The 72,089-nt window shown below is 44.1% G+C and overlaps 1 protein-coding gene across 5 annotated transcripts; it reads right to left on the bottom strand.

The window, feature by feature from the left end:
• Positions 1-25,261: 25,261 nt before the first annotated feature.
• TC2N (tandem C2 domains, nuclear) lies at positions 25,262-68,305 on the bottom strand. Of its 5 annotated transcripts, none has more exons than XM_066607544.1 (13): positions 68,069-68,305; positions 58,233-58,297; positions 53,356-53,475; positions 48,408-48,638; positions 47,893-48,063; positions 45,373-45,452; positions 42,555-42,630; positions 40,275-40,375; positions 38,111-38,227; positions 36,207-36,398; positions 35,054-35,168; positions 34,326-34,525; positions 25,262-26,866 (listed from the first exon to the last, which is right to left on the bottom strand). In XM_066607544.1, the coding sequence occupies exons 3-13, from the start codon at positions 53,411-53,413 to the stop codon at positions 26,750-26,752; spliced, it is 1,458 nt and encodes a 485-aa protein (XP_066463641.1). In that variant the 5' UTR covers positions 53,414-53,475; positions 58,233-58,297; positions 68,069-68,305; the 3' UTR covers positions 25,262-26,749. The 5 variants fall into 5 exon arrangements, with proteins under 5 accessions (XP_066463641.1, XP_066463643.1, XP_066463642.1 ...); XM_066607546.1 differs by having other exon boundaries at positions 48,551-48,638; XM_066607545.1 differs by having other exon boundaries at positions 68,143-68,305.
• Between the last annotated feature and the right edge of the window lie 3,784 nt (positions 68,306-72,089).

Here is a 72,089-nt window from a genome sequence, read left to right as displayed (position 1 = left end):
CTGGGACCACTTGTTCCCAAACTTGTACATAGAGATCAGACTGGCTTTGTCCTTGGCCGAGAGGCAAGGGACAACACCATCAGAACCCTTTCCCTGATAAGCAGGGCACGTGACGCGAAAAGCCCTTTATGCCTCCTATCGGTCGACGCCGAAAAGGCGTTTGACCGTGTCAGTTGGAAATTTCTTGAGGCCACCCTACAAAAGATAGGTCTGGGGGTTAGGTTGAGAAATTGGATAATGGCCCTATACAATAACCCCACAGCCCAAATACGGGTAAATGGGAAACTCTCCCATGCGATCAGCATCAGGAATGGCACACGCCAGGGGTGCCCACTCTCCCCAACCCTATATGTGCTAGTAATGGAGTCCCTTGCTAACGCAATTAGACTGAACCCCGAAATCCAAGGCTACAAAACAACCCAAACTGAGCATAAAGTGGCCGCATTTGCGGACGACCTCTTGGTTTATATAACGAACCCTGACAGGGCCCTACCCACTCTCCTGCGAGAATTCGATAAATACAGTAAAGCTAGCAACTTTAAAATCAATCTACAAAAATCCGAAATCCTAAACATAACGCTCCCACCTACGGATCTAGCCCAACTTAAACCCCTATTCTCACTGTCGTGGCGTGAGAACTACATCAAATACCTAGGAACTAAGTTATCCCCAGACCCAGAACAATTATATGACCTAAACTACGAGCCCATATATCTCTTCTTAGTGAAAGACACCAAGAAATGGCGCCCACTAACACTTTCATGGACCGGTAGAATAAATGCGATCAAGATGAACTTCCTCCCGAAGCTCTTGTATCTTTTTCAAACCCTACCAATACAGCTACCACGAAGCTTTTTCATCAAACTGCGAAAGACAGTGACATATTTTGTTTGGGGGGGGGGGGGGGGGGGGTCCAGAGCTCGCCTGAGCTACAGACTCCTCACTCAGAAAAAAGAAAATGACGGGTTGGGCTTACCCGAGATGTTGCTATATTATAGGGCCGCAATAGGTAGGACCGTCCTAGACCTTATGCACAGGGGGCAAACTAAATTATGGGTCGAACTAGAGCAGAGTTCTGCTCCATTCCGTGCTCAAGGTCTCTTTTGGCTTAGAGGCGGTCTGGGCAGAAGGGGGATCAGAGTGTCACCATTTCTGAGCTCACTCTTACGAACCTGGGACAACTTCGCGAGCAGAAGCGGTCTGGTTTCCATTCCGGGTCCCTGGACCCCTCTGGTGGGAAACCCGGACTTCCCTCTTGGGATTGGGGGTCTGGCACTCCTGGAAAATCTGGGAGTCTATTTGCCAAGAGTCCACGACATGCTAGGAGAGGAGGGAATCAGGCCTTTGAGTTCGCTGGCGGTGGAAGGGGGGGCCGTGACGGGTGCGTGGCTTCAGTACATACAGTTGTGCCACTTTATCAGGGCGCAAGGCAAAACCCAAGAACTGTCTATACCGCCCACACCTTTTGAGAAATTGTGTGCAGACCCCCGGGAATAGAGGGGAGAGATCTCCGCGGTCTACAGCATGTTAGTAGCCGGGGGAGGGGGGGCGGGACTTAGAAAGAGGTTACCGTAGAGCTTGGGAAAGAGAACTTGGACAGTCCCTATCTGACGAGGACTGGGCTACAGGTATCAATCTGACCAACAGAATGTCGGTCTCGGGCAGACACCACGAGTTGAATTATAAGCTCATTACGAGATGGTACTGCACCCCATCATCACTGGCTAAAATATACCCTGGCACGCCAGCTACTTGCTGGAGATGCCTGAAAGAAACAGGAACGCTCACGCACATCTGGTGGTCCTGCCCTGGGATTAGAGATCTGTGGTCGGAGATACAAGCCCTGTATAACGCTTTGAAAAGAAGCTCATTAACTCTCTCCCCAGAGATCGCGCTCCTCTCGATCCTTCCAGGCTCCATCGCCGCCATTAAAAAGGACATCCTGAGATTTTTCCTTCTAGCCATGAGAACAGTGATTCCGCGACTCTGGAAATTCCAGACGATGCCGACACGCCTGAACTGGGCAGTGGCCCTAGACGACATAAGATATATGGAGGAGCTGAGAGCCAAAGATGATGACAAATGGTTAAAGTATCACGCTGTGTGGGAGGTGTGGATGACGTTTCGAAATTCCATCAAGTTCGAACAATGGCTCGAACACCTGATAGATGGTAAGGATCCCACCGGAGGCCCCCCCCCCCCCCCCCGAGATGCTACTCCCCGTCCTCTACCCCACCCCCTTCTCTCCCTACTCCTCTACTACTTTACTACCTCTCTCCACCCTAACTTACGTAGGTTCTACCTAACTGCTGTCTTTCTTAATTCTTTCCACACTCCGCTCTCCTATACACTATTTCTCTAGCTCCCAACACACCACACTCACATTGAGTCGAGGATCATCCTTAGACGACCCGACTCTTACATACTTTTCAAGCTTTAAATTTTGCACAAACAACACGCACGGTTTAACAAATTATAAGAGGTTCTCCTTTGATATTAGTTACTGTTGGATTTAATCCCTGAAGTCTGGAGTTATCTTAATACCTGGCATTGACCTATGAGACTCTGACGCTCTGATGCAACCAACTATCCAACCACTCTCTCGATGTGACCCCAAATACCACCGCCGCAACTGCCACTTGTACCCTGCCTATAGTACATGCCAACCAGACTTCAGGCTTAGTTAACCCTTATGTATATGTTATTTATATGCCAGTATGTATGTTCAAAAACTCTGAATAAACATATTTTGACAGATAAAAAAAAAAAAAAAGGTCTCCCTATTCTTTCCCTAATTTGCCGTAGACTGTCCTTAGTCTGCCCCTCAGTCTGACCCTTCATGAAAACTGTCCCTGCCCTATCCCTCCTCTCTCCCTATCCTGTCCCTCCTCTCTCCCTACTCTGCCCCTAGAAGATTAAGAAAAGACTGTCCATAACGAAATACAAGCCCTCTCCATAGGAGAGAAGCCTTAGATGTGCCCAGCCTCTCATACTCCACAGAACGCACCTTCACCAGGTCACCCAGGATGTTCCTACATACCGTATCCACGGGGAGGACTTTCAGCTCCGTTGAGATTAAACACCGTGCACTCCAGTTGTGGAACCTGACCACTAGGTTAACTAGAAATAAAGTGCAACGGTCCCTGCCACCAAGACCTCTGAAGGCTCCATTAGCCCACTCCGCATAGGAGAGGTGTGCCAGCTGACGCCAGCCTATGGAGACCCCTACCCGTTTGTATACCTCTGTATTAAAGGGGCACTGAAGCAGGAAATGCTCCATGCTTTCCAGCACGTCGCTGCACTGCTGACGGGGGCAACCCCTGTCAATCAGAGGCCTGCTCTTCAAGTTACCCCTTACATACAGTCTCCCGTGAAAGCAGCGCCAAGCCAAGTCCCAAAACTTCAAGGGGACCCGGGTCGAATTCAGTAAACGTAACCCTCCCTCCAGGTCCCAACTTGGGCAGTCCTTGAGCGCCAGGGGCTTCTGGAAATGGGTCAACAGGACTCTTTCGTCGAGGAGCCTCCTCATCAGAGTCCTGATCTCCCACATCCCCAGACCCCACTGGCGGATCACCTTCAGAACCAAGGTAGCGTAAGCCGGGAGATATCCGTGCAGCGTGCGAAGGTCCTTCATTCGCCCTCCTGTCTCCCCTTCCTGGAAGAAAGGCCGAAACCATCCCCGGCAGGAGTAGACCCACGGAGGAGCCCTCTCTTGCCAGAGGTTGCCTATGTTGATCTTAAAAAAGGGGTCTACAAGAAACACCACGGGGTTGACCATAGATAACCCCCCTAGTCTCCTCGTGCGGTATGTAACATCTCTCCTGATCAGGTTCAACCTATTCCCCCACAACATTAGGAAGAACAGGTTGTAGACCTGGGTCCAGAGAGGTTCTGGCAAAATGTATACGCTGCCCAGGTAGATGAATAAAGGAAGCAGGTATGTTTTGATCAGGCTAACTCTTTCCCGAAGGGTTAAAGACCAACCCTTCCACTGATTAACCTTGTGAGTGGCACCATCCAGCCTGTCTACCCAATTTTGCATGAGGTAATCCCCCTGGCCAAATTTGATGCCTAGAACTTTTGCTGAAGTCTGGGGCACCGGAAGAGTGTCCGGGAGATCAAACACAGGATCCCCCCTTCCTAACCAGAGACTTTCACACTTATCCCAGTTGACCATAGACCCGGAAGCTTCCGAGTAGCGGTCCACCTCTGACACCACAAACTCCGCCTCCTCTCTCGAGGACACGAAGAGCGTGACATCATCGGCATATGCCACTGCCCTCAGAGTAGCCTCCGGCATCGCCTGGTCCATCCCAGCCCCTGCTATAGGTCCACAATCAACCCTCCTAAGGAAAGGATCTATCGCAAACACATACAACAGGGGACTTAGAGGACAGCCCTGACGGACGCCGGACCCCACCTCAAAAGGGCGGCCAGGCCAACCGTTCACCAGCGGGAAAGTCTCAGCCCCTGCATACAATGTTCGCAGCCAATCAACAAAACCCACTGGCAGGCCATATCTCACAAGGACTGACCAGAGGTACTCGTGATTAACCCGATCAAACGCTTTGGCCTGATCCAAGGACAGCAAGTACCCCTCCCAGTGACCAGCCCTACCCTGCTCCACTGCCTCCCGGACACCGAGAACAGCGCTAAAGGTGCTACAGCCTGGAACAGAGCAATGCTGGGCCCCTGAGAGGAGCCGGGGTGCAAACTTCACCAGCCGATTAAACAGCACTTTTGCCAGAACCTTCCTGTCCGTATCGAGAAGCGCTATGGGACACCAGTTCTCAATACGGCTCGAGTCTTTACCTTTTGACAGAAGGATCAAGGCCGACTTCCTCATTGACTTTGGCAGAGTGCCTGAGGAAAGACACTCATTGAATACCTCAGTCAAGAGGGGACTCAAGAGATCCTTGAAGCTCTTATAATACTCGGATGTTAATCCATCCGGACCTGGCAACTTTTTGAGCTGGAGCCCATCAATCGCCATTCTAACTTCCTCTTCTCTGATCTCTTCTGTCAAAACGCCAAGAGAGGTGTCTACCCCCGGCTCAGGGACAATTTCAGCCAGGAAAGCCGACATCACTTCCGAATCTAGATCCCTCTTTCCCAAGAGTTGCGAGTAGTAGGATCTGACGACCTCCAGAATCCCTGATCTGGATCGATTCAGGGATCCTGTACTGTCAATCAGTCCAGTGACCACTTTACTATTCACTGACATCCTACAGTTTCTATAAGGGTCAGGTGAGCGGTACTTCCCAAAATCCCTCTCAAAAACCAAGGATGCGTGTCTGTCATACTGGCAAGTCTTGAGTAAAGATTTCACTCTGGAGATCTCCTCGCGGCTACCTCCAGTCGAAACAAGATGTTTGAGTTTCCTCCTCAGGCCGTTGTACAGGCGGTACCTGTCCAGGCATCTGAGGTTGGAGAGCTCTCGGAAGAACCTCGCCGCCCTCCTCTTGAACATCTCCCACCACTCTGACTTACTGCTACAAAGATCCAGTAATGGTACCTGGCTCTGCAGAAAATCCTCAAAGGACTGTCTTATCTCTGCTTCCTCCAGGAGTGATGAATTCAGTCTCCACAAACCTCTGCCCATCCGGGGGGGTCTCTGCAACATTCAGAGAAAACAATATTAGACAGTGGTCGGAGAATTCCACCTCAACAATGGACACTGGTGAAGAGATAGCTTCCTCCTTCAAATAAAACCTGTCTATTCTAGACCTACTCATACCTCTATAAAAGGTGAATCCCTCGTGGCCTGGGGTGTGCCGGATGTGGACATCCACCAGGCGAGCCTCGCTAGCTACACTATTAAGTGCGACGCCATCAAAAGCCAACCGCCTGTCTCCAGAGCCTCCCCTATCACGGGCTCTCGTGACTGTATTAAAGTCACCTCCAAAGACAACTTGGCGGCTGGTAAAAAGGTAGGGCTTGATCCTCATAAAGAGACTCTTCCTGTCCTTTTTTGACTGGGGACCATAGATGTTTACAAGTCTCAATTCTTGTCCCTTCATGAGGACATCTAAGATCAGGCACCTTCCCATTTCTAATTCAATTACTCGTCGGCATTCGACCGCTGCGGTAAAAAGTACCGCCACTCCGCTATACGGCTCGGCCGCAAGAGACCAGTAGGAGGGGCCTGACCTCCACTCCCTTTTTGCCTTATGTATGGCTGCTAAATCAGACAGCCTGGTCTCCTGCAAAAATAAAATGTCGGCTTCAACGTGGCCGAGAAAATCAAAGGCCGCAAATCTAGCCGTATCTGACTTAATGCTGGCAACGTTAATTGATGCCAGAGTCAGCGGAGTGGGTGCCGCCATCATGAGTGATTAAATTAGATGGCTTTCTTCCTCACACCCGCTTCTTCGGGGTCGGAGGAAAAGCCCCTTGTTTCTTTTTTTGGACACAGATGTGTCCATAGCAGGGGATCCCCCGACCCCATCGTCCTTGTTTCCAGGCTCCAGAGTAGCCCCCTCCCCGGAAGGAACTATGCCTCCACGAGTAGGAGACTCAGCGCCCCCTGTTGACCCTTTCTTTGCCCCAGGCACCTTGCCCTTCGCTTCCCCCTCAGAGGAGGAAGAGATGTCTTGAAGGGCCCAGTACCTATTGGAGAGTCCAACTGGAGGCGAGCTGGCTTCTCCTTCCAGTACTTGGCCCAGGAAGATCTTGAATCTCCCCTTTGCTTTCTCCTAGTAGCACCTAGCTTACGCCGTTTCTCTAACCACCTCTTTCCTTCCTCATCCACACTCTCATAGTGGGAGGAATCTGAAGAGTTGGTCTTTCCCTCCTCCCTCTGGATCCTCCTGTCCTCTTCATCCACTTTGCTGTCCCTCAAGGCCTCAGCCGCACAATTTGCTTCAGGACCAGGGGCCACCATTGACCCACCTGCTGTGGGCGCTCCTGTCAGCTCCCTGCTCCATCTGCGTTTGTCCTGACGCCTCTGCTCAGCAGGCGTCTTTTGCCGGTTCTTCCCTGGCTCCTGAGCTCCTCCACCTCTGCTGGTCCCCTCACCCCTGGAGGCTGCACCATGGCCCCCATCCATAGGGGCTGACACCGCATTGGCAAAGGAGCGTGGACAGCGACTGAATGGGTGACCAAGGTCACCACACAGGTTACACCTAATCTCCGCACAGGAGGCAGCTAGATGACCCACACCCCCACACAGAGCGCACTTCAAGGTCTTACAAGCGGCGCTCAAGTGTGAGGGGTCGCCGCACCTGTGGCAGAGCTTCGGCTGCCCCTGGTAAAAGGCCAGGATACGATCCCTGCCGAGGAAGGCTGCAGATGGTATGTGTACCACTGAGTTTCCTGAAGGCTTCAGCTTGACCATAAACGTCCAGGCCCCGGACCAGATGCCGTGCTCGTCCCTGTTCTTTCTGGGCATCTCCGTCACCTCTCCATATCGACCGAGCCACGTCATAATATCAAAACAAGAAAGCGACTCGTTACGAGTCAAAACGGTCACCTTCTTGACTTCGTTCTGGCGAGACACCACCTGGACGGCAAAGTCTCACCAGCCAGGCTCGCTTTTCATCAGCTCGTAATTCCCCCAGAAGAGTTCTAGACCCTCTGGGCGAACGAAGATGATGTCAAACTCAGACATGCCGAAGGGATGGATCAGGGTAAAGATGTCAACCGCCCTGAAGCCCATCTTCAGTAGAAGCTCCACTACCCTTGCCCTCGGGGGGCATGTATCATTGCCTCTCCAACGAAGATGGACCACATTCCTACGACCTACGTCCCGCCCGGGTGTCGGTAGGGACCATACGGTCTCCCCCTTTGCTCTCGGAAGGCCCCTAAGCCGTGTCTCTCTGTCCAAAGAGATAGGTTCACCTCTCTTCCTCCAACTGTGATTGAACTCTCCCCCTTCCGTAGAGCCCCCAGGAGGCACTGTTGCAATACGGCCTCTCTAGAGCCTGGAGACAAGGAGGACCCCTCCCCTCCAGCGGTGACACTGGCATAACTCCTACCAGCTGTGGTCGCCGCCGGAGGGGCGACTGGAACCTGTGATACGCCCTGACTATCCCCAGAACCTGTGCCTATATTTACAGTAGGTGCCCCTGTGCTGGGAACAGTAGCTTCAGCCCGTACCTCCGAGTGCGTCGGAGCATCAGACACGCGGGCCGCACCAGACACATCCACACCTTTCATACCAAGACCTTTCATACCAAGACCCTCTGGACCAGACTTGGGGTTAGAAGCAGCTTTTTTATTTTGGGCCTTGGTAGACCTAGGGGGTGGCACCGCTGCCCCATCTTGCGCAGCTGCAACCACTGTAATGAACTCCCCCATGGTCAGCACTCTGCATTCCGGCATTTTTAGTATTTTTATTTTTGGTTTTTCCTTTACTTTTTCCAGCAGCCTCCACATCACTGGGTGCCTGGGACCTAGACTGGGACCTAGACTGAGGGACCCCTGCAGACCGACCTGTCGCACGGGGGACCCCCGACCCCGCAGCACCCTCCGCATCACTGGCCTTACTGGCGCTGGCAGTTCCGCCACTGCCAAACTCTTTTGCCACCTTGCCTTGTCCTGTGCTCGCCGCCCTGCTGGCTGCTTCTGTCACTGCACTAACTGAAACAGGGACAGAGGACCTGGCTAGTTTAACTCCTTTATCCCTGTTCCCATGTTCAAAACTCACTGCAGAGTCAGAAACCGGGGGTTCTCAGGGTGGGGGTGCCCTGATCCGACTTTGCAGCCAAACCAGCGCCCCCCGTCACATACACATATTTCTCCTGCACCAAATTCTTTTTTTTCCCTTTTTTCGCCTTGATTTTCACATCCTCCTCTGGTAACTCACCACCAAAGTGAAGGCCGCTCGTATTAGAAGGGGATTCCAACAGCCGTATCTGCTGCATTATTAAAGCACCCCCATCGCTTTTATCTTCCTCCGGATCCGAATCCCCGGAGGTTGCAGGCAGCGCAACCTGCTCCGGCCGGAGGCTGCTGGTGGCTGTAGTGCCACTCTGGGTCTGCTCTCCTGAGCAGACAGGCTGCTCCCTCAGACTGTCCTGGTAGGTGTCCTCATCAGAACAGTCACCACTGCTGTCTCCATCGCTGGAGTGATCAGCCTCCTTGTGACCACTGTGTCCTGACGCCATTTTGGAAAATCTATCACTGTTAAGTAACTTTTCCTTAAAGGGACCACTTTGCTCCAGAATCCTGTCCCTCTCTTCCTTGCACCTCAGTATACAGTCCTTACAGTCCTGTATAGTCTTGCTGATTGCATCTCTTTTCCCTTTAGCGGCGGTCTGGTCCTTCAGTGACCTGGCTGACCGCAGCTTCTCCTTCTGCAGGAGGATTTCTCTCCCGGCACGCTCATAATCCGCCATGCTGGTGGCCAGACGGGAGGCTAGCTCAACCACAGACTCCCCTTTCCGACGATCACTCCACTGCGGCTTACCTCCTTTGCCGAGCGTTTGACTGCGAGTTTGACTGCGGGTCATCATCTCGCTTCCGGCACTTTCAGATGCAGCTGCACCAACCTGCTGGGCCATGTCACTGCGCCTGCGACCCGGACCCTCTCTCTTCGCAGCTTTACTAGCTGCTCCGGCTTTCCTGGTTGTTGCTGCTGAAACCACGTATGCCGCCAGCGCCGCTGATGGTGTTGACGCTGCCTTCACAGCACTTCCCCCCTCTGACCGAAGCTGGGGGGGGGGGGGGAGTTGCAGGACTCCATAGAAAAGGAAGCCCAGCTACGTGCTCTGATCCTGGGATCCAAAACAAGCTTCCAGCTGGGACTGCAACCACACCCTGGCTCTCTGAGGAGCTCCAACAAACCACACCTTACTCCAGGGCTGCACTCACTATTCTGCTGATGGAATCACTGTGTAAACATAATACGTGATCTTGTACTGATCCTGGAAGTTCCAACTTGATTTCTAGCAATTTTGGAGTGTGTATGAGAACTTCAATGCAAAGTAAACCCTCCTGCTGGAATCTATGTGCTTAGGCAGTTCATGGTTGTGGAAAATATGTTTGATATATAGGAACAGTAAAATCGCCACAGAAGGCAGACCACCTACAAGAATAAACTGAATCATTTTTAAAATGTGGTTAATAACCACTGAAATGACAGTGCAAACAGAAGTGTTTAGTAAATCAGTGATGAAATCCATGGATTGTCCAGAATAAACAGTGGAAGAAGCAAATCTGCAAGTCGTTGATGTGCCCCTTTGTTTTGAGCACAAGGGGAGCAAGCTGGAACAAAGGGTTTTCATAATTCATAAGAGAAAAGTCAGTGGAACTCACCAATTTCCGTGGCACTGGCCTCTACTAGAACTGACATCCAATGTGTATCCTGACTCTTCCCCAACAGATGATGCCAAAGGAAATAACTTAAACACCAATTCTTTTTGTTCTCAGCGAAGATAAGCTGCTGTTAAAGATGTCTGGTAGTGGTTTACTCTCCCACTCCCAATTCATAACACTTGTATGCTCAGGCAAGTCGAGCGTACATGTGTTATGGGAGGAATAGCTGTCAACCTAATAAACATTCAACCAATGACTATTGAAAGTGTATGGAAACCTAAAGTCTTGACCATTAAGAGCCATAAGGCCACCTGTAGGTGCGTGAAATGAGATCCAAAGTTTTTCGCACTACAGGATGACTCGCCAAGCTTGGAAGAATATCCCCAAGTGAGAATCCATCTGTCTTCTCAGCAGTAGAAGAGCAAAGATTTTTCAGTGAGGAATATATTTGAGTAAAGTTGGTAATGCAGGAAGGATGGACTTGACTAGATGATAAACTGTGGCTCCAAAGCTTGAACTCCAGAGTTGAAAGATGGAGACAAGGCATACTTCGTCCGAATGCACACGAACACGCACGGATTCCTCATGTCGGCGACCTTGAGTACCTGTCTGTGTCTTCTTTCTTCTGTACTGTGGATTTGTGCGGATGTGCCAGACGACGCACACGTGCAGTACAGATTTCCCTGTGCCATCGCTAGGTGATGACGGGGGTCCTGCGACCTTTCCTGAATTGTCATTTCAGATAGCCCGCGGATGGGACGGCTTCCATTGACTTCAATAGAAGCCGTCTATGCGGAAAACGCTCCGAAATGGAGTATGTTGCAATTTTTCCTATGCTAGCGGAAATCGCAGTTGATTTCTACTTGTGTGCATGGAACAATAACTTTTGCATTGTATCCTATGGACGGACATTGCTGCAGAACCCATGGGCAGACACCCGCCGCTGATTCTGCAGCAAAAATCCACCCGTGTGCATTTGGCCTTCTTTAAATTTTTTATAATAAAGATGCCAGCGTGATGCACATAGAAAGGCAACTCCTATAAAGTAATGTAAGGAAATACCAGAGCTCAAAGCTGCTCATTAATCTTCTTTAATCATTCATAGTAAAGTAGAGGACATGTTGTTGGCCCATACCATGCCTTTGTTAGTAATTGATTATGTTTTGCAGGTTTTTAGTCAGTATAAATGTTCCAGGGTTGACCAGCCCCCTCTAGCTGAGACCTCATTTCTTTAAAAGCAAGTTTAATGACAAGAAGTTCACAATCACAAGTGTTATGCTCTAATTTATCTCTGAAGTAGAAGGTTCCTTAGAAAAGAAGTCACAACAGTGAAGTTTTCCCTTAGCACCTTTTTGGGAAAGAATAAATCCAACACCTACAGAAAAATCATTAACCTCTACAAAGAAAGGTATGGTGGGGTTGGGGCAACAAAAAACTATGGCAGAAGAAAAGGCAGATTTAAGCTCTTGAAAAGTCAGCTGTGCCTCTGAGGACCAGTTCCTGGACTTGAACCCTTAGCTGGTGAGGGTATTGAGAAGAGGAGAAGTGATGAATAGATTGTTGGTAATTTTCAAAAACTAGGAATTGATGGATGACTTCAAAGAGACTTTCTTGGACTTTACTATTGATGACTTATCCTCAGGTTAGGTAACACTATGTTATGAAAAATGTTTTTACATTTTTTTTCTGGACAAAATTTTGACTGCCAAGAACAGATTTATAGAAGAAATGCAGATATAATTGCAATTAAATATTTTACAAATGTACTTATAAACAGAAAATCCTGAATAGGGTAACATATAGGGTACTGGTGCATTATGTCTCTGCTGGAAGTATGGGTGGAGACATGAGTTGGCCGTCTACAGTGAAAGGGAAGATTTGTGTAACACCCCCATCAAATGTTATATGTGATGAGATGGTGGTCTGGCGCTCTGCTGGTGTGCTGAGGACCGGACTGGCAGACACTTATAACCCGCTCGAGCGCTGCACTCCACCACTGTGATGTTCGGCTGTGCTGAGGACCAGACTGACACACAGCTGTAACCCGCTCTGGCACTGTACTCCACAGCTATGCTGGGAACCTGATACAAGGACCGGCCTGACCTTAACCCCCTTCGGCGCTGTGCTTGGTTCATCTGGGCAGGACTGTAAGCAGCTGCTCCCCCACTCCACGCCTTCTTCACTCCGGCACTGTGCTGGCTGCCTGTGGCCAGGACTGACAGCAGCTGCTGTTGCTCCCCTGCTCCTTGACGGCAGTGAGCTTGCTTTCTTGACGGCAAGGAGCCAATCAGAAGTTGGGTGCCTGAATGTTGCCTCCACCTGTTCTGCTGGGCAGTCAACCCCAAGTTGTGGACGTAGTTGGGGGCGTGCACATGGTCTCCACCCATTCTGGTGATGGAAACATAATGCACCAGTAGCAACATATAGTTATAAGCATGACATAAGATCACCAGGTAGCATTTCTATAATAACAGAGAACTTCCATAAGTGGCATGAAAATATAGGAAGTTCTCCCTTGGAATATTCCAGCAGTAATCAGCCAGCATTGCAGGCATCTGTAGTGGCCCAGAACTCCATCCTGGTCCCCTCCATAAATGTCATACATGTATTGTCTTATGTGGATGCACTGTGCAAAGCTGTCATGTCATTTTCTGTGTGTTGCACAGCTGCAGCGCCTAAAGGGTTAACTTTAATAAAATAATTGCCTGTCAGCTCTGCCTGCTGAATGTATCTATTCTATTGTGTCATGTGGTATAAGTGAAGGTATAAATCGGAGTGTCTGAGAGCGGGAAAGGTTGTTGATAATCATCCATCTACCCATGCTGTTGGAGGACCCACAGTGATGCAGGGAAGCACCTTTAGCTTCCCTGTGTCGAAAATGGAGAAGAAGAAGAGGCTCCCTTTGCAGGAGTTGAGGATCTTCCCTCTTCCCCCCTTCGTTGGCGAATCCACAGGGGCACAGGGAGACACCTCTGGTTTCCTTGTGTTTAATATGGAAGAGAAAGAGAGACGCCCATACCGCATGTGAGTTGCATGGGAATATGAGATACTAGAACTCCCCAGAGTGAGAGTAACCCCCAGTTTTACTGTGCGTCCATCCGGCATCAGGATCACCGCACAGAGGTACTTTATTGAGCCACCCACGCATCTGCTGTGCAGAGTGTATATTGGCTAAGCCTACCTTGAATAATTGTTCTTGCCAGAGTGTATGCGGAGTGACCCCTAATCCCCTTCCTCCTCTGGAGTGCTCCCAATCCAGGACCAGTGACATATAGATAATGTGGACTATAGGGCCATATTTATCCTGTGAAATCTACTACAACCCCTGCATCCCCTTTATTGGCACTCCCTGAAGCTGGCCTGCGATCCTGCTCTGGCCTTGGCAGCGTGTCATCCCTCAGGGACCACAGCCTGGTAAGTGCCACCGTGACGAGACAGCACTTATCTCTACCAGTTCTTCACGTTAGCCAGGTGCCCAGGGTCACCCCTCTGGAGTGTTGCACATCCACTTTCCTTCATACCGTTTTTCAATTGCACTTATGTCCTGGTGAAATCTTTCATCATGCTTATTTGATGTCGCTGCATCTCTTCAAGAAGTATTCAAGGTGTGAGTGCATGAAATGTACTTAGATGGACATGTTGCATCCCAAATCTTTGTATGATTTCAATAGGTCGGTCATAATTTGTTTGAAGTGATTGGATCTTGTTCCCCCAGAAATTTGTCTGTCAATTCTTGAATGTCATCCAGGGAGATTTTTCTTTGCTTGTTAAGCATGCATTGAATCTATTGTCACATTTCAGTTCTCTGATCTGTGAATCCATGGATAAATTTGGCCTTGAGATAGGCAAATCCTCTGCCATTTTTAACCATTGCCTTGATTAACTATTTCATAAGGCCTAATTTAATATATGATGGCAGAAGCAGGATGTCTTCAGAGGACCCAAGACTTTCCAGTTGAACATATTTGCCTCCAACTCTCTAAATTCTGGCTGTCTAGTCCTTATGTAGTGAGATTGCTTGTCACAAGTATTCCACTCACACAGAAAACAGGAATATTTTGTGAACCCTGTCTGCATTCTCAATATGTTAACAGTGACCTTCAAGTCTCCACAGATCTTTCACTTATGTTCAGAGTATTTAATTGAGGGAAACATACGCTGCAGCATTTCAGAGGACTCCTTTGAAAGACTGGCATAACCGACTGGAACAGAACACAGCACCTTACCGTTGTGAAGAAAACTTCTTTCAAACTTGTTTTAGAACTGCATATAAAAGGCTTCCATTCTTGGACATCATAAGAACAACCCAGGGCTGACATCCAACCACTTATGTTGTTACAAACAATTAGGGTCCCATCTTAAGAGTAACACATAGTAACACATAGTTGTTCTATGTGTCTATAAATTGTTACACATCTTTCAGGTTGGAAAAGATTCCATTCTTGCAACCTGGAGCCCAGAAGTTCCACCTTCTTTTTACTTCAGCCTGAATCACGAACTAAATCATTAACCCTTTCGAATCCACTCTCTGACGTCTGAAGACATTCTGATTGAAGGCTATACAGCTCTGATGTCGGAAAACATCCGGCAGGGTATTCTTACTGTATATTACTGACCGCTCTGTTGTCCGGGGCCTCTCCAGCATGTTCCATACCGCAGTACTGGCTCTAGCCAGCAGATGGTGCCATTGTATAATGGCAGAAAGAGAAAGCCCCCTAGGACACCCTGAATCCAAAATTGGATTGCAAAGGGTTAAAACCTGCCTGCGTTAAGAAGAGAGGAGTTGGATGTTCTGCAGATTTAAATGTAGGGTCATTTCTTTCTCTGTTTGATGGAAATTTTTCCCCTTCCTGCACTGTCTCATCATCATCTTCGAGTTCTTCACTTGAAGGTTGTAGATAGGAGTAGTCTCAGACTGTGGTACAGGCCGCATTGCAGATGGCAAGTTGGGATACACAGTGTGACTTTTACACTTTCTGTTTGTGAAGCCCTTGACATTTGTTAGACAGGAGGAACAGTCTGTTGCACAGTCCTTTTGTTTCCTCCATAACATCGGTACCCCAAATGACATTGATGTAACTTGTGACCAGTTTATTAATTCTACATATCAGATGGCACAAGAGAAATGTGAGGCCCACGTCTTGTCCTTAGCTCCGATTTCACATCCAAAGTAATGCTTGTAGGTCCTCCATATTACAGACAACATCTTCCTCTTATGTTTTTCAACTTTTAACTCTCCACATATATAGCAAAAGCTGCCGGGTTTGTTTCGGCATCTGTATATGCCAAATATGGGGCCTCAATTATCAAACATGTTTAACAGTAAAATTGTTTTTGTCGCCCATGCCAACCAATCACAGCGCAGCTTTCAGGTCCAGAAATGAAAGCTGTGAATGTGGAACAAAGACAGATTTACTGTTAGTTTTGATGAATGAGGCTCATGGTTTTAATGGTTAATATACTGTGACAAAATGGTGCAATATGGAATATCCTACTTTCTTATGATGTCTATAACTTCATTATGTTGCCGGACAGACAATTTGGTTGCCGTATTTGAATTCAGCACCCTGAATATAGGTAGGAACACTGATTTTTACACAGGAAAATACACTCTTGTAACACAGTGTAATCAATAGTTGATCGATGGGGACCCACACTGATCAGCTATTTGTTGGATTCATGGTCAGTGCAAATAGAGCTGGAAGCAGATAATTATTTCAACATTGCCCAGGTTGATAATGCAGGCACAGCTCCTACTGAATTAAACCAGGAAGATTGCATTTAACAGATTAAAGGGACACTCAACCTACAGTCTATCTTCTTCCCATTTGCTGTGCAGATTAGACGGATTATCCCACCAAAATCATTTAACATCTATCCACAGGATATCTGATAAATGTTTGATCCCTGGAGGTTCAACCACTAGGACTTTCTCCTGCTCAATTTTTGGACAGGACTACATGAGCGTATATTCCGTCGTATAAGGCGACTGGGCGTATAAGACGACCCCCCAACTGTCGCCTTATATGCCGGGAATACAGTGTAGAAAAAAAAAAGCAATACTCACCTCCGCTGTATTCTATGGCACTGCTGCAGGCTGTCGCTCCCTCCTCCTTGCCGACAAAGCATTGCTTTCTGGATGCAGGGCTTGAAATCCCCGCCTCCAGAAAGCTAATGCTGTGATTGGCTAACTCAGGCGGTGTCAGCCAATGAAAGCTGGAGCTGCGTTAACCAATCACAAACATTCAATGATGTCATGAGGGGAGTATTGTTTTTTTTTTCTACAGCTTATTCCCAGTGTATAAGATGACCCCGACTTTGGAGAAGATTCTCCAGGGTTAAAAGGTCATCTTATACGCCAGTATTTATGGTACTTATTATCTATCCTCAGCCCTGGCACACCTGATGTTCAGCTGCTTTTCTGAGCCATTGTGCTAGTGCAAAAGCTGGTGTGCAGCGGTACATTCCAGGCCTCTCTACACAGTGCACGGAGCTGTGCCATTCCCAGCGCACAACGGCTCAAGCAAGTCAGTGGGGTAGTCGGGTGTGGGACCCCTGCTAAACTGATATTGATGACCTATCCTGAGGATAGGCCATCAATAGTATACTCCTGGGAAGCCCCTTTGACACCTACAAAAGTCTTTTGCTCTTACCTCCACGTTAGGTTATTGTTGCTACTGAAAATATTTGTGCCTTTAATCACAGGAGCGAATTAAAGTAACATGACTCATATTTGCACTGGTGTCTTTTTTGTCTTCCTGCCATGTATTAAAAGTTTCATTATTTTGGAGACATGGTTTCAGGATGTACACAGATTTCACAGGAGTGGCTGAAAACGCTCCAGCCAGAATAGCTGAGAAGGCTGTAAACAGGACAGAGCACTAGCTCGGATCACCTTGTGATTCACCATTTCAAGTCATGCTCCAATATTCAGAAGACTCTGTCAACAGTATATTAATAATTATGTCAAGACCATTGCATTTTCTCCTGGTAATGACCAGACATAGTTCCACTTTTTTGTAGCATATGGGGGTTTGAAAGATAGAAAGTTTTTTTATTGCTTGGTTGCATGATGCATGCCACTTTATATCATTTTTATATTAATATTTTTTTTGTGAAGTCAGGGGAAAATTTAAAAAAAGCAAAAAAGCATTTGTTTTTCCATTTTTTCATGGCATAAAGTAGCACTAAAATATATATTTTTCTGACACTTTTTACATCATTTTTATAACGGATGTATAGTTTTGGGTCATTGGAGCTGCGGCTATAGCTATAGTGGAGGTGTTTTTTTTCCTTTGTCTATATATATACACCATATATTGCGCTCCTCATAAGGCCATGAGAGACCTATAGGGGATATTTTACCTTTTCTTCCTGTAATTGGGCCTGATACATTAGCCCCAGCCAGCCATTTAGATGGCAATATAGAGTGATCTCAGTCTAGTAAGACCCAGCAGATACTGCAGCAGTAAGCTGTATCACCGCTTCTTGAACTATATGCACGGCGCTGATTGACTACATATACAGCGATCAGGGTAGCAGGGAGGGTAATAAACAGTCTCTGTCTTCTCTATTGAGATTCTGGCTGTCTCTGACAGCTGACTCTTCTCCCCTGCAGCTACATGATATCCATGCAGCTACAGACTGCAGAAATGTTTAGAAATACCTTTGCAGTGTTATATGTGGACCAGCTGGACATTTTAAGATGAGTTGTATATAAAGCTCATATACAAACATATGTGTTCTCATGTTTAATTAAGGCTACAAACAAACCCAGTGTAGTCAGAACCTGCAGTTCTGTAGAAGAGGAGGCAAAGGGAGTGCAGTAACACGGGACTGCGGGACTGGACTATATACAGGGTTTGTTTGTAATCTGCAACTTTGGTGACACAGCACTGCATATGAGCTGTATGCATGATTAGGAATATTTGGAAAGTTAGATGAAAACGAAAAACTAGCAATAGCCAGAATTTTATATTTGGCCAGAAAATAATAGCGCAACACTGGCTGGACGAAACTCCCCCCAATTTCAATGAACTCAAAAACAAAGTCACACAAATTTTAATGTGGGAGAAAAGCGTTTATTACAAGAGAAAAACACCACAAAAATTTTACGATATATGGCTTAAATGGCTACATACCTTTGGTCTTATTAGCTCGGACTTACTCAGAAACTAAGATAGTAAATGTTCTAAAATAATTGTTGTTTGGGGAGAGGGAGAAAGAATAGCGTCACCATGGTCACGGAATTAATTATTGAACATGCCACGGATCAACACATGGAAAATCCTCACAAACAAGAAGAGTGGATCAAGAGCACAGCGGACTTATCCTCACGGCGCGTGAGAAACTATTTGGGACATGTTTTAGTGTTTTGTATTGGACAAGGAAAATTCAATAAAAATATTTGAATTAAAAAAGGAATATTTGGAAAGTTGTGCTTTTACTTCATTTGGTGGTTCTTACTGTCTGCTTCCTCCATTACATGAGATTTTCTTTTGCCAGTCATTTGCATAAAGAACTATTCCCTTTGCTATATATAAAGGGTACTGCACATGGGGTATTCCTTAACATAGTGGAAATGGGCTCTCCATGCAGGTGCATGGAGAACTGTGAACTGGAGGGAAGAGCCACAGGTCTCCCCATTGTAAGGGTTTATTCACACGGGCATATATCGGCTGGGTTTTCACAACCCGGTTGATATATGCTGCCCCCCTAATGCATTGGTTTACAATGCATCAGTGCACAGGGGCGTAAAAGTGCCCAGTCGGGCGTATTAACGTCGGCGGCAGCATCTGTATTGACTCCTATGGGAGCCAATGGTAGATGCAGGAGAAGGGAGGTTGGAGGAAGTTTAGCAGCTTGACTGCTAAACTCCGTCCCCCTTCTCTTCTCCTCTTCGCTGTTTGCAATGGGAGGGGCAGGATGGTGCGGAGTTATCCCCCCCATCCCACCCCTTCCATTGCAAACAGTGATGAGGGATGGGAGCTCAGCACAATAGCTCCTGCCCCATTCCGCCTCCTTTCCTTGCAGAGAGCTGGTGAGGGGGAGGGAAGGGCTGTCTTCCCCTGCCCAACGGTGTATATGCCGCCCCATGCATCACACGGTACCATATATTTGCGCAGGAAAATAGTATATATTGAACCAATTACACTGATTACCCATTGCAAGTAATGGGAGCGTGCTTGCTTGTTTTTTGCATGCATAAATACGCACAATTTGCGCATGTAATGAATACAATAAAACACGCAGAGGTTATGCAAAAATGCAACTCTCATCGGGCAAATACACAGCGCAAATAGGCCTTAGGGCTTATTCACACAACAGTTCTTTTGTTCAGTTTTTTGTGAGCCAAAACCAGGAGTCGAGAGAAAGTATAATAGAAAGACTTGCATGTCTTCCGTATTTTGGACCCTGCCGTGTGAAGGTGCCCTGAGGGTGCCTCTACACGGACGCTAAAACGCTGCGTTTTTGCTCTATGCAAGAGTGAGTAATAAAGCAGATTTATGAAACCAATGTCTTTCAATGGTTTCATTTACATCTGCGATGTGTTCTCTGTTGCAATAGCAAACAATTGCAACATGTTCTATCTTTCGCCCTTTATTTTTGCTCTTTTATGCACCTATGTTTGCGTATGAAGTCATCATTTGTTCGATTTGGGTGAAAAAAGGCACGACGACGCACTTTCCAAAGCAGACACACATTTGCCCTATCGCAGCGTTTTTCGCCTGCCCAAAAACGCAAACACCCGTGTGGAGGCACCCTTACTGTTAGAAACTTTTGTAAATTGCCCTCAAGCGACCTTTCAAGCTTCTTCAAGTCACGTGGAGCAGAACATGTTCAGGTTGGCAGTATATGAAGAAGCGTAAAGGGCACACAGAGCCCCTGGCATTGGCACAGAGTTATTCATAAAGTACAGGGCATGTAATCAGTCCCTTGGCTCTTCCTTTGAGCAGTAACTCCTGGGTACATTAAAGTTTTTATTGCAATATAAATTGGTAGATCTTGTGACAATTGTCTGACTGCTACAAGACATATGCTACTCCAGGCTTTATATGGATGCGCAATTTGTTTCTGTTTTACTGTATTTGTGATGAAATGATGCAGAACCACAGTGATGAGAACTCTGAATGTCACGTAAATCTCTGTCCTTATGTAACTTTATAGTTTTTGAATTCAAGAATACAATGCCAGAACAACAATGACAAAAACTCAGAAAGCAGAAAAGGAGAAGTGATGGAACTGGAAGATGTAACTCTACATAACAATGCAGATGTATATTCAGTTTGGGATCTATAGAAAGAACAATGGCAGTACATACCGACATTGTAATGGGGGCCATAAGTCGTTGTAACCTAACTAGGTGAGCAGGAGAGCTTAGAAGCAGAACGATATTAAGAGCTTTATGCAAGGACTTAATGAATCATTTTTTTTCTGCTTTATAGGAAAAAATTTCATAAAACCCCAAAATCCGTCCTTAACCCCTTCCCTCCCCATGACGTAAGGGTACGTCATGGGAGCCAGGTACTTCCCGCAAAATGACGTACCCTTACGTCATAGGAATAGCGCGAGATCAGTAATCGGGAATCGGCTGTCAGTCATAGACGGCCTCCTGCTGCAGCAACGGGGGTGCATCGGAAAGTTATGGCTTTTGAAAGATGGAGATGAAAATCCGCCAAAAATCGTAAGGCCATGTCCTTAAGAGGTTAAAGGGGTTGCCCAGTTCTAAACTGTTGATGGCCTGTCCTCCGGATAGACCATCAGTAGTAGATTGGCAGGGGTCTGCAGCCTGGGACTCCTGCCGGTCAGCTGTTGTTTAGGGCAATGTACTTGTGCAGTGAGCTAATTTCTGCAGGAAGCAGAAAGCTCCATTTCCACAGCAGTGGCCTGACTTGGTACTACAGATAAAGTTCCCATTCACTTCAGTGGAAACGTGAATTGCAATACCAAGTTGGACAACTGCAGTAGAAGTCAGCTCAGTGCACAAGTGTACTGGCCCAACAAACAGCTGATCAGTGGATGTTCCAGGCATCAGACCCCCCCACCAATCTACTATTAATGAATTATCCTGAAGACAGGCCATCAATAGTTTACAACTGGACACCCCCTTTAATATCCCACCTAAATTCACAGCTGTAAGGGTGCGTTCACACATTGCTGATTTGCTGCAGATTTTATGGCAAATTTCCATTAGATTTCATTCCTTCAATTTGAATTCAGTTAAAAGAGTAAAATCTGCTAAGATCTGCACCAAAATTTGCGACAAAATCCTCAGTAAATCAGCAACCTATGAACGCACCCTACGGAGAGTAGCGGAGGCTGGTAAATTCCGTGGTTTGTGGAGAGGGTAAGTGAGGGCAGCCATTGTTCCTTTGTGTTTCCTCTGAGTTATTTGTCATCCTGTTCACTTAACAATGATGTAAAAAGTTGACATTGTACAGCACAGTGAACACAATTGCACGCTTGGACTTCTGTACAATTCACTTTGTGGCCTCCCATGCAGGAAGCAGGTACAGAGCTAATTAATAGTGATTCTTTTCATGCTTCGAGGCCTGTTAACTGATCTTACCATGTTTCTTACAGATAATATAGGTACTGGACTGATGCCTAAAGTCCTCTGACAACTGATGATAAAGTACATTCGTCATGAGAAGAGGGTGCATATTTAGCATATCGAGTTTATTGCTCAAATAACAATCACTTAGGCCTCTTTCATATGGGCGACAGCTAGGTATTGGTAGGTGGCGCTCACTTAGTCAGATATCCAAAGGCGTCATGGAGGCAATGAGGTGATGACAAATGTATGGAAAGTTCTCTTGATCAGATGGATGATGATTGTGCCAAATTTATACAGGCCACCAGTGCACTGTAGAGCAGCTTGAGGAAGCTCCAATCATAAATATGGTGGAGTTGAATGCAAACAAGGAAGAAAAGAAAAAGTCCTCAGCGCTCAAAATGGTACAATGTGGCAGGAGTTGTAGTGAAAATAGCCAATGTAAAGACTTCCTTCACGGAGGCGTCCTGGTATAGACGCCCCCAATCCCAGCAAACGTGACAAAATACCGTCGGCAACAGCAGAAATAATTCCACAGTTTAATAATAGTAGACGCGTTTCGGCCATACAATAATTAGGCCTTCATCAAGTACATATAACAATATACAGAAATATACAACATTTATATAGCATTAATCATTAGGATTGGGGGCGTCTATACCAGGACGCCTCCGTGAAGTAAGTCTTTACATTTGCTATTTTCACTACAACTCCTGCCACATTGTACCATTTTGAGCGCTGAGGACTTTTTCTTTTCTTCCTTGTTTATATGGGCGACAGCGATATTGCCTCTACAAAATCACAGCCATATCACTGCTTTGTCCCCACGATTTTGTAGCTACTCAGCCAATCAATGCAGCTCTGGTTGTACCAATGCAATGTCTGTGATTGTTCATCCAGTGCTGCATTGATTGGTTAAGTAGTGCTGGATGAACCAATCAGAGCCATCGCTTCCGGGAGACAGGATTTATGAATCCAGCAACCAGGAAGTGATCTTCTGTGGGTGAACAAAGGCTGCAGGATGCCCAGTGGAGCTCCAAAGGGCAGCGGTAGGACCTGGCCTGAGCCTGCTAGGTAAGTATTCCCTTTTTTTTTTAAAGTGCAGCTAGGGCTTAGTTTCGGGGTAGGGCTTAAGTCGCATCGCACGAAACCCGAGATTTTGTGTGTTGCAATGCAACAAAATGAGGGCTCCATAGGGAAACAAGTGCTACAAAAATCCCAAATCGCAGCGATATAGAGCATGCCACGATTGTTTTTCCTCGCTAGATAGCATCAGAGAAAAAAGTGCTAATGTAAAAGAACCCATTGGAAAGCATGGGCTTCACATACATGAGTTTTCTTGTGCTATCGCATGCGACAAAATTGTGTTATTTTGTCACCTGTGTGATAGCGGCCTTAATGTTTTTATAAGGATATCTCTCTCTTTAACTACATGAACCATCCAATAGCAAATGCAGGTGGTCTGGAGAGATACATGGATTAGGCATGTAGTAGAAGCACACAGCATATGAATTTGCTAGGCAAGTTATTAAATAACAATCACAACTATTTGTCTTGGAAATTTTCTAATATATTTAGATGGCGACTTTTCATGAGTTTTGCTGTATCCAATTTTTATGCTCTCCGCTCCCTAAAAAGGGGTTTTACTAATTAAAGATAATTGGGCTTCACCACAAAACAGTAAACATGGCATGATTAGGTCTGGGGGGCAGAATCTTCTCTGTAGTGGTGCTCTGGTTTATGGAGGGGGACTCTTCTTAATTTCCTCTAAATGTCCTGCAAGTGACATGACTGATCCACCATTGGAAGGTGCCTGGGTCTGTAGACACTTGTGAAATTAAAGTTAGCACAGCTTTGCAGTCGTGGCCCTGCTTTTCTTTTCTTGACACTTGCCCTTTAAGATCCAGCTCATGGCGGCCTATGAATCTGTCAAATGGGCAGTCCTCAACAGATAATGTCAGACTGTCAATCAACTCTGACATCGTCCATTCATAGTGAGTAGTTGAAGACTTGACAGATCCACAGCGTCGGGAGCTGGATCATAGAAGAGCCTTACGGGTGAAAGGAGGTGAGTTTGGAAAAAAGGAAAGCAGTGATAGTGTCAGTGGGGCCGCAGCTGTAGAATTATGTAGCCAGCCCCACTGACTCTACAACATGACAGGTCTTCTTTAAATTAAACGATCATTGGCAGACACACATACGTATATATCCAGACTATGAAGCAAATACCATCACTCACTCCCATTTCTGTACAGGAAAGCTGTATTTTATGATCTTTTCACAGTGCTTTCTAGGCAGCCTTGCCAATACAAACAGCAGACAGAGTGCAGATAGAGAGCACCGATCCCAATGGACAGCATGTCATTACATGTCACTTGTCACCTGGAAAGGTGAGAAGATACCAGGAAGAGACTACATCTCTTATCATCCTGTCCATAAAAGCACAAGCTTGTTATTCAGGAAGATTAAACAGTGAACTCCCCATTTGTGGCAATTGGCTTCCTGTATCCAAGTCAATATTTCTGTATCTTATTTGCCTTTGTGTAGGCAGATGATCTCAGCAATTTGCAGCCACAGAGGCAGAATGCATGTCATGATAACCACAGGTATTATACTACATTTTCAAAACACCTTTGTAGATGGGATCTGTTCAATTTGCACTTTCTGATTTTTGGATGCTAATATTACACCAGGCTCACACGAGCGTACTTGAATCGTGTTGCACGAGCGCATAATACATGGTACATTGCAGCAATTCAAATACATTGATTTTCGCTGTTACACTCACACTAGTGTTTTTTCTTTGTGTATTTTCTCTTTTACCGTGTATGACGCGCAATAGAGCCCTACTGTTCACTATGAGTGTGTAATAAGCGCTGTACATAAGCAATTACATTGCATATCTGCGGCGTTTGTATGCAATGTCGCTAAGTGACAAAGTGGGGAAGCTATAAAAAAAAATGAAACCAGGAAGACTGCGCATGCTTGAGATATGCTGTCATGCACAGTCAAAAATCGCTACCATATCTGGTGATACGCCGGTCCAAACTGGATGAATACCTTTACAAGCACTGTCATGGCATAAATGGGAGTGTGACTGTTGCACCTCACTAAAGTCAACTGCATCTTTGGTGTGATGAGAAATTGCATATATTAGCAGTACATGGCCTTTATGACATGGATCCCAATAGTGAAAAGTTAAATGCAGATTGCAGAGTAGATTGTCCCTTGCATGGCCAGCCTCATAAATGAGTCCTCATCTTCCTTCTCTGTCCTGTCTCTGCCCTGGTAACCAGACTGTTTAATCCGTTTGTTCTTGGTCTTGCGTGACCTTTTCAGAGCTCTTAAATGTGTGAAATTAAAACATCCAATGCCACTTCCATCACTGAGGATTAGGCTTTATTGCAGTTAATGGGTTGAAACTCACATTGTTAATAAATAAGGAAATAATGAAGTGTATTCAGTTTTAATTTGTGGAAAAATAAATACAGGTAAATTGCTCCTGTCCAAACCCTCGAAATAAGACACATACTGAGAATGGTAAAGTGGTTTTGTGCAACTATCTGTATCCAACATATAGAGAAACTGACAACTATTACACCTCTGTCCTTGCCTGCATATAAAGAGAGAGACATAGAAACTGAGCGCCGCAGCTGACCTGACTAGAAGACGTCATACTCAGCAGTGCCCATAATAAAGATAGATCATTATTCAGCTGTCATCGTTCCTTGTCGGCTCTTCTTGGCACATGAAGGCTTTCATAAACTTTTATAAGTCCACTTTCAGCTGTTGAGATGACCTCACCAGGAATGATGACAGCTGAGGGGGAACAGCATGTGGGAGAGTAGTTCTGCCCCTTCATTTCAGTGATCAGTGGGGGTCTCAACTCCTGGATGCCCCTGTTCAAAACTTTTGAGATGTTGCTATGACATGACAAAAGTGTTTGAAAAGTGCAGTTACTCTTTAAAGGGAACCTGTTATCGGGGTAATACTGCCCGAACCACAGGCAGCATGAATCTGGGATAGGTATGCCCAATGCCCCCATGTACTGTATGTGTTATTCTGAAATGCCGCAGTGTTTCAGAATAAACACTCTTCAAAGTTTGACTCAAAGCTGAGCTTTGGGTCAAAGAGGTGGTCTACGCTGGCCTCTCGCTGCTTGCGGCATGTTAACTGACAGCCTTTTCCCTATACACAAGCAGGGAGAGAGCTGTCAGGCAAAGCCCGCCTCTTTGACTCAGGGCTTAGCTCTGCTTACTCTGAAATGCCACAGTGTATCAGAATAACACATACATGGGGGCAATGGGCATACCTGTCCTAGGTTCATGCTGCCCGTGGTTCACGCAGCATGAGAGCAGTGACAGGTTCCCTTTAAGAGCAAGGAAATGTGTTTACAATAATAGTCCCCCGCTGCTTCAGTTCTACCACTTTGTTGGTGCATGCCGGTCCAGCAGCAATGACATCATGTACATCATTAACACCACCGCTCCAGCCAATCACTGGCCTCAGCAGTCAAATATTTTATGTATAAGCTTCACTGCTGAGGTCATCGATGCAGGACCGGTGGGGCGCACTGGAGCGGTGGCGCTAAAGATGAGGGAAATTTAACTGATAAGTAATAATTTTTTTTTTCATTTTATTCCATTTTCTGCTCTTCGGAAGATTTCTTAAAATCCACCCCTTTTAAATATGGCATACATAGCAATTAATGAACTACACTTACAATAGCAATTATTGTAATTTTGAAGCATGATGTGTGCCACATGATGTATCCACTGCTGTGCCTCGTATCTCACCACTAGCCTGTATGTCTTCCTTATCAGCATATCCTAGTGTTTCAAGGCAAGATCCTCAGAGATATGCAGGGAGGCATGATTGAATCCATCATACAGTCTTTATTTACAAATAATCCATGGCATTGCCCAGTTTGCAGAGGGTTCAGTAACTCGTGGGGTTGAGTTTGTGCCACTTTGTCACCACTTTCTCTGGGTGGCTAATTGTATCTGTCCATTGATCTGCAGCCTCGCTGCTGTTACTGTCACTGCTGATCCACACCTGAGAACAAGAAGAGGGTCGGAAATCATTATGTGGCCTTCTATGAACAGAAGTGAAACAGCTCAACACGAGTATAACATGCAGACTTTAATGCGGATTTGGAAATGGCAAAAGCCTCTGCAATTCTGCTGCAAATTCGCCACGTGTAAAAGCACCTTTAGGCATGCCTCCCAACCTTCCGGGATTCTGTCGGACAGACCTGTATTAGAGACGCTGTCCCGCAGTCAACAGCGGCAGGAGGCATGTCCTGCCTCCTCTCCGACCTCAGAAAACGTGTCCTGCCATCATTAAAGGGGTTTACCAAGATTACAAGTTATCCTCTCTCTAACTTGCTGATTGGTGCAGATCACACTGTTGGGACACCTGCAGATCTTAATATTGGGGATTCCCTATCCCCTTCACTGTGGGATAATTGCACCCCCGCAGGGAGGAGGAGACTGGTTGGAGTGCTGATTGCGCAAGTGCACCAGTGCTCCATTCATTATCAATGCGGCTGCAAAGATACTCAAGCAGCACATGGCCAGCACTCCATTCATGCTGATGTCACTGCGAGTTGAGAAGTGACTCCCACAGTAACAAGCAGAATGGGACACAACAAGCGTCTCATTCTGGAGATCGGCGGGGGTCTTAGCAGTGAGACCCCTACCGATTAGCAAATTATCACCTATCCTATAAATAGGGAATGACATGCAGTCTTGGTACAACCCCTATAAAAGGCAATGACCCTAAAATCAGCTGCTTACAACAGTGCTGCATATCCATTACACGTAAGTGTCTGCAGAGTCTCAGCACTAGAGCTATATGACATGGGAGCACCATACTTAGCCACCCCTCAGCTTGAAATGGCTGATAATAGGAACCAACACATTGTAATAAAATGGTCATCTCACCAAAATCATTTATAATCTATCCACAGGCTAAGTGATAAATGTATGATCATTGGGGGTCCAACTACTTGAATCCCCGGGATCACAAAAACAGTGCACCCCGAGTCCACCCAATGAACGGAGCGGTGGTGTACAAGGTTGATCAACTCCAGTCACTTCTGTGGGACTGAATTAAATAGCTCCTCTATAGATAGTTAATGGATTGGTCACGCATGTGTATTGCTGCTCCATTTACTTGGCATACTTGGGGTACACTGTTCTTGTGATGCCTGGGGTTCCCAGTAATTGGGCCTCAGCAATGAATCCTTTAACACATATGCTGTGGATAGATATTGAATGATTAAACCTCTTTAACAGGAACCCCTTGTACTGACCCCTCTGAGGGTCAATTTCACCCCCGCCCCATTCTAGTTGGATCTCATGTGTTGTTATCCCTGGGTTAGCTTTGTAATATGACTAACAAATAGATGTCTGATGTCTATATATTCCTGTAGGTGTGGAAAGGAAAGGGGTCGCAGCACAGATGTTCCCAGAACACGTGCACCTGCAGCTGGTTCGGGGCTGCAGATCTTGCTATCCTGTGTTGATTAACATTCCCAGGATGTACCAAGAGCCTGGCCGCCTCTCAATAGGGAGGAGAGCAGACCTGACCCATTCTGTCTGAGAAATTGGATTTATAACAGAGGACTCAGTGTGTTTTATGAAAAGCTGTACTGTTATCCTACCTAATTCTCCCTTATTGTGTGTTCTCTGCCTTTTCTATAATCCACATTACAAGCTGTCCTCAGAAGAGTTCGGTTTCAGAGGATAATTGCAGACATATGGGTAAAGCCCAAGATAAATGGATATTGGGTACATTAATTTCAGCTGAAAGGAGTTATGCAGAGATGTTCATAATGTAAAGTTACATAGCTGAGCCCTTGTACTTGACTATCTCTGGCAGTCCCATTCTAATGAGTGGTAATGCGTGTGCATGTACACTGCTCCATTCATTGGGAGCCTTCAAGAGCCCAGTTTTGGGGATCAGTGGTGGTTCCCTGCAGTCAGACCTCCACTGATCAGATACTTATCCCCAATCCTGAGGATATGGAATAAGTATGTTTTGTAGGAAACCCCCTTTAAGTGCAAATGCAACAATTGCACAAGATACTACTTCCTTGCATTTCGTTGCTGCAGAAGCATTCAGTTGCACAGATCATGCAACTTGATTCATTACTATTGAGTTGTTTATCCCTCTCTTTTTAAGGAGCCGACACTTGTGTCAGGACAGGTTGCCATTAACAGACATCAAGCGGAGATCATAAAAATGCTGGGGAATAGAAACAGAGAATGTATAAGTTTTTATTATACAACGATTAGGCTTCATTTACAGCATTTACTAGCACAATTTGATTTCCCTTCCTGTATTTAGTGGTGACATTATTATCTTTGTTCCATTTGAGATCAGCTCTGGTTCTGGGAAATCACTACAAACTTGTTTCTGAAGAAACTAGTATTCTATTATTTGTGTTTCCAGTATGTTGAAAAACGTTTGTGGCTAGTCTCAGGTCAACACACTGTGCAATGTTCCTGGCAGCAGTCCCATCTATCTGATATGGTTCGTAGTCCATAAATAAATTGTTTCTATGTTGTAGAACAGCTCTTTTATAATGACACTTAAAGGGTGGGACATTAGCCTCTATAATGAGAGGACAGAAGGGACACATATAGGAAGCTTTCCTCAAATAGATTTATCATCAGTTTACAGGAAGAGGGATAAATGTACTTTGTACAAAGTTTCCCCGTTAATTTAAACTAAGCTGAACTTCCTTATACAGCGTAAACTTTTACTTACTGCTTTTCACTTTCTAAGGGGATGTATTAGGTTCTCCTTTATTAACAGCAGTGTAAGGTAATCTTACATTGTTACATTAATGGTTTGACTTGAACATCTTTTAGAGAGACACACAATGGATAAATAGCTTATTCATGAGAGTGAAAGGTACTTCTACTGGTGTAACTTATATAACTAACATTTCCTTCTCCTTGAAAAGAAATCTTTTTGGGGAAGGGTAAATCGATATTCCCAGTTTTGTCCCTCAGTGCACTCTGTCCTTTTACTCATGAAAGGGACATTTGTACTGTTCCAGAAAGCAGAATGATATATCAGTGAAGTGTCCTGTTATTGTTACCTACAGCAACTGTTTACAAATGTCAACTTAAATACCTGCGTACAGAACTTTCCATAACCTTATTTTACTGGGTCAGGGTGAAGTAACAAGGAGAAGAGTGAAAGGCTGGGTGAAGAGTGAGGTTCTCACAGGGGGGATTCTCGTCGGAAATCTCGCGGTTTGGCCGCAGTGAACAAACGCGAGATTTCCGCCGGGAGAACCGCTGCTGCAAAACCCGCGGCGGCTTTGAAGCGTCCCGGCCGCTCGCTTTTCCACTGCGGCCAGCGCTCCCATAGAGGAGAGCGCGGCCGCAGCGGGAAAAAAAAATGGACATGCTGCGGTCGGCAAATCTGCGACGCAGCGGTGGCTTCTGTCGGCTTAGCCGCAGCGGATTTGCCGTCCCATGTGGACGAGATTTCTGAGAAATCTTGTCCCCATGGCTGGCTAATCCTGGGATTTGCGGCCGCATGCGGATTTGCCGTGGCGAAATTCTGCACGGAATTTCCGCGGCAAATCTGCCCCGTGTGAACCCAGGGCTTGTACAGAGAATCCTAAATACAGATTTATTCTAACTGTATCTGCCTGTGATACATAAAGGGGTTGTGCCAACATACACAACGTTTTTCAGCATGCATGGTCCAGAGCAAACAGCTAATTGCCCCAGGTCCCACTTCCGGCACCCCTAGAAAATAGCTGATTTTGCAGGAGAAAGCCACAGCCATCCAGACATTTCATCTGCAGTGTCCATGCAATGGAAATGTAGCATTACAGGATCACTATTCACGTGAATGGCTATCTTGTAAATACAAGGAAGGTAGAAAGTGTGCCAGAATGGTTGCCACTGTTATGTTCCAAGTCATAGGGGAAAATACAAGGGAGAAGCACCCTGTTCTATGACGTTGATATGCCCTGGCACTATCTTCTTGGTATAACTGTTTTAAAAAGCATTTCTCCCCAAATCAAGGAAACCCTAGTATACCACTATATAGTTTGGAGTTGTCCTTAAATATTTTATTCAGCCATTGTGTATCTATTAGTGTATCTATTCCTGGAAATGCTGGGTCATTACTGCTCATAATCTCTGACATTTTTCTGGAACCCTGATTGGTAAATCTGTTGATTCATTTACAGGCCCTTTTACATGCACAGAGCATCTTTCAAACAACTGAAAGATTGAAAAATTTTGCGATCTATTTGTATAAAGTGTTAATTGATATAATTAACACTTCATCATCTTCATTTGCATGTAAAAGGGAGTTGTTTGCTGAATCAGGCATGTGTTTAAACACACGCCCAACTGTGCAAACAGCTGCATTGTTCTCCTCATGGCTAGTATAAACATGCCGTGGCTAGTGTAAACATGTAAACATGTCATGGGAGAACATCCTGCAGTCTTTTGAAAGATGAGCAAAATGCATTCAAATGGAATATATTTGCTCAGTCTTTCAGCCGCTAAACGATGGATTTTAAGCGAACTAAAATCCATCGTTCAAACAAAAAGTGCACAATGCCCGCATTTACTTATAACGACTATCGCTAATTTTCGGCCATTTGGATGAATTTTTAGTGGTAATAGTTGTGTGTACAAGGCCCTGTCATGACAGTTGCTTACCTAATTGAACACCTCTTGTGTTTGGGCTGTAATGATATGCAAATTGGTTGTCTTTCAGTTTTCACAGAATGATAAGAGGCAAATGCAGTTGTAGCATAGCCATCTTAACAGCACTATTTACATAGGGAGATTTGAATAGGCTCCTTACTACTTGGCTCTGCAAAGTACAACTATGCTAACGGAAATAATGTGTTATATAGAGGCCCTCGTGTGATTTTTCTAAAATGCATGAACAATTTCAGTAATCCAACTAATAAGTTCTTGGCTGAGAATCCAACTAACATGGTTACACATTAGGATGCAAGCATCTGATAGCTGCATTACTGAGGCCAGAGGCATAGTTGGGGGAGGGGGGGGTGGAGAGTCAGGTGGGGCATGTGCCTCGGGCACAACAAGAAGGGAAGGCGGGCGGGAGGGGGGGCCCAGCTGCCGCTGCACACTGATGTAATGCAACCTGACATGATTGTAACCCAGGAGAGCTCCAGTGCTGCACTGCCCATCCTTGATCATTTTCCACACACTAACCAGCTGATCATAGGATCAGCACTGCAGTACTAACATGTGCAGCAGTGGCTGGAGTCCCACAGACACAGAGAGCACCCAGCACTGAGGGGCTCCGGAGGTACAGCACTATATAGTGCAGAAAATGCTGTTGCAGTGAATTAAAGTGGGGCCCACTGAAGTCTACCTCTGATTACAGTAGCTCAGTTCTCCTAACAAGCAGCCTGAGCCGCTCAAGCCTGACAATGAGAGCTCCTCTGTAACTGAGTAAACTGCTGTTATCTATACTGACAAAGGTGCTCTTCACTGTTGGGCTCCGCTGGCTCAGGCGGCTTGTCAGGAGAACTGAGCTGCGGTGATCAGATCCGAGTACTTAGCTGAGCCCCACCGTCATACATTGCAAGAGTGCGGCATTTCCTGCAATACATCATGCTGTATCTCTAGAGACCCCCTCAGTGCTTGTGGTTGTGGAGGAGAAGAGGCTTTTTTCACATTACTGTATCTGAAGGAGACCACCCATGCCAGGGAAAGTGGGTGCTCAGCTATCGGCTGACAGCCTTGCATATGCTCTAACAGCAGGGACTGGAGAAACCTCCATTCACTGCCATTTAATTCTTTACATGCTGTGGTCAATGCGACTGCAGCATGTAAAGGGCTAACAGAGAGAGGGGGCTCCCTTTGTCACCCACTGGAACCCTGTAATGTGATCACAGGGTCACGATGGGTTGCTATGGCACTCGGTGGCTTTGAAGACGGCCCCTGCATCTGTCATCTATGGTGACCTATGAAGCTCGGCCTCTGACTAAGCTTTATAGGCAATATAATACACTGCTATACTGAAGTATAGCAGTGTATTATAAGAACAATCAATGGTAGTGGTATTCAAATCCCCTAGTGGACAAAAATAAAACGGTAAAAAAGTGTAAGAAATATAAAAAATTTTTAAAAAGTAAAAGAAAAAAAAAATTAAAAAATCCCACCGCGTTCAAAATGACTTATGTAAAAAAGTTAGAACATCATTTAACCCGTGCAGTGTATTGCGTGAATGAAAAATAAACAAACATGCCAAAAATAGCTAATTTTGCATATCCTCACAAACAGAATAGAAAGTAATCAAAAAGATTGCCATTAAAAAGTACAACTTGTCCCACACAAAAAATACCTCACATAGCACTTTTGGCGAGAAAAAAAATGTTAGGGGTCTTTGAATGCATTTATAGGAAAAAATACTTTTTTTCCCCCTAAGTGTGGAAAGGCTGCAACAAGAAAGCTATATAAATTTGGTATCAATGTAATCGCACTGACCTGCAGAATAAATTGAACATATTATTTATACAGCATGGTGAACACCATAAAAAAATTTAAGGGTTTTCCCGGAACAGCCCGATGTCACTGCTAGGATACACCGAGGTCAGAGCGAAAGCCACTGTTCCAACCCCTGTGCAGTCGCCAGCGCTCATAATTGCAGGCGCAGCTCAGCTCCAATTCCTGTGTAGTGGCTGGCGCTCATAATTGCAGGTGCAGGTCTCATTGAAATCAGTGGACACCAATCCTGCAATTACGAACATCGGCCACTACATAGGGGTCAGAGCAGTGGTTTCTGCTCCAATCGTGGTGTACACCGGCATTGACAGCGGGTGCTGCCTGGAAAACTCCTTTAAATTTACCTCTAGAAAAAAAATGGAATAAAAAGTTAACAAAATGTTTTATGTTCCCAAAAATGGCCTAGATAAAGACTAGAGCTTGTTCTGTAAAAAACAAGCCTTCATAGAAATCCATCAAAGGAAAATAAAAATGTTATAGCTCTTGGAATGTGGTGACAAATTAGCAAATCTTAAAAAAAAACAATGTTTTTAGTGTACAAAAATAGCAAACATAAAAAACTGTATTAGGGCTTATTCAGCTGGGTGTATATCAGTCGGGTTTTCACACCCGGCCGATATACGCTGCCCCTCTCTGCAAGGGGAGGAGGCGGGACGGAATGGGAGCTAGTGCACTGAGCTCCCACCCCCTCTCTGCCCTCTCTCCACCCCTCGCCACTGTTTGCAATGGGAGGCCAGGCGGAGGCGGAGCTAAATTTCAGATTCAGCTGCATGTTGTGACCAAATTCCAGCCCATGTGAAACGCTCTTAAGGGGTCTATGATTTGGTTTTTGCCTCTCATTCATTGAGATCAGGGTTTTCTAAAGAGTGCAGTTTAATAGATAACTTTTGGGATCAATTCCGTAATCACAGAGCATCTTAGAAAATGTACCAGTGTAGAGCATTCTGAATTAGGAGAATATTGCGCAGTCACGATGCTGTCCTTACCTGTCCGATAAAATGTTTCCGTCGGACTGAGCAGCGACTGTATAACTTAATCAGGAAGTTGATTCCCTCTTCTTTCTGTGTCACTGGGAAAATCATGGTTTCCCCCCAGTTGACCTGGGAATTTGATAACTTTAATGGTCGCGTTTTCTTCTTGTAAAGCAGTCCCTCTGTGCTGAACATCTCAGCCTTGACATAGAAATCTGCAGAGATGGTAGAGAAAGCTCTGAGAATCTGGGACAGCCAAGTGACTAGGCCTCATCTGATGCACACTGGAATATTATGCACCTTAGCAGCGACTGTCTGGCATTGAGTGCTTTAAGTAATTTTGCTATTCACCAACTCTTTAGCCGTTTTCCATGTCAGTTTTACCCAGTATTAATGTGTAATGTGTTCTCTCAGATTAATCACCATTGTACTTCATTTGCCACTTCTTCACCCATTTCTTGACGAGCCTCCAACTTCCCTATTGTAATATACTTCTTCTGTGCAAGTTATTCTCTTACAATTATAATGTATAAATACACTGAAAGGTATAGATCCCAATACTGACCTTTATGGCTCCCACTGTGCTATAGTCTGAATGTGCTTTAAACTACTGAGAAAATGACTCCCATTAAAAAATGCCAGTCAGTGGGCTAGAATAAGGCTGCTATATGCAAGCAGATGCACTTAGTCTTGTACCAGTATTTTGCATTGGATCAAGAAAGGGCACACAGACTGCGACGTACTTATGGTGAGTGGCGTGGATGAGCTTGGCAGGTTTTGTGCCTTGAGGATTTGTAACTGAATCCTGCTATTTATTGCCTGGAAACACGTCCCGATCAGGAGCTCCGCTTGACAGGCCTGGGTAAATGGGCAAACAGAACAGGATAGCTGTCAGCCTGGCGAACAATAGACCCTTGTACCACAAATAACATTTTGTACTTTTACTGTTTGATACTGTGCTGGTAATGGGATCAGAATATTGAAGTTACATTACTCTCTAGGATGTAACACCATTTGGAGTTACCTGGGCTGAGTACTCCATGTTTACAGTAAAAGTTATGGCTGAATTAATATTCCCAGAATGCATCTTTCTTTGGATGCAGCTGGAGGGTAATAATCAATTACATATCTTCAATATAGTACAGATACATATCCCATCTATAGCTTCAGGGTCTCTAGAAACCCTGCACTGGTGTGCTGAGTTGTACATGCAATTTAATAGGCAGTAGCAAGTCTTGCAATCTTGCTTTTAAGGGTGTCAGTCTCCTTGTCTATAGGGTCCATGTACTATACATTTGCCTACGTAATATGTCCACTCCGTAACAAAATAGCAGAGTGGATTTGACACAAGAAGAGTTAAGCTCTGTATTGAAGTTTACATTAGCTGGCCACACACATTAGATAGCAGTAGGTTGATGGTTGAACAACATGGTTGAACGAGGTACTCGTACTCCTGATTTCCATTAAAGGTTCAGTTCTACATTTATCCCTGTGTCTGATCACTGCTGAGCATTCTGTTCAAAGATTCACGTTCTTGGTCCCCCTCGGAGTCCGTAACAACCGGTCACATCTATTATATTATACCTACATCGGAATAAATGAGCTTACACACACCTGCCGATTCAAGACTGACTCACTGTAGTATCTTGCGACCTGTACTAGTCTGAGCTCAGATTATTTTCACCTAAATAGGCAAATAATGGACCTGGATCGCATCAAAATCATTTTGTGCTGGGGCTTCTTTAGCATTTATTGAAGAGTAAGCTGATAGGTTTTTATCTCGCGGGAAGTAAATCTGATTTCTAATTTGGCTATCAATTTTGAGAATATTCTTTCATTAAAAACAAAAGCATCACAAATTGCCACACACAGGGTTCTCCCTGAGACGTCACTCACTGATACTTTTGAAGATGGCATCACATCTAGACAATGCTCAATTTCTTCCTCGCTCAGGTCCCGCAGAGATATTGAGCACTTGCTGATGGTCCTCTTACGTGGAGTCAAGCTCAAGACTTTAAACACTAGCCGCACATTCAGTAAACTTTGTAACTTGATGGCAAAAACAAAGGTTTCCATGAATTCCACGTCCTAATGAGAGAAAATTTTAATTAATATGGGGCAGAGAGACACAAAAGGCAACAGCCCTGGATCTTCCAGCATGTAAGGACTCCATACCATTTTTACCCCCAGCTCTACTTCAAAACAGACACTAGGGAACTTCAACCATTCTGTTGCCTCCCCCCCACTTTGTTTGCCCCTGTTGTTTTAATAATTAAGGTAAGTATGCAGAGGCGTAACTTGAAGCTCCCGGGCCCCAATGCAAAACCTGTAACAGAGCCCCCAACTATAATGCTTTATTCATACTACTAGGCTCCCTACATGGAGAAGATGGGCCTTATGGGCCCCCTACGGCTCCTGGGCCCGGGTGCAACCGCACCCCCTATAGTTACGCCCCTGTAAGTATGACATAGATGTTGTAGAGAGTAAACTGGAAGGTATGTGTTTGGCCACTTTATGGTTGCTGTTTGTTACTTTCCACTGAATTAAATGGGAGTTCTTGTACAATGTTTGCTCTGCGTTATAAGCTATTTTTCATCATGTAGATGTTATCACATGTCCTTACACAGCAATCTGACTGTTGGATGTGACTGCCCCATTGGCATTAGATCTGCCATTAATCTTTGCATCTATAGTAACAAGATAGTAGTTTCCAGCCAACAGATATTATCTATTCCATGTATTGCAAAAAAACAAAAAATGATCTGCCAACATAGGACAACGCCTGTACATTTTTCAAAATCCACAAAATCCTGCAGCATTTTCTGCCATAACCTCATAGAAATATATACTATGGTTTCTTTTTATTACATTCCATGTGTAATGTGTTATGTGAAATGGTAAAGTTATTAAAGGGGATATCCATTTAAAGTTATTTAAAGACAAATCTGATGATATACCACAATCCACCATAAGGATTACCATGTACTGAAGGGTTTCTCACCAAACACATTTACCACTTATCAATAGGATACTGTAGGTCATAAATGGTTGATCACTGGGCCCCCCATGATCACTACAACAGGGGTTTCAAGTCGCTTATTACATTTCATTAGCATGAGAGCGGTGAGGCAGAGTTTGAATGGAGCGGTGGTCAAGCACGCTCCTGCGCCATTCACACTCTATGGGAGTGACTGAAATGGCAGAGTACTGCTTTGACTCCTGTTTTGAGCTGAACAATGACATTTTTCCACAAGTAAATTTAGGTGGAGAACCACTTTGACTATGTGAATTGTAGGTACATCTGAGCTTATCTTAGACATACAGATATTTCAATGGATATGACTGATAGTGAGCAGTTATACAGATAATATGTGTGTCTGTGGTGAAAAGCAATATTTTGTCTATACACTACTACGCTACTATTTTTCCAAGGTCAGGTTTCGAGTCTAGAAGTGAAGGTAAGGTTCATGTTTTTTGTGTTTGTGCTATTGTGGCTGCTTCTATCCAAAGATCTGCACTACTTCAAGGCAGTCTTGGGGGTTAAAATGAAGGGTACTTGGTCATGGCCTGGATAGCATACAAAGAAGGCAGATGCTTTGATACCTTAGGGCTTCATCATCCATTTTTAATTTGCTTAGGGGTCTTCTCTTCTCATTGTATTCCCCTGAGGACCAGAGATCCCATTAACCACATTTAGTTCCCATCCAAGTAAGCAATGGAAGCTTTGGTACCATAGAAACAGAATTTACAGTGAATAAAACCTGTAGTATTGTATAATGAGGTCTTGGGAAGTTACTTACCAGAACTGCTTCCTTAACAGAGGATTTAAACTGGATGGGTTTGGGTAGGGTAATAATTCCTTTAATATAGATACTTGGAGAATACCCGCAGCTCGACGGCCAGTAAAGATCCTTCAGCTGAGGAGGAACAGAAACCATTAATATAACCATTGCGGCAATAATTGTCCTACTATTTCTTGATCTGTAGCAAAAGTGGTAAACAGCATTAGTTCAATCAAGCGATAACAGCCAACGTGTATAGTAAGTTCATTGTAGATCCATTTCGTATCATAACTTTAAACCATTGTATAGTGAGGCCCCTCTAGCTGACTACAGACCATCGTCTATAGTCAGAGGGGGATGGGTGGATCTGGAGGCTTCTGTTCACAATTCAGTGTGGTTATTAAATGGACCGTTTTGGCAAGTAAAGTTGGATTAAAAAATAGCTTTAAATAATTTTCTATATCCTCATTATAAGTTATGATAGATAATAGAGCTGCACTTAACCTGAGCTAAGTAAAGGTTTATTGGAGAGGGAAAGAAATATGTTGCAGTCACAAATCCTTGTGCCGCTTATGTCGCTGGAGAACAGAGGATTACGCTGGCCAATAATTGCTAGATTGCTAATGATTAGAGATGAGCGAGCGTACTCGGAAAAGCACTACTCGCTCGAGTAATTTGCTTTATCCGAGTATCGCTGTGCTCGTCCCTGAAGATTCGGGTGCCGGCACGGAGCGGGGAGCTGCCGGGGAGAGCGGGGAGGAACGGAGGGGAGATCTTTCTCTCCCTCTCTCCCGCCCGCTCTCCCCTGCTCCCCGCTGCGACTCACCTGTCAGCCGCAGCGGCACCCGAATCTTCAGGGACGAGCACAGCGATACTCGGATAAAGCAAATTACTCGAGCGAGTAGTGCTTTTCCGAGTACGCTCGCTCATCTCTACTAATGATCTAATGAGCATGCCAGCTTTAGGCCAGTTCTGCGCAAGACATACTGGTTGTGAAATCTGCATCGAAATTTAATTATGTGTAAGGTCTAAACTGGATTAATCCGCATGAGAAATATGAGACTGACCCTTAAAATTATTCTGCAAATTTTTGTGATCTTGAAACTGTGTCAAGAATTTAAATATAATTTCTTTTTTTTCAGGACGTGGATTTCAAGATACTCATATGAACTATCTTACACATTTCCATAGCATTCTATGGCGCAGATTCATATAGGGACTCTATAGAAGTCATAGAATTTTTCGGCAGGCATATTGTACTATTTCTTTGGGCCTGATTTATCACAAAAGGAATACTTAAAAATTTAACAGTGTTGCAAAATGTTTGATAAATTTGTTGCATTTTGTGCTGATATAGGGAAAAAAATGCATGGCCTAAAATTGACTTTAGGCTGGGCTCACACGGGTGTATGATTACCCCGTATTACATGGACACTGTATAGCGATGTGATATGCAATAACTGGCGGGCAATCAATTACAGTGCCTTACGCAGTTCCATTCACATTAGTGAATTGAAATTGCATAATATTGTAGCACAAAAAAGAATGCAGCGTATTTTATTGTGATACATACATACCTGCGATAGAGCCCATTGTTCTCTATGGGCGTGTATATATAATATATATATATATGCGCGCCAAATGCAATTACATTGAGCATGAGCGGCATGTATACGCGCCATTGCAAAGCGACGGCATGGAAGATATGAAGAAAAAAAAAAAGCTGGGTGGACTGAGTGTGACAGCATACGTGAGATACGATGTCATGTGCAGTACAAATTCATTGCCATACGCAGCAGTTGCTGGGCCACCGCCGAGCCACACAGCGTTTTACGCTAATGGCCATGTGAGCGCAGCCTTAATGTAATGATAAATCAGGGCCAAAGTGTATTAGAAAGCCTTAGAATTTGCATGATTAAGCAATATTGACACAAGACTAGGCGAACATATTTATGACTGTCAGAGAGTTTCCTGTGTTGAGCAATGCACAAAAATGTAATTGTCCTGATGTTTGGTATCAACAGAATGGCTTTCCCACAGAAAACAGCTCCAATAGTAGCAAAAAATCAGCATCATGTACTACGTGTTGTATTCAGATGTAATAGTGAAATGTCCATGTGATCAGAAGAGAGTGAGCGTCTCCCCAACTAGGGTTCTCTTTAGGGTGCAGGGCATTACTTACTTGTAAGACTGTAATCCAGATTTGCTCCACAGCCATTACATACCGCAGTCTGAAATGTAACCTTCCAAACTCCCGCTCATCCCCTGACAAGGTTATTGTGTCTGCAACAAAGGTAAAGTCAGTTCAGAGAGGGGGACTTGATTTGGTACTGGATCAGTTCTGTTTATCCTGAAATGTTTGACGTTTTATATTCAGATAAGGTGTATTAACAGGAAATGTAATCAGTCTGTAATCTAGCAGAATAATCTGAAATGTACTATATCCTGCCCTCAGAAGAACAGGATTGGGACAATTCCCTCATCCAGAATAGTAATATTTTTGTTGGATGAGATAGAATAGCATCGTATGACTGTTTTACCAGGTCCTTTGTACTGGGAATAGATGGAATATACGGCTGTCGTGTAAAGAGACCCTGTCAACCAGTCTGTTTAGATTTTATTAAAGACTAGCTGATATACCCGGCTTCGCCCGAGTTAATTTGGTACTGGTGTTTATCTGGTGTTCACACGGAAAGTCTTATGAAGTCGTGGTTACTTTAGAGATACTGAGAAAAAACATATGTTCACCATTTTGCATAGTTCTCTGCGTTACCCAGGAAACACTACGTGGAGGCAACCATGCGACGTTTCCTTCATATAAAATAACATCAGGAAGTGAGAAAATTAGATTGCATACATAAAATTTGGACACTAATTCTTTTGCGCAGAGAATTGAATAATCGAGTTGGGACCCATTAGCTTTTCCTATTTATGACATAATCAATGCTCGTGCCAAATTTCCCGTTTCTATGACACCGGAATGTAAGAAAATTAGATTCCGTACGTAAAATTTGGACGCTAATTCTTTTGCGCATAGAATTGAATAATGGAGTTGGGACCCATTAGTTTTTACTATTTATGACATAATCAATGCTTGTGCCAAATTTCCTGTTTCTATGACACTGGAAAGTGAAGAAATTACATTCCGCACGTAAAATTTCGACGCCAATTCTTTTGCGCTAGAATTGAATAATGGAGTTGGGACCTATTAACTTTTCCTATTTATGACATAATCAATGCTCGTGCCAAATTTCCTGTTTCTATGACACCGGAAAGTGAAGAAATTACATTCCGCACGTAAAATTTGGATGCTAATTCTTTTGTGCATAGAATTAAATAATCGAGTTGGGACCCATTAGCTTTTCCTACTTATGACATAATCAATGCTCGTGCCAAATTTCACGTTTCTATGACACCGGAAAGTGAGAAAATTACATTCCGCACGTAAAATTTCGACGCCAATTCTTTTGCGCTAGAATTGAATAATCGAGTTGCAACCCATTCGCATTTCCTTTTTATGACATAATCAATGCTCGTGCCAAATTTCACGTTTCTATGACACCGGAAAGTGAGAAAATTACATTCCGCACGTAAAATTTGGACGCTAATTCTTTTGCTCATAGAATTGAATAATTGAGTTGGGACCCATTAGCTTTTCCTTTTTATGACATAATCAATGCTCCTGCCAAATTTCCCATTTCTATGACACCGGAAAGTGAAGAAATTACATTCCGCACGTAAAATTTGGATGCTAATTCTTTTGTGCATAGAATTAAATAATCGAGTTGGGACCCATTAGCTTTTCCTACTTATGACATAATCAATGCTCGTGCCAAATTTCACGTTTCTATGACACCGGAAAGTGAGAAAATTACATTCCGCACGTAAAATTTGGACGCTAATTCTTTTGCGCATAGAATTGAATAATCGAGTTGGGACCCATTAGCTTTTCCTTTTTATGACATAATCAATGCTCCTGCCAAATTTCCCATTTCTATGACATTGGGAAGTGAGAGATTTAGATTATGTACGTAAAATTTTGACACCAATTCTTTTGCACATAGAATTGAACAATCGAGTTGGGACCCATTAGCTTTTCCTATTTATGTCATATCCAATGCTCGTGCCAAATTTCCCGTTTCTATGACATTGGGAAGTGAGTGATTTAGATTATGTACGTTAAATTTCGACGCCAATTCTTTTGCGCTAGAATTGAATAATCGAGTTGGGACCCAATTTCTTTTCCTATTTTGGAGATAATCTATGCTTGCGCCAAATTTCATGTTTCTACGACATCGGGAAGTTGGAGAACTTTTGGCGAGTCAGTCAGTCAGTCAGTGAGTGAGTCAGTGAGTCAGTGAGGGCTTTCAGCTTTATATATATAGATGTTTTACTCTGTGTGTGCATAAGTCATCTACATTGTATATAGTGCATAGATTGTACAGAGGGTCCTCAGACATACCTAGGCTGCGGTTGCTGCCCTGTGAGTCCTTCCTGGAGGAGTTGCTACTTCGGACACTGGACACAGAATCGTATCTCTGGAAAATTGAATAAAATACTGTTGTTGGGGACCTCATAGAACCATGGAATGGTAGAGTTGGACGGGACCTCCAGGGTCATCTGGTCCTACTCCATGCTCAGTGCAGGATTCACTAAATCATCCCAGACAGATGTCTGTCCAGCCTTTGTTTGAAGACTTCCAATGAAGGAGAACTCACCACCTCCTGTGGCAACCTGTTCCACTCATTCATCACCCTCACAGTTTTTTCTAATATCTAATTTGTGTCTCCTCCCTTTTATGTTTAGCTAAGAAATAGCATGCTGGCTGGGTTCATACACTAGGGTGTCTCTAAAAAAACAAGAGTTGCATTTAGAATGACTCTCAGTACTGTGGGATCACTCATGAAAATGAAGGATGGCTGGGGCTCATCGAATTTATTGGCCTTAGTGTTATGCTTTGAGCATTGATAATAGGCCTTATGTCTATTGAAGCCTATGGAAGCTGTCCGGATCCGCGGGAGACCCGTACCAGAATTAAACTCACCTGCTCCGGGCGATGCGGTTCTTCTCTTCTTCGCGGCCGGATCTTCTTTCTTCGGCCCGGCGGATGTGCCCAGCGCATGTGCACGGCACGCTGCCGGCGTGCTGAGCACATCCGCCGGGCCGAAGAAAGAAGATCCGGCCGCGAAGAAGGGGAGACACGCATCGCCCGGAGCAGGTGAGTTTATTCTTATTTTTGGGCATCATGTCCGCGGCGCAGGAGGGACCCGCTACGGATTCTACATATAGAATCCGTGGTGGGCCTGATTTTCCCCGTGGACATAAGGCCTTAAACTTCCACCTCATGGATCATGAAGATGCATAAGCCTATAATGCTACCTGTTGCAACAGTAGTTGCAAGCATGCATATATAATTATATTCTATTACAGGTGCTGGATTATCGTATCTGAATAGCTCTTTGCCTTTTTACCCACACTTGCTGTAATTTTACGCTATTTCATTAACTTTTACCCAATACAGAATTTACAGACATTGTGTAGCAAATTAAAAGGAATTGTATGCATGTGTATATCTAGGCTATAGTAATTCGGTGTGTACAGTGGGGAAAAAAAGTATTTAGTCAGATACCAATTGTACAACTTCTCCCACTTAAAAAGATGAGAGAGGCTTGTAATTGACATCATAGGTAGACCTCAACTATGAGAGACAACATGAGAAAACACATCCACAATGAATTTATTTGCAAATTATGGTGGAAAATAAGTATTTGGTCAATAACAAAAGCTCATCCCAATACTTTGTTATATATCCTTTATTGGCAATGACAGAGGTCAAACATTTTTTCTGTAAGTCCTCACAAGGTTGGCACACACTGTTGCTGGTATGTTGGCCCATTCCTCCATGCAGATCTCCTCAAGAGCAGTGATGTTTTTGGGCTGTCGCTGGGCAACACGGACTTTCAACTCCCTTCGAAGGTTTTCTATAGGGTTGAGATCTGGAGACTGGCTAGGCCACTCCAGAACCTTGAAATGCTTCTTACAAAGCCACTCCTTTGTTGCCCTGGCGGTGTGCTTGGGATCATTGTCATGCTGAAAGACCCAGCCACGTTTCATCTTCAGTGCCCTTGCTGATGGAAGGAAGTTTGCACTCAATCTCATGATACATGGCCCCATTCATTCTTTCATGTATACAGATCAGTCATCCTGGTCCCTTTGCAGAGAAAAGCCCCAAAGCATGATGTTGCCACCCCCATGCTTCACAGTAGGTATGGTGTTCTTTGGATGCAACTCAGCATTCTTTATCCTCCAAACACGATGAGTTGTGTATCTGCCAAACAGTTCTACTTTGGTTTCATCTGACCATATGACATTCTCCCAATACTCTTCTGGATCATCCAAATGCTCTCTAGCAAACTTCAGTCGGCTCCAGACATGTACTGGCTTAAGCAGGGGGACACGACTGGCACTGCAGGATCTGAGTCCCTGGCGGCGTAGTGTGTTACTGATGGTAGCCTTTGTTACGTTGGTCCCAGCTCTCTGCAAGTCATTCACTAGGTTCCCCCGTGTGGTTCTGGGATTTTTGCTCACCGTTCTTCTGATCATTTTGACCCCACGGGGTGAGATCTTGCATGGAGCCCCAGATCGAGGGAGATTATCAGTGGTCTTGTATGTCTTCCATTTTCTAATTATTGCTCCAACAGTTGATTTATTCACACCAAGCTGCTTGCCTATTGCAGATTCAGTCTTCCCAGTCTGGTGCAGGGCTACAATTTTGTTTCTGATGTCCTTCGACAGCTCTTTGGTCTTCACCATAGTGGAGTTTGGAGTGTGACTGCTTGAGGTTGTGGACAGGTGTCTTTTATACTGATACCAAGTTCAATCAGGTGCCATTACTACAGGTAATGAGTGGAGGACGAAGGAGCCTCTTAAAGAAGAAGTTACAGGTCTGTGAGACCCAGAAATCTTGCGTGTTTGTAGGTGACCAAATACTTATTTTCCACCATGATTTGCAAATAAATTCATTAAAAATCAGACAATGTGATTTTCTGGATGTGTTTTCTCATGCTGTCTCTGATAGTTGAGGTCTACCTATGATGTCAATTACAGGCCTCTCTCATCTTTGTAAGTGGGAGAACTTGTAGAATTGGTATCTGACTAAATACTTTTTCCCCCACTGTATATGTGATATATATATATATATATATATATATATCGCTTCTCCACCTAATAAGACGTGGACACATTATTAACCACAGTTTGTTCTGGTCTCTTTCCCATACCTGGATATAGCTGCTAAGGTCGTAGAGGGAGTTGCTTAGCCCTGGAGAGTCGCTGGTTTTGATGTTTCTCAGGTCACAGACTGAAAGACACCCAAACATTGTAGGACTTAATTTCAGTGTTGGGTTAGTACTGACAGAACAGAACTTCATCTCAGTATTTGAGATGCACGAGGACAATGATCACAGTTTTGCAGAGCACACAAGGTGGAGCACGGTTCTGCTCAACAGCTCCAGCATCAAGTAAGGTGCAGCCTTGTTCTGCTTTCTGTTCAAACAAAGTGATTAATGTTCAGATCATCGCTGGTAGTGGATAAGTCATTATCTGCTCTGATTTCATCAGCCCGTTACTGTACAGTGAGCTTGGATGAGGCACGTTGAGTAAACGTCATGCTCCCATTATGTGCAGGTACATAGGCTTTTGTGACTGATTCACCACAGGCTGCATGTAATATTTCACAATCGAATGCATATGTTGACAAAGAACACTACAGCTGTAGATAAGGTGTGCTGGGCTATAAACCACACTTGCATAGTAGCCGTATACCTGTATAGTTATAGAGCCATAGAGCAGTGAACTACAGATATATCCATAGACTATCTCATGATACTTTAAACCTGCACTACACTTGCAAAAGTACACATCAAGTAGAACATCTGCAGAATATACAGTATAATGATGCACTACAATACACTGAGTGTCCAATGTATTAGTGATACACATCTAGTAGCAAATATCGCCTTCTTTAATCTGCAGAACTGCAACAATTTGTTGTAGCATAGCTTCCAGTAGGTGTTGAAATGGTTCTGCAGGAAAAATTGGCCCATGTGGACAGGAAAACCTCATTTAGTTATCTCAGATTAGATGGAGATACTAACATGTGCTGAATAGTTGACAGGAAGGGGTCATTGATTCACACTGTTAGCACCAAGTTCTGAGTTTCCCAGCAGCATGGTGTAAGAGAAATCTAGTTTCATCTGACCAGGAAATGTCCACTGCTCAGTGATCCAATTTTTGCGCTCTGGAATCTTGCATCTCTGTTTCCCTTCCTGAGATCACAATGGCACTCGAACTGTTTGTCTGCTGTTATAGCTCATTTGTCCTAAAGAATGACAAGTTGTGCAGTTATACATGTTAGCTGGAGCACCAGCATTGTAATTGGATTGACCTGTTTGTTGGAATAATTCTTGACATCCTCCTCTGATCCCTTGCATTGACAACTATGTTTTTCCTTAATCTCCCCATTCTCATTATACTCATAACATTGTTGCATGAGAAATCCCTAGTTTTTGGAATTATAGGCCCTGGCTAGTCTACCATTGATGACTATGCCTCGTTCGAGGTTACTCAGATAGTTCAATTTTTCCATACTGTGGACTGACACTGAAAATAGAAAACATGCTAACTTGATTTTATGCTGCACTGCGGGGTAACATGTCTAATTTTCATAAGGGAAGCTCCAATCAAGAAAGGGCAAGTGCATATAAAAAAGGGGGCATTTAGTGTATACTATTCCAGGACCTGAAAAACAGCTAACACACGCGGAACCTGTAAGAAATATCTCACTCTGCCTATGGAATATATCGCTAAACAATTCCCCAGCCCTTATTTTACAGGTCTTTCCCCCGTGAATAAAACTCTCACCCACCGCTGAAGAATATCTCATGAAATACTACACTGTTGGACAATTAATTTGTAATATTCTTCATTACACATCTAGAATGTCTGAAAATAAATTAAAGGCCCATTTAGACACAACAATTCTTGCTCAAAAGACATCTTTTGAGCGATAATCGTGTGCATTTACACGGCAAGATAATCACTCAAAATTCACTCAAACAGCAATTTGAGTGACAGTTTTGAGCGTTCACTTTGCATAAGTGTGTAAATGAAGGCTCATGCTGTATGCAGAAGACAAACTGGAGCGCTGTCTTCTGCATACAGCTGTTGTCTTCTCGGAGAGCTCAGCTGAGTGCTCTGAGTGGGGTATGCAGAACACAGCTGCAGCGCTGTCTTCTGCATACTTCTGCTGTGTTCACGGAGCACACAACTGTTATACAGCTGAGCGCTCCGAGCGGGGTATACAGAAGACGAGCGGGACCGCTTGTCTTCTTCATACAGCTGTTGTCTTCTCCAAGCGGGGTATGTAGAACACAGCTGGAATGCTGTCTTCTTCATACTCCGGCTGTGTTCTTTGAGCAGGATACCAGCTGAAACAATAGTATCAGTAGTACCCCGCTGATAACTCAACGCGCGGCACTGATAAGGCTCATCGTTCTCTTCCAGTTTGCTGAAAGAGAACGATGAACGACTCGTTTACGAAAATTGCATGATGTCTATGCAGTTAGACCCAACGATTCTCGCTCAAAAGACGGCTTTGAGCAATTTTTCAGCAAGAATCATTGAGTCTAAATGGGACCTTAAGTTAGTGTCACATAGCACAGTACACATATTATACCAGGCCTGGAGCATCACTAAGATTAGTCTATATTGTTATCTGAAAAGTATTATGAAGTCCTCACCTGAGCCATACAGCCTGGGATTATTCTGGTTCAGTGTTCCCCGCCGGTTTAGGTCAGGTGAGATGTGCTGCAGGACATACCCCGGATTATAAACCACGTCATAATGTGGTCCTTGTTGATACATTGTGGAAAGTTCAGACTTCCTGTCAGTGAAAGTGGCCCTCGCAGATCCTGTATGATGGGAAGTTTAACAGTGTTACCCAGCAATGGGCACGTCACCCAACAGACACATAAGACCTACATGACAATGACAAGGCTGAGCACAACAATCAATAAAGGTCACAAATACAAATCTGTGTCATCCTGCAACTATCTGCCAAATCTCAGATGACAATTCCTAATGTATCAAGTCTAAATCAGCTAACATCACATTGTAACAATGTATCCTCTCCACAAGGGAAGTGGAAACAGCTGAATACAATTGGTAACAGTTTTACAGGAGAGGATGACTTTAGGCCTTATGGGAACACTTATCTTGCGGGTGGAGAGTGCTATATTTTAGGGCCATGAATTACCTTTCAGACCCTCCATGAGTGTTGGACTGGTCACTGTTCTTGGTTGAATATAGGAAGGTGTAAATGTTGGTACAACGAATGGCACATCTCTCCCGTCCACTGGCAGCTTGGACAATAAATAATCCTCTGTGCATCCTACCTGCCTTTTAATGGAAACGGACGACATTGGGGGAAGATCCACAATGTGGGATCCTTTTTTGAATCCATCAGTGCTTCCTGCATCAGGCAAAGCTGAAAAAGGAGGAAATTCACATTAGAGAAGCCTTTCAGTATTGTAAAGATCACAAAATGTTCATATGAACACGGAATTGCGAATATTTAGGCTTGTAGGATTTCAGAGCCAGAGGTATCAGACACCAGTATATGTACATCTCCCTATAAGCATACACACTTGGCTGATCAGAGAGTGCATGGGGAATACAGTGGTCAGCCATGGTTGTCAGCTGAACTATCATTCATGCATTCATTCATATAGGGGTATAGCCAATGTGACTAAGGTGCAGTTAAAACCACACTGGAAAAAAATACACTTTTACTGCAACTCACCATGGTTCATATTTCTCTTGGAGATATATAACAAAGAAGCACTCCCTTTTACTCATCCCAATAGGGCGCCTTCACATTTGCGATATCGCTGCGTTTTTTAGCGCAAATGTCAATAGGACTTTCTAATGTTAAAACCGCATCTTTTAACATTAGAAGGTCCAAATGACATTTGCGCTAAAAAAACGCAGCGATGTTGCGATCGCAAGTGTGAAGGCGCCCTTAAAGAGCAATACTGACAGCCTCTCCCTATCCTGAAATGACTGATAAAAAGAAACAGTAGATTTTATTGACTAGTCCTACCATCAGTTTCCCTGAGCTTGAAATGACTGATAATAGAGAACATTTATTGTAATCAACAGCACAGCAGATGGCCCTTTTACACAATCATCACTGAGTGAATGGAGGCTGAACTAGCTAGAGATCATTCCAGTCCACCCGCCTCCATTTACAGTAAACAGGCAGTCGTTCATAGATGAATGACTGCCTGTTTACTTAGGCCGATTTGTTGTTCAGTTTTTAGGCATGCATTGACTGAACACCGAATGATAAGCAAATGAATTATCGTTCATCGTTCAGTTGGTACATGATATTATGCTAATCAACATTCATTCTGATTCCTGCTGATTGCGGGAATGTAAACGATACGTAAAATGGTCCTTTGATTTTAACTGACCCTATCTGAATTCTCTGTTGCATTGCAGAAATTGTGATGACGTGACGGATCTCCGCGGCAGTGGAGCTGTGATAGTATGTGTGTATGTATTATATGACCTCCCTTAGTAAATAGTTGTGCAAACCTGGAGACTCCCAGCAGGGCAGCCTGAACTGCACACTTGTACTGCAATATCAAACATCACCTCTGTCACAGTCAGATTGTTACAAATGACATTTTAATAAGCCGACGGCTGGATTAACAGCTTGTTGCTGGAGAACTTCAGATGAGGATAACAGCATAATGCTTAGTGCCACGGCTGGTCAGCTCTGGGGTCAGGGTTCAGTTCTGACCAAGACCAGCACATGTTTGTGGCTTTCCTCTGTACATCCCAGCCTCCTCTCACACTTCAAAAGCAGTGCAGGAAAGTTTCTGTCACTTGTCAATTCTAAAAAGATCCAAAATATTGGGAAAGTAGAAGACTGAAATGAAAGTAATATTTATATCTGCTTCTATAATAATCCAGGATCACCATAGCTCTGCACAGCTAGAGTTAGTCCAGTGTGTCAGCAGCACAAATCGCAGTCCTTCCCTTCACAGTTTGTTACATTGTATCAGGTGGCAGTCCAGGTTATTTAGGACTCAGAAAACAGACTAGACTGGATACAATAGTGAAAAAACTATAATCCATCAGAAGCATTAGGTCTGTACAGGTTTTCCTCTAAATGTACACAGTGAATGTTTCTATTTACTTACAGCAACCAATAATCTTGAAGATGATGGGAATTGTAATATAAAGTCAAACACAAATTTGCAGAACTTTTCATTATATAATTAGCTTTTTTTTTTCCTTTTTATTAAAACCCAGTTAAAGGGTCTGTCTACTACTTTAATGAAAGGGGTTTCCCTATGACTATTTAATGAGGAGGGTCCTTTAGTTGCAATATCCAGAATCAACTATTATCCAAAGGGTGCTTTTACAAGGGACAGAATATTCTGTAGGACACTGACAGAATTTTGCCATTTTTAATTCTGCATCAGACTTTGAATATTAAGCATGTGGATTGTGTCCATGGGGTGGAATATTCCGCTGCGTACTGCACAATATTCTGTTGCATGTGAAAGCGCCCTAAGGGAAGGCATTCATCTCTCACTAAAAAAGAGGACTTTTTTATGTAAAACAGGTTATTTGTTTTAGAAAACTTCTTTCCGTTTTAGTGCATATGGATGTAATGGCCATTGTGGAAAGTGGTTAACCCCTGTAATGCCACGTTTTCATAGAGTCCTAAATTACAGACATAGATCACCCAAGAGGTAGTCATATAATCACATATCTGGTTATAAAATTATCAACATAAAATATTTACCAGGGCTGTTGACCACATCTTCATTTGTTAAGGGAGGATATTAGGGAGGAGCCCAGTGACCAGTGTATGTGGATCCCCAGATACATTTACACACTGTTGGAAGTGAGTTTGGCAGTACTTACCAAGGGTTTCCTAGTGATTGGTGGCTGGTCTACTCTGTGTCTTGACCTGCCCCCCTCCTCCCATGATTATAGTTCTGGGGAATATATTGAGTGCATCATTGAGGGTTGGGAGATGTTGATAAGAATTGCACTTACAATGCAAATTTTAGCATGAAGACAAATAATTATTTATGCTTTCCACCTTAAAATTAAAAATATCCTCTGTGGATATGAGTTATCATTATATGGAAAGAAAATATGGTAGCGAGCATAAATCACTGCATAATGCCTGGTTTAGACACAACGATTCTTACTCTAAACTCGCTAAAAAGACATCTTTTGAGCGATAATCGTTGCGTGCATTTACAAGGCAAGGCGATCGCTCAAAAACAGCAGTTTGATTGACAGTTTTCAGTGATCACTTTGCACTCCGAGTGGTGTACACAGAAGAAGCGGGGCCACTTGTCTTCTGTATACTCCTGCTGTTTTTACGGAGCGCACACCTGGTATACAGCTGTGGGCTCCGTGCGGGGTATGCAGAACACAGCTGGAGCGCTGTCTTCTGCACACTCCTGCTATGTTCACAGAGCGCTCAGCTGATATACAGCTGTGCGCTCCATGCAGAGTATGCAGAACACAGCTGAAGCGCTGTGTTCTTCATGCTCCAGCTGTGTTCACAGAGTGCTCAGCTGATATACAGCTGTGCGTTCCGTGCGGGGTATGCAGAACACAACTACAGCGCTGTGTTCTTCCTACTCCGGCTGTGTTCACAGAGTGCTTAGCTAGTATACAGCTGTGCGCTCCGTGCGGGGTATGCAGAACACAGCTGGAGCGCTGTGTTCTTCATACTCCGGCTGTGTTCTGCGAGTGGGATACCAGCTGAAACAATAGTATCAGCGATATCCTGCTGTGAGCTCCTGATAAGGCCGTTCGTTCTCTTTCAGCTTGCTGAAAGACAATGATGAACGACTCGTTAACAAAAACTGCACAATGTGCAATTAGACCCAACGATTCTCGCTCAAAAGACGGCTCTGAGCGATTTTTGAGCGAGAATCGTTGGGTCTAAATAGGCCTTAACTGAGTAGATTTTGCCATTTGGCACCTTGGAAGACTGGACTACATCTCTTCAGATCTTTGACCCTATTGTAATCAGTGTGGTCACAGGGCACAGACCTCATTTCTCCCATTAAATTCTCTTCTCTCTCCCATACATGTTGGACAAATGTTGTTGAATCTGCTGATTTCGGTGGGACTAGCCAACCAGTAATATATACAGAGGTGTCCTGACTCATCCTAAGGGCAGATCTTCCAGGAAAAGAAAGGTCAAGTATTTTGGATTTTGACATATCCATTACTTTTGTTCTTATCAGAGATAAGCTACTGCCAAACCCCTCTCCGTATTCAGAACGTGTACACACTCAGCCAGGTGTGCCAGTGTATAGTTGGGGGGAGCAGGACAAATGGCTCTGGGATGAATGTATATGGCCTACCTTACATGTCTCAATGACATGTCAAGAAATGTATAACGGCAAACCTTCCCTTTACGTATTGTACATATTGGCTTAGATACACCAGCTCAGTAGACAGTATCACACATGATGAGCTTTGATACATCACCCTAACATGCTTTAACACACATGATAGTCTTAGGCTGGGTTCACACGGGACGGAAATCTTGCGGCTTGGCCACACTGAAAAGCCGCAAGATTTCCGCGGGAGAGCCGCAGCTTCAAAACCCACGGCATTCCATTGCGGCTTTCTATGACCATAGGGAGAAGTGAGGCCACAACGGAAAAAACAAAGAATTGACATGCTGCGGCTGTCAATTCCACGCCGCATCCCCGGTTCCGCCCTGGCTTTGCCGCAACAAAATGGCCGCCACGTGTGGACAAGATTTTTGCAAAATCTTGTCCACATGGCTGGTTTATCCCAGGATTAGGAGCCATGGGCGGATTTGCTGCACAGAAATTCCGCACAGAATTTCCGCAGCAAATCCGTCCCGTGTAAACCCATCCTTAGATATACCAGATCACCTTATAGGATTTTATACACCAACTCAGCAGCCAGCCTTAGATACAGTGGTACAGCAGACAGTATCACACATAATAAGCTTAGATACATCACACCAACAAACTTCTAAAAGGCTTAGATACACCAGATCAACAGACAGGATCACACAATAGGATTTGATTAAATACCTCAGCAGACAGTATCACACATGACAGCTTTAGATACAGTGGGTAAAGAGATATCCGCACATTACTACAAGACACATTACTCACCATTCTTGTCACTTTGGAAGCATCCCTTACAACAGCTCTTGATGAACTCTGCTGCCATCCTATATGTGTGAGGCTCGGTGTAACCCACAAAGCAGAGGTGAGCTGCACCATCAATTACTCCTAAAAAGCAGAGGAAGGCTACATTACTGTATGAGGAAATTCTAGACAGAGAAGGAGCCCATACAGCCCGGCTCATCCTGTCTACCTGGACAGGTGCATTAAAGGGGCGTGACTATGCAAATTAGCAGCACGATTGAGTCACTTTTGGCTCAACTCTTAAAGATAAGGAAGAAAAAAAAACGATGGCAGATTTACTGTATCTGACTTCAAGCAGCACTACCTGTATCCGGGCAGTATTATGACATTTTAGCACTTCTGCGACCTCCCAGCATCTAATATAAGTCTTACTCAACTGAAGCTGGAGGTGTTTTATATGCAGATTTGTTGTGAATTTTGCTGTGGATCTGCCATAAAATTCATTCCGCTCCATGAAAGGGTTAAATTCTGAAGAGAGAAACCACAGCAAACAATGGACATGCTATGGAATTAAAATCTACACTGCACGTAAATTCCACTGTGGATTCTGCATGGATTTTTTCGCACTGTGTGGGTGAGTTTCATTACCATCTCATCCATATTACTTGTACTGTTTAGATTACCTTCATACATGACATCTGAGCTGCGAAAATTCCGCTGCAGAATTTTTGTTGTTTTTCTGCAGATGGGCAAAGTTAGCAAACCTTTGGGCAGGGTTCACACAGGGCAGATTTGCTGCGGTTTTTCCGTTGCAGTTTTGCCGCAGAAGAACTGCTTCTGCGGCAAAACCGCTTGAAAGGTTAATTTGGGCTTGCAGATTTTCGTGTGGAAAAATCCGCAAGCGGTTTTTTCCGCAGCGCTTTTTTACTTTTTGTCGCGTATTTGTTGCAGTTTTGGCTGCGTCCATAGAGGTCTATGGACAAAAAAGCGCTGCGGAGAAGACCAAAGAATGAACATGCTGCATCTTTTAAAACCGCGACGCAGTTGCATTTCCGCACTACGGCTGTGCGGAAAAAATCCCCGGTATTGCCTCAGTGCGGATATGCAACGGCAATCCGCGGCAAAACCGCAGCAAATCTGCCCTGTGTGAACCCAGCCTTGGGATTAGCTGCGGATTAACGTGCAGATTTTCTGCTGCAGAATATGTTGCTTTCTGTGCTGTGGCAGTTCCTGCAGAGTTCACACTGGCAAACTTTTCAAACATCAACGGATCAGCAGATTTCCCGCAAATTAAATGAATTTCCACTGTGGAAATGCTTCAACATCTGCAACAAAAGTGTATTTCCGGATTCTGGTGCGGTTTTTATGTTCTCCGTTGATCTCTTTGACAAAAGTCTGCTGCATTTCCGTGCCATTTCCACAACATAGATAGACATTCTATGGATTCGTAATCCACAGCATTTTTTCAAATTCCCTGCAGCAGAAGAAATCCACGAAATGTGAATGAGATTTGTAAAATCTCATTTACTCGGCTCAGACTGTAAATGCTGCGGAATTTTCACAGCGATTCCACAAGTGGAAATTCTGCAGTGGATCCTGTATATGTTGTGAAGGCATAAATGCTGTGGAATTTCCGCAGCATTTACAGCATAAGGCCTCTCTCACACACACTGTTGTTAAAACGCCATGTTTTAAACGTGGCATTTTAACATGTTTTCAAACGTGTTTGAAAGCATTTGACAGCGGTTTTTAATGCACCCCATCATGACAATGGGTGATGAGGTGCATTAAAAAGCGTTAAAATGCACTAAAATAAGCAGACAGCGTTCGAACGCTAGTCTGCGAGGCCCTATTGAAATCAACAGAGGTATTTTACAGCGTTTAGCGCAGCGTTTGAATCGCTGCTGTAAACTCTGTAAAAAGCGTTATGTGTGAGAGTGGTCTAAGCCATGTGGAGGAGATTACTAAAATCTGCTGCATATGGAGGAAAAAATTTCCACTGAATCCACATCATTTTCGAAAAATGCTGTGGATTCTAAAGCTGCAGCAAACCTATTTATGCTGCGGATTATGCTGCAGATGTCAACTCAGATTTCACCACTGCACGTTTGCGTCGTATTTGCTGTGGGTTTTCCACTGAAGAAGGCTTGCTGCAGATCCAGCCCAAGTGAAGCTTCCCTAAAGGAGTCAACTCAACCTATACTTATAGCTTAAGGAATTGCATGAATTGTAATCCCTCAATATATACTGATAAATTAGATTGACTCCCAGGATTTTCCTAGTAAATAGTAAGGTAGTAGAGAATTAAAAATTCCATTAAAATTATTTGTGCTGACTCTCAGATCATAGGCAGTAGAGAAAGGATATGCTTAGATACATCGGCTCAGCAGCCAGTATCACACATGATAGGCATAGATACTTCTGCTCAGCAGCACATGATGAGGAATGTAGTGCACCATTTATTGTATCGCTACCATTAAGTCTTTTATTCTGTATGAAGCCTATTTCAAGGAGGCAGTCTTTTCATCTGATGCAATAAGTCCATATCAGCCAGGGAAATTCTACAGACCTCGCACATGGTCACTTAATACTTAAATACAATCTCTGCCAAAATATACACCTTTATCTCTGTAAGCTTCACCCCCAATGGAAATTCTGTGCGGTTAAATCAGCAAAGTTCCAAAATAAAACCTGTGATAAGCTGTTCAGATAACCCCCATTACCAAGAAATTCACCTTGTTATATAACTACATTATCCAGGGCCAATGGTACAAGTGGCAAGAAAAACACGGATCTTAGAGCACATAACCAATAGGAACAGGGAAACGCTTCTAGCCAACAATTGTAATTATCAAATCAGTGTGATAATGAAGATGGTAATGGTGGCACACAAGTTTTCACACTTTTTACATTAACCTCTTCGCTCTTCTAGTGGGATTTGTAGTTTAATTTTGGCATTGTTACATTTGTTTGTGGTCTCATTGTGGAGTTGTCTGGTTATTGGCAGAGGAAGTTCATTTCCAGCTTAAAGGGTACTTATCACCAACTCTAAGCACCGTAAACTAAGTTAAACTAAGTCATAGGAGCCTCTTTTCATACTAACCCAATCCCCCAGCGAAATCAGCACCTGTCAACCATTGACTTATCGTTCGCGATTGACAAGTTGCCGACCCCTAGTGTAACAATCCTTTATATGAGGTAGACACAACAGCAGAACAAATCCCTTTCCTGTCCTAATAGTCTGCTACTGTACATTGTTTCCTTACTGGAGTCCAGACTGCTTAGAGTAGGTTCACATCTGTACTGCACATTTTCATTTTTCTGTTCTGATATAGGAACAGAAAACAAAAACAATGGCAGTGTCAGGTCCATCACGTAGCGGACCCTATTGATTACAATGGGGTCTGTTTGGTTCCGCCCAGGCTTAGGATTGCATCAGCTGGAAACTGCTTGCGCTCCTCAAATAGTTGGTGCATCTACCTTCAGTGGCCTTCAGATGAGGACCAGCATTTGAAATGCTGATATTGATAAATTCTAGTCAAGTAGAAAGTTGGGCTTATTTAAGAGTAGGAGATAAAAGGTGTAATGCCCTTCAGTAATTGAATAGCCATTCTCTCTCTCTCTCCATGATTAATTAATTTACCTATAAGTCGGGTTCACAAACCTCTGCTAGATTTCAGTCTTTATTATTCAGCATGGATTTAAAAAGCTATTAACACCTTTTGGGGGGGGGGGGGGGCATTTTTTTCACTGAAATGCATGGAGTTTCAGCTGACATTCCTTTTTCCAATAGGGCTCAATTAAAAATTGTGCACTGTCTTCTGTAGCTTCTACATATTGTTGTGTATAGACACTTCAGCCTGAAGGCCCTTTTACATGGCACAAGTATTGTGCAATCAGCTTGTTAGGTGTAAACACATGCAGTGAAATAATGATCAGCAGTAAATCGCTGACCGGATCTTTCATGCAGACTTAGAAATCATTATTGCAGTTTCTATATACAGTGATATGTAGAAGCTGCAGAAAACAAATGGTGCAAACTTTTAATGTAACTATTAAAAAAATGATTGTAACTACATGCAGCATGTAAGTGAAAAAATATTTCCCCTAAGGTGTCCACAGCCTTCAACGATAACACACTTATTTATCTTTGCTTGTGTTCTGCAGTTTTCCAAGAAATCTAAATTCCTACATCTATAAATTCTAGTGTCATTGTAATTATTATCTACATTGACCCCAGTATTAAGCAGAGTTGTCATTGTGAATGAGGGAAAAGCTGATGATTTCCTACTAATTACTCCCTCAGTAGAGATGAAGCTTATTGTATTTCAATACAGAAGATTACAGATGAGCCTTTAGTCATCAGTGTGATAAAATCGTGTGTGCTTCCAGGCTTCCTTCACACGCATTTTGTGTCTTTTTTTCTACCCTAAAAAAGTAAATTTAAAAAGCCATTTTTTTACACTCTTACATGCAGTTTCTAGAGGTGTTTTTTAAGTGGTCATTTTGCATTCACACATTTCTAACAAGTTTTTTTCTGCCATTTTTCACGCCATATAAGCCTATGCAAAAAAAAACTGAAGAAAAAAAAAAACACCAAATCTACAGGCTGCTCTGACTGGAAAAAAACATCACTAACATAGAAAACGCACAACAATTAAAAATAAACACAACAAAACGCAATGTTTGTAGCATTTTTAATACTCCCCTATAGACTTCCAGTCAACATCTAGACATTTTCTTTAAAAAGGTGCCACTATAAATATGTCATTCTTCCCCAAAACACTGTGTGTGAAACCTCCCTAATGTGATACTGAAGATTTGAGAAATAGCTTTTGTATCCGTTCAGTAACCAGTTCCATAGAATATAATGTAAAACTCTTTATGAATGAGTAACATACCGGTATCTACGTCGCGCGAGTCTGTCACCAGCGCCAGTGTTGACGAGATGAAATTGTGTCCATCCCTGCAACAGAAGTGTGAGTTTTGTTAGTGAGGGGCTGCGGTGTTGTCCTCACACTGGACACATCCTCCTCCTCTGGGCTTTGTACATCAGTGTGTTGGAAGGTGACCTTCCCCCCATCAGATCTCAGTGTTCCTCCCCCCAAGCCTGGGGAACAGCAATCATTGGTGGTATAAGTGGTGATCATTGAGAGGGGCACCGACCCAACATCGTGCAAGACAAGCACAACCAACCACTTTTTTGGCTTTGGTGGGACCTGTACAGTACTTCTATTCTGGACAATCACCAATTCCCTAATATATTTCTATTATCAGAAAGGTTTTTTTCTTAAATTAATTAATAAAGAATACCAGCTCGACCCTCCTGTCCAATCTACAGGCATCATGTCTTAGAGCAGAGGGAGCTGAGCAGACTGATATACTGTATAGTTTATGGGGAACTTGTAGTTTATTCATTTATATCTCTGCTCATTCTGAGCTCAACAGTCCAATGGGCGGAGCTATCAGTGATTGACAGCTGTGTATGACTTTAAATACAAAAATAGCTGTTTTTGATGCAGAAATTATGTGGATTTTGGTGATGATTTTTCATTGCTACTTGTAAATGTAGCCTAAAAGGTATATATCAGGGAATTGCTACTCATGCAATAAAAAAATATTTTTCCTGCTGTTTGCACGCTGCTGTGAGAAGCATAATAATTTGGTCCTAAATCCAGTACACAAACAGCAGAAGCTCAGCAGAATCGTAACAGAAGGTGGGATCAATGTTTCCGAACCCGCAGTTCACCGATATCTTAGGGTCCTCATTCACAGGACGATCGTTGGGTGTTTAAGCACCGACAGTTGTCCCAGCGATTATCACTCCTGTGCTTTCACATAGGAGCGATGATCACTTAGTGAATGAGGCAGGGCGGGTTGGGGTTCGCTTCCGAACGCCCGTCTCCGTTCACAGGAAAAAGGCAGTTGTTCATAGAAGAACTGCCTGTTTGCATGGGCCATTTATGGTAAAAAAAATACACTCTTGTTCCTATGACGGGACAAGTGCATCAGGAGTTGCCCGTTCAGATATGTCTGCTCTTTATGGGAATCTATGACAGGCACGTGGACCGCTTGTATAGGGCTACAAAATGGCATGGCATTGCCTACTTGTTGTGACTGCAATGTTAACCTAGGGATATAATTTGCAAGCAACCTGAGAACCATTGCAAGTTGCCCTAAAGTCTCCTATAACTGAAATGCATTTGTTTTATTTAGAAACCTCTACTAATGAAATAATGTTATCCACTTCAAGCAGTCTTTCTAAAAAGTGTCTGATAAAGGAGAACAAAACACTTTATCAGTGGCTTGTGAGTCAATTCGATGATCATCTCATAGAATGGTAGAGTTGGAAGGGACCTCCAGGGACATCTGGTCCAACCCCCTGCTCAGTGCAGGATCTCTAAATCATCCCAAACAGATGTCTGTCCAGCCTTTGTTTGAACACTTCCATTGAAGGAGAACTCACCATCTCCCATGGTAACCTGTTCCACTCATTGATCACCCTCACTGTCAGAAAGTTTTTTCTAATATCTAATTTGTGTCTCCTCCTTTTCAGTTTCATCTCATTGCTTCTATGGGATGATCATTGAATTAACTCACAAGCCACTGATAAAGTGTTTTGTTCTCCTTTATCAGCCACTTTTCAGAAAGACTGCTTGAAGTGGAAAACATTACTTCATTAGTAGAGGTTTCTAAATGGAATATATATAACTGTAATTATTGTGTCATTCTTCTGTTATTCCTCCTAGATATATATGAATAGTTGGGGGTCCCTACATAGTCTGACACTACCCAATAAATGCTGATTGTGCGGCTGTGTAGGAACACAGTCCTTTTTGACAAGGGGTCTATAAACAATCAGTTTTCAATTTATTTGTGCATTTCTAGGATCCAATTCATTATGTTATTTTGCAGGCAGAGTTATTCTGCATTCCGAACCCGTCTCCATGCGGATTTTGATACAGAATTGAATTGGCTTAAATCAGCTTGCAATTCTACATCAAAATCCACAATGAGATTTGCAGGTTTTGGAGTGGAATTTGCAGCAGCTGTATATATGCAACTCTTGGAGCTGCATTGAATAATCATCACCCTGTGAAGCATTAGATTCCAAGGCATTCATTTAAAAAAATTGTGCTGTCAAAATGAGAAATCAACAACTGTTTTTCTCGTTATGTGAACAGATAGGTCTTGACGTATATTTTGATGAAAAACACAGGAAGGGGGAGGGAGTTTACCTGCACCCAATGCTCGGAAAAGAAGACAGCTGACTCTATTTAAGCTATTGAAACTAATAGAAGTCATTCTGCGGATTTCTGACGACCGAAGAGTTTCTACGCTGCTGCATATTTTTCCCATGATATGCCGTGTGAATGGAAGAGAAAACACTAAATAAGCTCAGCTATTCTATAATAATAATAATCTTTATTTGTATAGCGCCAACATATTCCGCAGCGCTTACATAGACAGGGGGGAATACAGAAAGACAAAATACAAACATTACAGAACCACGGTTACATAGTAATCAGTTGATGGAAACAATATGGGTGAGGGTCCTGCTCCAACGAGCTTACATACTACAAGTAATGGGGTGATACAGAGGGTAAAGGGGCTGGAGATGTGCACGGTATCGCGAAGTGTGAGGGATGCTATACACATAGACAATGGTCAGACATTTAGCCGTGTGACGGCAGAAACGGTGTGACTGCAGGAGCGGTTTATGATGGCTAGCAGGGATTGCAGTCAGTAGGTCAGGGAGCATGTTATCAGGCGGAGTACAGAGAGGTTTTTTCTTAGGGAATGCGGTATGCCTCCCTGAAGAGGTGTGTTTATAGAGCACGCCTGAAGTTCTGCGAGTCCTGGATTGCTCGGGTAGCCTTTGGTAGTGCATTCCAGAGGACAGGTGCTGCTCTGGAGAAGTCTTGGAGGCGGGAATGAGAAGTTCGAATGAAAGGGGCACTCAGTCTGGTTTCGTTAGCAGAGCAGAGAGCCCGGGCTGGTTGATGGATTGAGATGAGGGAGGTGATATAGGGTGGCGCTGTACTGTGGAGGGCTTTGTGGATGAAGGTAGCGAGTTTGAATTGAATTCTGTATTTAACGGGCAGCCAGTGCAGTGACTGGCACAGGGCAGAGGCGTCCGAGTAGTGGCTGGACAGGAAGATGAGCCTGGCTGCCGCATTCAGGATGGACTGGAGAGGGTAGAGTCTGGTGCAGGGGAGGCCGATCAGCAACGAGTTGCAGTAATCAAGCCGGGAGTGGATGAGGGCGACAATAAGCGTTTTTAACGTCTCCACAGTGAGAAAAGAGCGGATTCTTGCGATGTTCTTGAGGTGCAGCTGACATGTTCGGGCCAGAGATTGGATGTAGGGGGCAAAAGAGAGATCAGAGTCAAATATGACCCCAAGGCAGCGGGCGTGTTGTCTAGGAGTTATGGTGGCGCCACACACTGAGATGGAGATGTCAGGATGAGGTCGATTAGTGGAGGGCGGAAATACCAGTAATAGAATTCTGCTGTATAGCCCGCATGTATATGTGCACATTTTGGTGCACAATTTTCGGATTGTTTAGGTGCGTCTTGCAGATGTATTCCACACGTATGAAAGCACTCTTAGGGACTTTTCACATGTGGCGAGTATTTTTGCGAGACACATCTAAATAAAATTCTGTATCAAAATTCACATGTATACAAGTTATGGAGCAGAATCCGCAGCAGATTAAGCTGCGTCTTTAGATGCCTTTTTAGGAGTGTCTTGCACCTGATAGCACAAACATGTGAAAGGTCCTTTATGGGGAATACAATTCTTTACTAAGACAGACAAGTCAGGACAGCTGACAAGCCCTCTTTTGGGATATCCCGCTCTGTGCCTGCCATATATATCATGTGTTTGGCAGTGCTGCACACGTGAACAAGTTACTTTGAAAATTCACATCTGTATTTACATTGGACTACAGACGTGTCACGTGTCATAATTGGTAAGAAGCGTGGAAGTTACAGAGCTCTTAGCTGCGTCCAGAGGCTACGTATAAAGACGCCTCCCAGCTCCACTGGTAAACACAAAGACCTATTATAAACTAGCAATCCACTGGTGAGCTGCCCAGGCACGCACATGCCAACACATTATATAAACAGAACACATGTAAATGTTATGTATTGCTTCCTTTAACCCCTCTCTGCCTTATCATGTATATGTATGTCATGGGAGGGCAGTGGTTCACACAAAATACTGTACATGTATGGCATGTAGATGGCACAGGAGCTGATCCCGCACTGTCTGCAGCAGAAGCCGGCTGTAACTGACAGCCTGAGTCCTGCTGCAACAGCTGGGATCAGAGATAACTACAATCCCCCCCATGGAAACACTTTACATGCTGCTATCAGTTATCACTTTTGATTGCGGCATGTAAGCGGTTATTATTCACTCCCTCTGTGACATCATCGGCTCCCCGCCATCTAATCGCGGAGGGCCAATAATCCGGCCGCGGGAAATACAGTGAATGATTTCCATAGACTTATTATGGAAAGTGCAGCCCCGCTATCCATGAGCGGAGAATCATAGCGATTCTCCACTCATGGGATTTGCAATTTGCCACGATTCTCCGCGGTGAGCCTATCTGTCAGAGCTGTCAGCTCTCCCCTCCTCCCCAGAGGCAGCTCCCGCTGCGAAGCTCTGCCGCGGGATATCACTATGCCCTTGGACAGGAGGCCTAAGAAGTAATGCTCCCAGTAAGGCCTCATGCACACGGGCTAATTTTTTTTGCTGCGGAATCCGGAGGGGGCATCCGCCTCCAGATTCCGCAGCAATAACCCTCCATAGCATGCTATGGAAAAATGATTTGTCATACACATGAGCAATAACCAATTGTGGTTTCCGCTCGAGGATGAAAAATCGCAGCCTGCTCCATTTTACTGCGGTTCACGCTGCACAAGCGACTTCCATTGAAGTCAACGGAAGCCGTCCGACCTGTGGCCCGTCCACAATTGACATTGTGGACGGGCCACGGACTCTGTGGGAAAAGCAAGAGTTTTTAAAAAAAAATTGTACTGTGCATATCCGACGGCGAGCCGTGGAGAACAACTGCAGTACAGACAGTTGCAAACAGTCAGTAAGGGGCGGAGAGGAGCAGGGAAGGAGGTGGTAGTTTAACTAATAGTGGATTGCTAGTTTATAATAGGTCTTTGCATTTACCACTGGAGCTGGAAGGTGTCTTTATACGTAGCCTCTGGACACAGCAAAGAGCTCTGTTACTTCCACGCTTCTTACCAGTTATGACACGTGACAAACAGCCGGCAAGGGGCGGAGAGGAGCATGGAAGGGGGTGGGAGTATAGCAACCATGCTGCTAAACTCCCTCCCATCTCCCTTCTGCGGCAGCTGTCATAGGCTTCCATAGGAGTCTATGCAGCCATCGGCCGGCCGGGTACTTTTACGCCACGGAAATATGTCCATGTGAACTGATGCATTGTAAACCAATTATGAAATCACGGCCGGTATACGCCTGTGTGAATCCAGCCATAAAATGTAATAAAAGTGATCAAAAAAGTCATATGTACCCCGAAATTTTACCAATAAAAACTATAGCTTGTCAGGCAAAAAACAGATCCTTACACAGCTCTGTTGATGGAAAACTGAAAAGGTCTAGGTTTTGGAATGCAGTGATGCCAAAAGCAAATTATTTTCCTAAAAAGGTTTTTTTTATTGTGCAGAAGTGGAAAAACCTAAAAAAGTATATTTACATAATTCTGGTATTGTCATAATTGTGCTGACCTGCAGAAAAAAGCTATCATATCACTTAGATTGCATACTGAATGCCATAGAAAGATTGCAAAGTTGATGCGCTCTTTCACCCTGACCCCCCAAAAATGTTATACTTTATATGTACCCGTAAATTGTATCAATAAAAACTACAGTTCGCTCATACAGCTGTGTCGACGGAAAATAAAAGTTGTCAAATTAGTCCGAATTATTAAATGGTTAAAGAGCATTCAATACAACAATCCAATTTCTATCCAGTGCACAGAACATTGCCGTAGGCTACCATTCTTTACAAGCTTATACACAAAGGGAGTGTGTCAAGATAGAAAGTTATCCTCTACCCACAGGTTAGGAAATCACTTTGTGATCGGTAGGGTTTTGGCCATTTGGACCCTATCAGATCTCTCTCTCTCCCCCCCGCTACCCCCCGCCCTCCACTCGAATCTGCTCGGACCAGTATGCAGTTACTCGAGAAGAGCGATGCTCGCTCATCTGTAATAACTTTAATGATGATGGTATATGATGTTTAAAGGGATATTTCAGCCAAAAACATTTATCACCTATCCACTGAAATGTAAGCACAGTGTCATAAACCTTGGAGATCCGAGAGCGCATGCTTGATTGCTCAAACTTTTCCTAGCTGCAGCTAGTAGAAATGGTGCCAAATCTCCCTTCCTAGCATTCAATGAGGCGCAGTTGTTCACTGATGTAATATGTATCATCAATATAGTGAATAGGTTATAAATGTTTTTGGCTGGAATACCCCTTTAAATAATATGCAGAGTTACAAGACAGTTTATACATGTATAAACTTATAGAATTTAGAACTATGTAAATGTGTTGGTCAGATGACCTCTCTTGGGGCTACAGAGTATAGGTCGCTTGGTGAATGCGTGCAGCTGTCTCCAGGAGTACAATGCTCCCAGTATGTTGTGTTTAGTTATTTTGCACTAGTACTGATTATCTTTGTTGGCGTCATATGGTAAGCTCCATTTCCTTGTATCATAGTGAAAGTGTGATAAAAGGTTAGTTTCATATCTGAGGCTCTGAACAAATATTATTGTCTTCTGTCTGTTTTGACTGTATAAATATTACCCAAAGGTTTTTGCAGAAAAACATCCAACATGGAGTTTACCCAGCCCTCTGCTGCTTAGACCACGCCCAAAATATAGGGTCCCTACTTAAATAATCCAATTTTTAGCTAAATAAATTGAAAGGAAAGGAAGAAAAAAAAAGCTCTTACTCCTATTTTTCATCAATTTTTCACAAGCTTCACCTTGAATTATAACAATCATATCCATGCAGTTTTCAGATACCACAGTGTTGGACATTTTAATACATCAACTCCAACCATTAAATTTTATATATTTAGGAACAGTATCCACTATGGGCACCAGACAGTCCCATCATCTCTTCAGCCATATTGTCATATGATAAAATTCCGACTACCTGTATCAACCACTAGAGGGTGCTCACTAAAGACAGACTCATTATTGAGATCAATGGGAGCTGTATAGAGGGTGTCCCAGTTATAGTTGTGATGGGGCAAATAGTGAGGTAGCTTCACTGCATTGTTGATATGTAATGAAAGGAAAATATCATATATATATATATATATATATATATATATATATAATATGTATATGATATAACATCCCTGCCTACTGCTTCAAAGCTGCATTTGTGCTCAGCAGCAACTAATTAATCCAGTGTCCATTGTCTAACTGCGCCCGTTATTCTTGGACGTAGGGTGATGATGTTGTTCACAGGTGTAGTACAAATTCTGTAGCATAATCCTCCTTTGCCTTTACCACAGCACTTAATTTTTACGTTTAGGGGAAGTTGAAAGAGATGTGAAGGAGATCATCACCCTGAGTCAAAGAATAATGGCATAGTTGGATAATTGACACCAGACAAATTAATTGCTGTTGAGCGCCAATGCATCGTACGCACATAGCTTTGCACTGCAGCAGAAGACAGACAAGTAGAGAACTTGTTGACATAAATTATTTGGTCTTCCTGCACTTAAATCATGCAATTACAAATAAAAGCATAATATGCTTAGTTTTCACCCTGTTTCCCATCCAGCATTACACATCAGCAGTGCAGCGAAGGAAACCTCACTATTTGCCCCATCACAACATTTAAGAGGGTGGTACTGTTGTATTATGTCTCCACCAGAAGTTAGGGGTGGAGACATAATTGAGGTGGGTTGTCATGCAGGTGTCGCCCCCAGCTTGTGATTGGCTTTCCCGCTTGCCTGCTATCTCTATGTCTGTTCTGTCATGTGCCGTCCGGACCCAGCATTTGGCAGTGCCCCGTTGATTTGCTGTCCCCGCTGCTCTGCCACCTCCGCCTCTCGGCTCTGATGTGCCATGCAGACCCCGCTGCTCTCACTGTCCCATATATTGGCGCCCCGCCGGCAAGACTGTCCTCCTCCTGCTGTAGTGCCGCTCACCAGTGTGGATCAGGCCTGTGTGTGTCTCGCGGCCTCTCAGCATCGGGAAGGGAGTGCTAGGGAATGCGGCCACTGTGGACTACTCCGGCAGCACCACCCGTGACAGCTGGGGAAGGGAGCAGAGGCTGTGAGCGCTGCTGAGCGTGCAGGGGCGGCGACAGACGGAAGCTAAGCACCGGGGGGTGAGTGACAGCTGTCGGCCAAGTGGGCGGCCGGCCAAATTATGGCACAGGGGGCCTCAGGAGCGGCACCTGTACATTTCCCAGTTGGCAGCGCCTAGCAGCAGGAAACAGTTGGCCACAGCGTGATCAAGGGGACGGAGAGGTCTGTGTCTCTGGGAGCCAATCTGGAGCTGGGGCGTTCCCTCTAGCTCCCGCAGCACAGCCCATGTCTCCACTCATAACTGTGGTGGAGACAAGATACAACAACACCGAAGAGGCTTTCCTGGGAATTTACTACGGATGACCTACGCTTAGGATAGATCATCAATAGTTAATCGTGGGGGGCCGCCGCTTGGGATCTTCAGCGATCAGGTGATCATCTGGCCCGCTGTCAGTGCAGCAGAGCGGGTTGCCTGCATTGGGGTTGAAGCCTAAAGTGTAATAGAAGGCATCACTCCGACTGATTTCTTTAACTGGGACACCCTGTATATATACAGCTCCCACTGGTCATACTCTTTGGAGCTCTAACTGGCTCACCTCCAACTTGAAAAAGCATAATTGTGCAATGATGGAGCACTTTAAAAAATAAAATTTAGCTTCAGAGCTAAATCAAAGCTGGGTAACTAGCCCCTGTGGCAGCCATATTAATGGTCACCCAACTTTACCTGACACATATAAATCTAAGAAATAGTGTTATGCATACTGCATATGTTACCAAAATGCCAAGAAAGGACTATCTGGGGATATGGACTTTGCAATACAATCTTGATACAGTCCATATCTAATACTGCAACCGCACAATGCAAAAATACACGTATGTAACAAGTGCAGAACACTAGTATCTGAAGCATATTCACTAATAACACAGCTGTACAATACACTACTGGCTCCAGAAGGCACATTACACAGCTCTGCACCTCCTCTATGATATTCTGCTGCGACTAAACCAGTTATACTAGTATACTATATAACTAGTATAATAGTGTCAGCAGCAGTCATTATAATGGACACGCATACACACAGATAAAGACAGATGTGATTATAATAACAAACAACTGCAAACAATCATAAAAATGCACATAGATACATAAACACAGATACAAATAATATACCAATATACTTTACACATAGTAATACATATAGTAATACGGATACACAGAAACATAAACAGACATGGACATACTTGCGGAAATAACTGGCTACATGTACATACAAGTAGGCGCAGACAGACTGGTAGACATAAGTGCACATCTATAGATACATATCTGTGCAGGAGGACAGTATATAACTACACCCACAATGAATGGAGGAGTGACTCTGAAAACTCCAACATGGCACATGGCTTGTAGAAGTCATTCCTTGTACCTGTTGTAGTGGTGAGTAGAATGCCACAGATTTATCCTGACATATGGAGCAAGAAAAATGAAGAATGGTGTGACCTGGGGATATGAAGAGCAGCTCTCAGTAACCTGGGGGTGCCCGGAAAGTAGTGTAATCCTTATACAGCAGCAGCAGGAAAGAAAGAGGGCTGAAAGCTGGCATAGCCTAGGGTTATTCTGCAGGTACTGCCAGTCCTGAGATGGTAGCAGGTGTGGGAGCTGCTCCAACCTGAAGGAGTGGCTGTCAAAGACAGGGGAGGAGGGGATATGAGTGCCAGGCAAGATTGTAGGGCACTACCTGTTGCCAGCCTGGCTTTTATATACAACTAGATACCAGCTACACAACTAGCTGGTATCATAAAACTATCAGTATTTAGGTCTGTGATTCTAGAAGTTGAATTTAGAGAAGGGGTGTCAAACTCATTTTCACGGAGAGCCACATCAGGCTAAGGCTGACTTCACATGGGCGTATTTGCATGCGCAATATGCAGGGTTGAATGCTTTGATTTCAATGGGTTTGTTCACATTTCCATATTTTGTGCACGGAATTCATTAATGCAAAAAAAACGTACAATATGCTCTATTTTTTTGCACATTTGCATACCAAAGGTCCTCATAGAAATCAATGGAGGGTGCGCAAATGCTCGCGCAATATGCAACAGGTGCAGGAAATGCTACATAATTCCACCGGAAAAAGAATACATCTGGAACTCATTAGGCATTTCAAGTGGCGCTTCTTTGTTTGCCGCGCGCAAATGAACAGTACCTTAAAATATGCTGTTGTGTGCGCAAGAGAACATCGTTCAATCCACAAAAATGCAGCGCCCAGGCATTTTGTATCTAATTTCAATGGGTTCATTCACATGAGCATATTTTTTCACGTGTTGTGCGGCCTGACCTATTTTGCTGCGTATTACGCACCGCAATAAGCCATTGAGGTGAATGGGCAGGTGTAAATACGCAGTGAATATACAGGAAGTCTGCGTATTTGCACACCATTTCAATGGGCCTTTCTGTGTTCTTCAGCATGCAAATAAAAATTGCATTAGCGCACATAAAAGCACGTCAGAGCGACCGAAAGATGAGGGCATACGCAATTCTTGTACATGCAAATATGTAGCGTGGCGCACACAGACACCAAGGAAAAGAGGTGAATGGTCACAGACTACACCGCCACCGCCGGACCACTGCTGTAGGTTGGCTGTTACCCTGTTTCCCTGAAAATAAGACATGCTCTGAAAATAAGACATAGCATAATTTTCCAGAAATTTTGAGGATGCAAAATGATTTTTCAGGCTTTTTGAGGATGCTTGAAATATAAGCCCTACTCCAAAATTAAGCCCTGCTAACAGTTAATTAAAAAAGTCAATTTAAATAGTGTCCAGGCAGCTATACATGTAAAAAAGTTAAACCTTTTTGAACAAAAATTAATATAAGACACTGTCTTATTTTCAGGGAAACACGGTAGGTGTGATGCACAGCCGATGGGCCACATAAAATGAGGTGTTTTGCTAGATACGGCCTGCGGGCCTTGTGTTTGACATATGTGATTAAGAGGCTAATGGGTACAAATGCTATACTTTGCCTTACTATGTGCCTCACTCTATAACATAATACAACAGTATATATAGTAGAGCTGTAGTGTACAGAAGTTAATGTGCACATGTGTTCTGGAAGTTTCTGGATGGTCTATGTAGTCTTGTGTTTCTTTGTTTTTCCACTGTCTTCTAGGTGTATGAATAGGATGTATATTGCACCTTTGCATCACTGAATGGGTTACAGTTTGGGAAAGTATCCCTAAACAAACCCCTCTGTACTCCACCTGATAACATGCTCCCTGACCTATTGACGGCAATCCCCGCTAGCCATCATAAACCGCCCCTGCAGTCATACCGATTCTGCCGTCACACGGCTAAATGTCTGATCATTGTCTGTGTATAGTATCCCTCACTCTCCACCTCGCCATACAGTGCACATCTCCAGCCCCTTTACCTTCTGTATCACCCCATTACTTGTAGTATTTAAAGGGGTTGTCCCGCGGCGAAATCGAAATTTTTTTTTTCACTTACCCCCGCATTCTGCCCTGTTAAAAAGAAAGCATTGGTTAGTTTTTAAAAATAGCATTGCGCTTACCTGCATCAGTGTTCTGCAGCTTCTTCTTTTCTTCTTTTAAAGATGGCGCCGCTGGTCTTCTCCCACGGTGCACCGCGGGTCTTCTCCCATGGTGCACCGTGGATTTTCTTCTCCTTCCTTGCGTTCCACTGCCGATACAGCCACCTAATTGGCTGATCGGCACCACGTGACGGAGGCGGAGCTACGATGACGACGCGCAGACCAGCTCTCCGGCACGAGCGGCCCCATTCACCAGGCAGAAACACGGACTGCGCAAGCACGTCTAAAAACGCCAGAAGACACCAAAATTAGACGGAGCCATGGAGACGGGGACGCCAGCAACGGAGTGGGTAAGTGAATAACTTCTGTATGGCTCATATTTTATGCACGATGTATATTACAAAGGGCATTAATATGGCCATACAGAAGTGTATACCCCAACTTGCTATCGCGGGACAACCCCTTTAAGCTCGTTGGAGCAGGACCCTCACCCCTATTGTTTCCATCAACTGATTACTATGTAACCGTGGTTCTGTAATTTTTGTATTTTTTGTCTTTCTGTATTCCCCCTGTCTTGTAAGCGCTGCGGAATATGTTGGCGCTATGCAAATAAAGATTATTATTATTATTTATATGTCATGTGAACTCGTTTTATGTATGTGGATGCAAGGCATATGAAAGTGGTGGTTGTTGAGTTTAGTTTGTGGAGAGAGGAGTCCATGGATAGTGAGCTAGGACTGGACTAGGCCAGTATTCAGACACCTTCAGTCTGAGTACTAGAAGAGATAGAAGAGGCTGAGCGGATACCCCTTTAGGCCGCGAGCCCTTTTTTCTTCTTCCCCTTTTCCTGTGGAGTACAAGTGAAGTTTGCCCGCCGTGTGGTGTGAGGTGAAAAGGTTGCAAAGATCCGTGAGAGTGGATCCATAGAGTTTTGGTGGAGTTGTCTTAAGAGTCGGTGTCCGGGACCAGGGAACCACCGTTAACTAGGCCTGTGTAAGTCACCCTGTTTCTCCCCTGTTTCCTCCCTGTCGCTTCATGTGTTCTGAACCCTCACTGATTTGCCGGTGGATGTAAAGAGGACTCTTGTGAATTGTTATCTCAAGTTTCTCAGTAAACGGCTTTACCAACCGTTCCCGGTTTGGCCCTTTTGAATTCTACCCCGTGTGTGGACTTTTATTTATTTTCCGCAGAGATCACCGCGGAGTAAGGAATGGTGGCATCACGAGTGACAAGAAGGACTAAGGTAATCCACTCGTGGGTTTTCTTATTTAATATAGCCTGCCTGTGCCCTTTGGACGTATCCCTGGTTACCCTCTAGGTGGGAGACGGTAGAGCCACCGTGACAAATATACTACTCTTACCCCGTTGTCTCCTAGGCTGGGGGACGCTCCTCGGACGCTGCGAGTGACATCACTCCTGTGTGATGACATCATTTTGCAATTATCTGCACGTAGGGGTATATTCGAAAGCGTGATCCCTATTATGGCATTAGTCATATCCTTGATTGTGAACTTACCAGTGTGCATCCTTTATACATTGGAAGTGTCAATGGGGTACAGGCTCAGTACCACCATGGCACTCATAAAACTACTTTTATACCACCTACCCAGGTCACATGGTGCATTCCTAGACAGGTGCTAGAGCCTGGCAGTCTATTCACTGGTCTATAACATAAAGTGTTTTTGTTCTTTCTAGTTTACTGACTCTGGGACCAATGTGATTATTGCATTATTTTTGGCAAATACTAACAAGGAAAGAGGATGCCATAATAGGGGGCAGCGCAGACTCCATACATTGGCTGATGGGTGCTTTGTCTGCTTCCTCAAGACGTTATGTCTCAGGTGTCACATTTTTATCTCCAGTTACAGGACAATTCTGTAATAATTGGGCTTCTT

Source organism: Eleutherodactylus coqui, chromosome 6, assembly GCF_035609145.1.
Source record: "Eleutherodactylus coqui strain aEleCoq1 chromosome 6, aEleCoq1.hap1, whole genome shotgun sequence".
NCBI classification, from domain to species: Eukaryota; Metazoa; Chordata; class Amphibia; order Anura; family Eleutherodactylidae; genus Eleutherodactylus; species Eleutherodactylus coqui.
This window is presented reverse-complemented; position numbering and strand designations above follow the sequence as displayed.

Bases quoted from the DNA above. Each gene is read 5' to 3' on its own strand.
- TC2N (XM_066607544.1), bottom strand. From the start codon at position 53,413: ATGGCAGCAGAGTTCATCAAGAGCTGTTGTAAGGGATGCTTCCAAAGT. The intron at 45,453-47,892 runs GTGAGGACTTCA...GGTGTCTTTCAG, and splicing joins TCCCAGGCTGTATGGCTCAG to TCTGTGACCTGAGAAACATC. The intron at 40,376-42,554 runs GTATGTCTGAGG...CCTTTGTTGCAG, and splicing joins GGGCAGCAACCGCAGCCTAG to ACACAATAACCTTGTCAGGG.